At 36.2% G+C, this 72089-nt stretch overlaps 1 long non-coding RNA gene and 3 other non-coding genes across 4 annotated transcripts; 1 reads left to right on the top strand and 3 right to left on the bottom strand.

Annotated features, from left to right (window-relative positions):
* The first annotated feature begins 26442 nt into the window (after positions 1 to 26442).
* Positions 26443 to 30732, top strand: LOC136225803 (uncharacterized). Its single transcript, XR_010687316.1, has 5 exons — positions 26443 to 26696; positions 27129 to 27252; positions 27984 to 28097; positions 29916 to 29966; positions 30426 to 30732. It is a non-coding gene; the product is annotated as an uncharacterized lncRNA (long non-coding RNA).
* Positions 30733 to 33582: 2850 nt separating this feature from the next.
* Positions 33583 to 33689, bottom strand: LOC136228120 (small nucleolar RNA R71). The gene has a single exon (XR_010688454.1). It is a non-coding gene; the product is annotated as a small nucleolar RNA R71 (small nucleolar RNA).
* Positions 33690 to 46459: 12770 nt separating this feature from the next.
* LOC136228257 (small nucleolar RNA R71) lies at positions 46460 to 46566 on the bottom strand. Its single transcript, XR_010688585.1, has one exon. It is a non-coding gene; the product is annotated as a small nucleolar RNA R71 (small nucleolar RNA).
* Positions 46567 to 53371: 6805 nt separating this feature from the next.
* On the bottom strand, positions 53372 to 53478 carry LOC136228141 (small nucleolar RNA R71). The gene has a single exon (XR_010688476.1). It is a non-coding gene; the product is annotated as a small nucleolar RNA R71 (small nucleolar RNA).
* Between the last annotated feature and the right edge of the window lie 18611 nt (positions 53479 to 72089).

The following is a 72089-nucleotide window of genomic DNA, read 5'->3' as shown; positions in this document are numbered from 1 at the left end:
ATCGTCTCCTCAGGGATTGATGACCAAATTTTACTAGAAAAACCTTGCAGACAGGGTGTTCGTGGTGTGTGATTTTCTTTAGTTGAGGAATATTGTGATGTGGTAACAACAAGACTAATTAAGATATTCAGTGTAATAAAATGAGTTTTGATTATGATAAAAAGAGAGAACAGGCTAGGCCTCAGCGGAACAGGTTACTTTCAGCCTCTAAACATCCTATTTATTCATGAATGACATAAAGTGAAGTCAAGGTCTCTGTTTTAGAGCTCACTTAAGTCAACTTTCGTGTGTTCTTAAGATTCTAAGAATTACTACAACATTAAGGGCCCTTAATGTTGGTTCTTTCTTGCATTACGAGTGAAACAACATTTCTGTTTAGAAAACCCTTGATACAATCCCCTAATATTCCTATTTCGGGTCTTGGACGTTTGATAGAGAGTTCGGTGAAGATGAAATCAGTGTCCTATCATTCATCTTACACTAAGATACATGTATATAATCATGTGAATAAAAGCTTTATCAAACACAACATCATATATTATCATTCATTCATAAAAAGGAAATTAGATAACTTACATAACCAGCCCTTGCTGGCCTAACCGGTTCAGTTGACTACTCACTCATAATGATGAGTGAACAGCCACAGAAATTGCAATAAATCCCCATTAATGGAGTTAGGTCTCAAATTAAAGAGAACTCTCGTGGAAGATGAAGTTTCAGCCCCCCAAAAAGTTATCCCTCTCTCATTTTACAGTAATCTATTTAATTAGGAGGAAATAAACATAAAATATACTAAAAAGTACACTAAAACAGACCGTTCTGACAGATTATGGCCACTTGAACACTTCAAGGCCCAAATCTTCTTCAGCAATCTAGATCTCCACAGGTCCCACTTCTTTGCTTGACTGTCTTCCATCTCTTTACAAGCTATTGCCCTTTGGTCCATAGATTTCCCTTTACTTTTTCCTGCAACGGGCTGTTTGACAGCAATTTTCATTTTTCTTCACAAAATCTACAATAAGGGTTATTTAGTCCTAAATTGATAACAATTAACATCCCATAAGCTCATTTTTAGTGAAATAAAATATGGTTATTAGGGTCAATTATGAACCCATCAAATACCCCCAAATTGAACTTTTGCTTGTCCTCAAGCAAACACAACAGGAAATAGAGAAAAGAACAACAAAAAGGGAAAAGCAAAGAAAATAAAAACAAAAGGGAATGACATAGAAACAAGGCAATGGAGAAAACATAAGAACAAGAACTGAAACAGAATAGAAGAGATAATAGACAACAAAAAGAAAAAGCAATAGCAGCAGAACTTTATTCAACTTTCAACTAACTCAACCTTTGATTAGCACACGAGAGCTTGATAAAAATGTGGTTAGACCAGATCTAAAACATGCCTTCCAATTCAAGAAATTCGTCAAAGTTTAAGGTTGAACTTCAAAATTCAATCAAACAACCTGTATGCCCCAAAGTGCCTCACTAAGGAAGGAATTTTCACTCACTCTCAAATGGCCTTTGTTGCCACAAGGAAGGGAATGGAACTTCACTCCTCAGCTCAGTACACATATCAATAGGCTATGATTTTGCTTATTGGCCCTATCTCCACGGATTAAAAATTATCCAAACATAGTCAAAAGGTCTTAAACATAGGTTGTAATGTTAGGCTAAGGCTAAGGTATGGAAGTGAATGGCTATTTAAGTGTAAGAATTCTGTCTACATGCAATGGAATTCACCATACTCAGTTCTCAACACTAAGCAATTCTGCCTCAACCTAATCACTCTACACAGCCTGTTTCACAACATTGGCCAAACGATTCTTCAAACACACAAAATACAACCATCCAAACATTTCATTTCAGGCTCAAGATATAAACATGTGTCCTGAAAATGAAAAGACTTTATTCAAACATATTTTTGTTATCTTCTAAAATTCCTATTTAGGATTTTTTATTTTTTTTATTTTTTTTATTTTTCTTTTAACCTTATTCAAAAAGTGGTCCTCACTCCATCATCATCCCTCAAATGTCATCATTTCAACAATTTTATCATTATACACTCAGATTTTCTCAAAAATGTATTTTTCTTTTAACTAGAGCAGCTTGTTCTGAGGCATGAGACAAATTCAAGGCGTTTTGGGATTAAAGCGAAGGGAATTGGTTCCTTTAAGTAGTGTTTCAGAAAGAATAGGCTAAGGCACAAGTTGGTTATCCTAAAAGTGTGAGTGCAATGCACGGGCAAGCTTTTTGTGGAGTGAATTTGGGATCTAAATGCCTTTTTCATCCTATGTTCTTCCAAAATTTTACCATTTTGACTAGGCAACCAAAGCAAAACCTACCTAAAGACAATATGTACTAGCCCTCTCACAAAGAATCAATGCATTTACATGCTAATGTAGGCTCAAGCTCTCACAATTTAGGGCTTTTACATGCACTAGGGCTTAAGGTCCTCTAATTGAATTTTGAATTAAAACCCAAAATTTTCAGATCTTCTATCTTTTGAAAATTGAATTATCACTAGGTTCACCACACACTAAATTTGAGGTGCAAGCATGCAATCATTGATTGGCAATTGAAAGTCTTTTTTTTAATATATATAATATTCTGCTGCTATATACAGAAAGAAAGGGAAAACAGAGAGAAAAAAAACTAGAAACAGAACATGTTGTTCAGAAACAGAGAACAACATAGAATTTTTAGACATTTAACACAAAGTACTAGGAATTAAGAAAAACTATGAACATGTACTAACATTTACAAGATAGAAAAAGAAAGGGAATGACATAACATTTGGGGTTCGAATGACACACTAACAACCATATCAAGCAAGTGTTTAATTTTGAGTTTCCTCAAATTCCCACACGCAAATTTCACCTCTTTAATCACAATTTTATCATGTTCTTACAACAAATATATAAGGATGTTCATTTTCTTTTCCCCCACCCCCAAATTAAAATGTAACATTGTCCTCAAGGTTAAACTTAAACGCCATGAGAGTGGACATTTGCAGATTATCACAAGCATGCAGTAAATAGGAAATTAGAAGTAGGGTTAGATTCGTTACCGAAAGAGGAAGACATCAAACACCCCTAAATTAATTTGGTAAAAATTCAAACTCCAACCTAATTTTAGGAAATGAAAGTTTAAAACCTTTGCCAACAAAATTTAGGAAGAACCACAAAATTCAACATTAGTCATGTTAGTGCATAAAAATAACAAAATTAAAAAGGAATTTAACACAAATTTAACTAAGGGATAGATAAATTGGGGGTTGCCCAATTAGTTTGCTGCAATTGGTGTTTGTAGCGAACACACTGTTCTCTTTGAGTCATGGTGGATTCTGGAAGTGGACGGTCTCAACTACTCCTGGTTTAAAAATTTCTACAGCCCCATGAAGGAACACCTTGTTCATAATGTAAGGTTCAGACCATCTGCACTTCAATTTTTTAGGGAACAGCCTCAACCTGGAATTATACACGAGCACTTTCTGCCCTTCATGGAATTCCTTCCATTGAATCTTTTTATCAGGCCACCTTTTGGGGGTGGGTATATCAGGTGGTTCTTTGTGTGAGGGCCCAGTTGTGTTTGGTGGAAATGGTGGTTTTGTTGCTGTTTCGAGGGAACAGCCTGTTCCTAGGGGACAACCTGTTCCTTCACAGATATTCACTTCTTCCCCCAGCAGTGTTTCCAAAGTGTCTTGGTGATAGTCCTGCAAAACAGACGAGGTGTGGCATGCATCTAAAAAATAGCATGTATCATCACTTGAGTTAGCACGCCTCATGGCCTCATTCATCCTAAAAATTATTTCTTCACCATTTATCCTTAAAAACAATTGTCCCTTTTCAACATCTATCAAGGCCCTACCCGTAGCTAAAAATGGTCTGCCTAAAATGATGGGCACATGCAAATCCTCATCTATGTCCATGATAATAAAGTCTACGGGTAATATGAATTTCCCTATTTTAACTAGCACATCCTCCACAATTCCCCTAGGATAACGTACAGATCTATCTACTAATTGAATCGACATCCTAGTAGGTTGAGGTTCTCCCAAGCCTAGCCTAGCATAAACAGAATATGGCATAAGATTAATACTAGATCCAAGGTCATACAATGCATTTTCTATATTCAATTTACCAATGGAACAAGGGAGTGAGAAACTCCCTGGATCATTGAGCTTTTTAGGAAGCTGCTGCCTGTTCTGCAGTATTGAGGAACAGTCTCGATTCAGTTTGATCATGGATATGTTCTCAAGCTTTTTCTTGTTGGATAGAATATCCTTCAAGAACTTGGCATACTTTGGCATCTCAGCTAGAGCTTCCACAAATGGAATATTGATGTGTAACTTTCTCAATGTATCAAGGATTTTGGAGTTTTCCTCTTTCAACTTTTGATGCACAAGCCTTGCTGGATAAGGAACATGTGGTACATAGGGAGGAGGTGGAATATACTTCTCCCCAGGTTCCTCTTGAACTTGAATAGGCTCATGTTCTTTAGCAACCTGCCTGGTGGCCTCTGGAACAGCTTGTTCCTTAACAGTTTCAGCTTCTTTTGAGGTGCCTACAACATCAACAACTTTTTTAGTTTTAGTAGGGGCATAGATTTCTTTACCAGACCTCAGCGTGATAGCCATGACATCTCCCTCAAGATTAGGCTCGGTATTGCCTGGAATGACACCCTTTCCCTTGGATGAGCATGAATATGCCAATTGATGCATTTGAGTCTCCAGATTCTTGATGGAAGCTTGAGTTTGCTTCATGAACTGCATCACCATGGTTTTCAAATCTGGATCAACCTCTTCTTTAGCCTGAACAGGCTGTTTGTACTGTTGCTGAGGTTGTTGTTGGTATTGCCCTCTTTGTTCTTGCTGGTACCTAGGTTGTTCTTGCTGATTTTGCTATTGGGTCCACCCAAAGTTAGGATGATTGCCGAAACTGGAATTATATGTGTTTGAGTACGGATTGGGTGGATTTCTTTGATTGTACCCAACATAATGACATTGTTCTTGGTTGGCTTTGCTCGGTTTAACTCTTGGGAAATTGATATCGAGGTGTGGACCACCACAAAAGTCACATTCATCAGAAAATGAGGGTTCACTATGAATGGAAGACACATTCATCTTGCTGATTTGCTTAACAAGCTGTTCCACCTGAGTTGTCAGCTTTGAAACAACATCAGAATCTGAAATCTTCTTCCCATCACTCCTCACAGAGTGCCGATTGTAACTTGTATTGACCACCCTTTCAAAGAGATCATATAGAGCTTGTGGTTCAAGATCTTCAGGGCTACCATTTGCAATGGACTCAATTTGAATTTTATAGGTATTGGTGACTCCATTGTAGAAATTCTGAACTTGCATCCACATGGGAATGCCATGGTTTGGTACCCTTCTCAAGAGCTCCTTGTAACGTTCCCAAGCCTCGGCTAACGACTCATCTTCTTCTTGCATAAAATGAGAAACCTCATTTCTCAACTTGATAGCTTGCCTTGGTGGGAAATACTTCATCAAGAATGCACTAGCCATCTCTTGCCAAGTAGTTATTGATCCGGGTTGAAGGTTCTTCAACCAAACTCTTGCTTTATCCTTTAGAGATAAAGGAAACAGCTTTAACCTTATAACATCATCGGATACCCCCCTATTTGTTCTGAAAATGTTACACATTGCAACAAAATCATGAATATGAGCATTGAGGTCTTCATTGTGGTATCCACCGAACTGAACAACAGTTTGAAGCATTTATATCATGGATGGCTTGATTTCGAACAGGTTGTTCCCCTCATTAGGCAGCACAATACATGATGAGTGCCCTTCAGTGGTAGGTCTTGAATAGTCTCTGATTCTCATGACTGGTGGATTATTGTTTTCAACTTCTTCTTCTTGAACAGGTTGTTCTGGTACTCTTCCAGCCATTCTTCTTTGTCTTGCTCGTCTAGCTACTGCCTGGTTCCTTCTACACGTTCTTTCTAACTCAAGATCGATAGGAAAGGCTGTACTATTAAACAAACAGATTAAAAACACCTTTTTTCACAGAAATTTTCAAATAAAATTGTTCCTTTCAATCCCCGGCAACGGCGCCAAAAACTTGTTGTCCTAAAATGAGACTCTAGCAAGTGCACTAGATATAAGTAATAAATTGATAAGTAGAGTATCGTCTCCTCAGGGATTGATGACCAAATTTTACTAGAAAAACCTTGCAGACAGGGTGTTCGTGGTGTGTGATTTTCTTTAGTTGAGGAATATTGTGATGTGGTAACAACAAGACTAATTAAGATATTCAGTGTAATAAAATGAGTTTTGATTATGATAAAAAGAGAGAACAGGCTAGGCCTCAGCGGAACAGGTTACTTTCAGCCTCTAAACATCCTATTTATTCATGAATGACATAAAGTGAAGTCAAGGTCTCTGTTTTAGAGCTCACTTAAGTCAACTTTCGTGTGTTCTTAAGATTCTAAGAATTACTACAACATTAAGGGCCCTTAATGTTGGTTCTTTCTTGCATTACGAGTGAAACAGCATTTCTATTTAGAAAACCCTTGATACAATCCCCTAATATTCCTATTTCGGGTCTTGGACGTTTGATAGAGAGTTCGGTGAAGATGAAAGCAGTGTCCTATCATTCATCTTACACTAAGATACATGTATATAATCATGTGAATAAAAGCTTTATCAAACACAACATCATATATTATCATTCATTCATAAAAAGGAAATTAGATAACTTACATAACCAGCCCTTGCTGGCCTAACCGGTTCAGTTGACTACTCACTCATAATGATGAGTGAACAACCACAGAAATTGCAATAAATCCCCATTAATGGAGTTAGGTCTCAAATTAAAGAGAACTCTCGTGGAAAATGAAGTTTCAGCCCCCCAAAAAGTTATCCCTCTCTCATTTTATAGTAATCTATTTAATTAGGAGGAAATAAAGATAAAATATACTAAAAAGTACACTAAAACAGACCGTTCTGACAGATTATGGCCACTTGAACACTTCAAGGCCCAAATCTTCTTTAGCAATCTAGATCTCCATAGGTCCCACTTCTTTGCTTGGCTGTCTTCCATCTCTTTACAAGCTATTGCCCTTTGGTCCATAGATTTCCCTTTACTTTTTCCTGCAACGGGCTGTTTGACAGCAATTTCCATTTTTCTTCACAAAATCTGCAATAAGGGTTATTTAGTCCTAAATTGATAACAATTAACATCCCATAAGCTCATTTTTAGTGAAATAAAATATGGTTATTAGGGTCAATTATGAACCCATCAATCGTCTAAAATAGAAGATTGAAGTCCTATTTATAATGCCCAGCACCCTCAGGGGTATTTTTGGCCTTTTTTAGGGTCTTCGGTGGGTCACAGTAGCTTGAATTCGCGTTTCTAAGGTAAGGAGACGCTGGCGAATATTGCCTAGTGTCTCGTCTCACCGAGACACAAGGTGTCTCGGCGAGATGTGAGGCGTCTCGATGAGACAATGGACGTCTTGCCGATACGTTGCGTGGTTTTTTGTCAAAATGTCCTCCTCGACCGCCTCGTCTCGTTGAGTTCTTGTCTGTCTCGATGAGATGGGCCCTTGTCTCGGCTTGAGAAATTATGGGTGATGAGCATTGGAATGTTATGGGCGTACGCCTAGGTAGAGCTTATGAAATATATATTATGATAAGTACGTTATGACTACGGATGTGATCTTCCTAAATGCTCTATCTCTACTAGACGCTACTATTTAGGAGCAAGTGTACCCCGTCGTATCAAGTAATAATCCGGTTAAGACCGGGTATCGAATCTACGGGATTTATAACTATAAGTATTAAACGACTTGGTTTTATACGTTATCTAAGCGGTGAATACTTTGAGTTGATTTGGGAAACATCTACAAACTACTCCTAACTATAAGTGAGACAGATTTATATAACGAAAACTCTACGAAATGATATGGATGACGATAAGTTATAAATATGATAAACAATGACTCCCAATATATACGGTTAATGATTTACTCTTGCAATGACGACTACGTGTAGTGTGACCGACCCGTGAAGTACTTAGACTACGTGGTTCCTAGTCAAGGCGTGTCTAATGCTTAGGATTAGAAATTAGGGCCCGTAAGTTCCGTGGCTTGTCAATTCCTACGGTTTCTGGTGCGTCACTTCCGGTAAGGCAACACCTATATGAATCCCTAAAGATATCCCGAATGGCATCGGAAATCGCGTTTCCCTACACAATAATCAATTATGAATATCAAAACAAGTAACAAACATCAATACGTATATAGAAAAAGAGATTGTGAATCATAAATTATAAATATGGAATACAACCAAGCCTAGTACATAGGAAGAGGACAAGCTAATTAGCAAGTGAAAAGGGAAGAATCCACCCTCGGAACTAGCTAACCGGACTCAAGGACGTCTCTTAAGACTTGGAGGTGGAACTCTCGAGCTTAGTGAATGAAGATGGAATGGAACTTTGACGGAATGCCGGAATAAACGAACAAGCTCTCAAGGTGATAGAGTTTTGCTGTGTAAAAATCTGAATGCCTAAATGAGTGCTAATCACTCTTATTTATACACATCAAGCTAGGGGTAAAATTGTAAATTCACAAGATACAAGCATGGAGATACATTATTTCTGCATTTTTCCCATGACACGCCACACGTATGGTAGGGGACGCCCCGCGTATTGGCCTATTTCATCAATAATTCCTGCATGTGGACCAAATTCAGATCTTGTTGTCTCAACCACGCCACGCGTAGCCTGAAGAACGCCCCGCGTATATGAGTCCCTGGATCTTTTAGGTTGAAGAACTCCTATATACGCCACGCGTGTAAGGTGGGACACCCCGCGTAGGAGCAGTTGACTTAGAAGATCATGCAATCTGACATTCATGATTGAGACTATTATTGCATCTACGCCCCGCGTGGTGGTTCATACACCTCCCATATCAGTGGGTGTGTCCCACGTGGTGCCTGTGGATTGCTCAATCAGTTCTGACTAGATAACACGCCCCGCGTGGAAGTTGATACGCGAAGCGTATGTCGGTGGAAATTTGCTCCTTACTCGTACCTGAAATACAATTCTCGAGAGCCGAGTTAGCTTGACGTTTTATTTTCTAAATTTAATCAAAAATAAAGACAATTAACCGAAAACACGGATTTTATTTTTATTTTGTTATTTTATTAAAACTCCTTATTTTTGTAATTAAACTTATTTATTTAGTCCTAAATTGACCGTAAACCACGCTAAAAGATAGGGACGAAACGACCCTATCAGAATGCTGTCAAGAACATTCTTAAGTACTTGAGAAGGACTAAATACATGTTCCTAGTGTACAGAGAAGGGGAACTGAAAATAGAAGGATTTTCAGATGCCAGTCATCTCACGGATGAGAACGATTTTCGATTCCAATCAGGATACCTGTTTATCTTGAATGAGGGCGCGATCAGTTGGAAGAGTTCCAAGTAGGGAAGTGTGGCTTTCTCTACGACCGAGTCTGAGTACATCGCTGCTGCGGAGGTAGCAAAGGAAGCAGTTTGGATTAAAAAGTTCATTACCATACTTGGTGTGGTGCCTGACATTGTGAATCCCATTACTCTGTACTGTGATAACAATGGAGCCATTGCACAAGCAAAGGAACCACGGTCTCATAATTCATCCAAGCATTACCTTAAGCGATACCACCTTGTAAGAGAGATTGTTGCAAGAGGAGATGTGAGAATAGAAAGAGTACCTACAGAGGACAACGTAGCATATCCGTTGACAAAGCCCTTAACCCAGAAAGTACATGATCGTCATTTGAGTTCTACTGGGATAAGTTGTAGAAACAATTGGCTTTAGTCCAAGTGGGAGTATGTTGGGGTTTGGTGTCCTATAGACAATTGTTCCAGGATATAAACCTGCTGTAAATGAATTGTTCTTTATGTCATTTGTTTTAATAAGATATGGTTTCATAACTGTATAAAGGCAACTACTTTTAAAGAACTAAATAAGTCTAAATAAAAGGAAATCTCTAAGTTTATTTAAAGTGATTATAAAGTGTTCATACAAGCATGAACTGAGACAAAACATTATAATAAACTAATAAACTTAAAACCACCCCAAGTCAAGTGATATGTTTTGAATAGGGATTGACATAACACTGTTAAGACTTGCATGTAACAATGTTTTCTATCGAGACAGGGAGCTGATCTCACAAGCTTCAGATATGTAGATATCTGGACAGTTACATGGATCTGATGAAAGAGTTCATTAGGATTAGGGGCCCGACTTGAGATAACAGGATGGGTAGATTTATCCTTGTCACCTGTTCATCTCATTGGTATTAATAGGTATAAGTAATCCTCAGACTCAAAGGAATGTTAATTAGTGATTCTGGACTATGGAATGTGATGCTTTGATCCTTTTCTAACACGATCCATAACAGGGATGACTCTGGGGTGTGTTCGGCAGACGTTGGGTATCACAGGAAGTAATTGCAGGGTAGTTAACATTGGATTGAGCATTTGTCACTCCTGATAAATGGGAGATACGTCTAAGGATCGCTTGTGGAAGACTTGACTCTAAATCCTTGTAAGGTGATAGCTTAAGACTTGAAATTGAGATTTCACTTAACCTATCTATTCGGAGTTAACTCGGCCTGTATAAGTAAAACGAATGTCTCGCTATATGTGACTTGATATAATCCATAGTCATAAGATTCTGTTCAACTGTAACTAATACGGAAAGGTCAACGACAGAATCAACCTGTCTTCTTATAGCTCTGGGGGAATGTTTCGGATCTGCCAATCACAGTTCGCGCACTCATTCCGTTATACAAAGATTGAATGTAATTTTGAGAAATTAATTTAATGGTTGTATATGGCTAGAAGCAATAAGACCCTAATGGGTCACACATAAGACTTGGAACCCAAAAGAGAAACAGATGTTAATTAATTGATGGAAGCCCAACTGAGTCCACTAAGGCCCATTTAATGATGGGGGAAATTTTTATGTGTTGTGACACATAAGGAATTAATTTAATTTTAAACAATTATAATTAGATTATGATTATGGATTAAATTAATTATAGAATAATTAAGTTAGGAGGTTTATTGAGATTAAATGGCTTCTAATTATTATCCTATTTAATAAGTTATTATCTTTATATTTGGATATAGTTATAGATAATAATAATAATAATAATATTATTATTCCGAATATAACTCTTATTCAATAACCTAATTCTATCTAACTAGGGTTTAGATACAAGAAGCTATATTAACCCCCTCCTATTGTAAATTTCAGCCAAGATATACTATCCCGGAGAGTGAAATTTCAGCCCCCTACTGTAGTGGATCGATTGTCACCGCTTGCTTCCGATCAATTGATTTTCATCTCTTTCTTTTATTCCATGATCTTGTGTTGATTAATTAGAGGCAATCTATCTTGATTGTTATTACTTGGTTGAGTTCTAATATCGTTTGATTTGAGTTTTTGTTTTGTGCTCGTGAACTCGGATCTAGAGTTGAGGGCACTTCGCTTGCAACGGTAGATAGTTCGTCAAAAGGTATTTCCTTCTATCCCTCTTTATATGAAATAGCGATTAACGGATCTTGGTTTAAAGGAAATAGGTTTAAATTTTTATATTTCCGCTGCCAAATGTTTGCATATTTCCCTTCAGTGGTATCAGAGCCTGCGTTAAATCCGTTATTTTATATATGAAAATTAAAAGGTTTTTCAATCAGATTGAATAAATATTTATTGTTAGGTTGATTAATAAAATTGTTTTGATTAATTAATCTAAAGATAAATAAGTTTTAATTAATTGTTAATTAAAATTGGTTATGCATAAGTTCCTAATTATTTTGGTTGATAATCATTGTAACAAAATCTATTTGTTTTATGGTTAGATTAATAAAAGTTAGTTCTGTTAATTCTAAAAGATAAAACTGAAAATCTTTGAAAGCTTTTGTTGAGCGATTTCCGCAAGTGCACGGTATACGCTTGTAGTAATAAAAGATATCGAACCCACAGGGAACGCTTTTTAACGAAAACTTATTTTAAATCGGTTTGATTTACTTTCAAGGCTTATAATATGGAAAATCGTTTAATTGGATTTGGTTTTGAAATTGCTAGAATAAGAATTAGACTAGAATATGTAGAATGTTAGAAATCACTTCTGATTTAAGGATGAATTTACAAAACAGAAACGTTTAGTTCTTTAGAAAAGTGAATAAATGTATTCGTTCGCATTAAGCAAAACAACTTTAACCTTTGTATACAAATTACATAATGAACTCATTCAATTAAAAGGCTTTGAACGCAACAATCCCCTAACTGGTTAGATTGCTTCCTTAACCGAATTGATACTTTTATCCAAGATACCAATTTGTCTAAGTGTTCAACAAAGTTTCCTTGTAAAGATTTTGAATTCAACTACGTATTAATGAAAACACCAGAGCTCACTTCGGATCATTTACCATAAGTGCTACATAAAAATCTATCGAATAGAATAAACTTTATTAGATGAAGTATGAATTTGATACAAGTTTATAAAGAACAAGAAGCATGGAAGCTTTCGACGACTTTCAAGCGAACGGGTTGTCAATCCATTCCTTGAACCTCGTTTAGAGTTTGTCAGGCTCCTGGGGTGAATCCTCTACTAAATCTTCTCGCTGAATTTCGGAATAGAGATTGGTCTATCTACTACCAAAATGTAAACTAATATGAACAAATCTAACCGCTACTGTGTTTGTAATTATTTGATAAACAATGTGTGTACATCATATTGCTTTTTACAAAATCGAACTTCTAACTCTGAATCGCTTGACTCAGAATTTCTGCATTAATTATGTACTAATCTTCTCTTCAATATATCTTCAACTCTGAAATCACCTCTTTATTTATAGATGTTGAAGAGTCGGGTTTAAGGAACGTGTCTGCTGTGAAGACGCGTTCTTATCCAATCGAATTGACGCGTTTCTTTGAAAACGAACGTGTACGAATAGCCCTTCCAGAAATTCTGAACTTACCGAGAATAATTAATTCTCGGCCGAGAATGGGGGAGCAGGTTTTAGCCTTTGAAAAGAAGGGAGAAGTTGCTGGTCGACGCGTGTCACGACCGAGAATGGAGGATTCTCGGTCGCGACACGTAGGTTTTTACTCCGTTTCTGACTTCGTCCTCGTTTCGACGCGTTTGATTTTCGTCGTCTTTGACTCATTTTGTAGGGTTTTTCTTCTGTTTTTAACCTCTTTTCGTTCCTATTTGGATTTTACCAAATATTTAGGTACCTTGCATGAAAGAAACATATTCGGAAGTAAAAGTACGCTAAACAGATATAAATAGTACGAATTCGTAGCAAAACTGATGTAAATACTAATGATATTTAAGGTATATTTTGGGCTTAACAAATCTCCACACTTAATCTTTTGCTAGTCCTGAGCAAAATTTCACTGAATTTATCCTTTAACTAATCTCTTTTATGAAAATAAAACATATATCTTTGTATTACTTTTTAAATTAGTTAAGCTGAAAAGACTAACTTTGCATGGCAAATTTATATGCAAAATATCAAACTAACTAGTATAAATGCGATATATCATTCGTCTTGTATTTTTAATTTTGAATTGAAGTACTCGGGACGATATAAGCACGCATGTTATTGAGTCTTTCGTCTCAAGGCATTTCAAAGCACAAAATTTCCTTTCCTAAAACCTAAACTATTACATGAGATGAGTAAGTATTTGGGTTAATTATTTGCTTTGTGTTTGCTTAAGAGTTACCGACTATGCCATGGGTAGACGCAATTGTTACTTTAAACTTAAACACGCTTAATTTTTGCTTTTAAACGTTCCTTCTATACCTCGATTGTGATAAGGTTGGTCGCAATCGTGGCCAAAAGTAAACGATACGTAATGTTCTTCCCTTTCATACCTCGATTGTGATAAGGTTGGTCTCAATCGTGGCCAAAAGTTAAGAATATAACTAATTGATTAATTAATATGAATTTATGAAATTGTAACTTGGGAAAAAGAAGCACATTCATCTTATATTGACTTTAAAATTCAACATGTATTATGGCTAAAGTTTCCTTAAAAACCTCAATTAGTGTTAATGTAAGACGGAATCAAACCGAGCTAAAAATTGTTAGTTCAATTTAATGCCTATAAACCTAATTGAAAATTTAAATAAGATTTATTTTATCATGGATTTCATGATATAAAATAGAGATCGAAAATAAAGAATTTTTTTTTACTTAAATACATTTACTCGAGACAATTCTTACTTAAAATCGTTTCGGAGATTTGTGAAAAATTTCAAAAATATTGCCCGTATAGAAATATTATTTCTATTGATAATGATAATCTAAAAATAATCATAAGTTAAAATTTTGAAATTTGAGCTATTTATAATTATATGAAAATGTAAATTTATATGAAAACTAATGTTAAATAATTTGTGTTGCAATATATGTTGTATTTGAATAAAACAAGTGTTGCATTTAAAAATATTGTTTATAAATATTAATATGTTTTTATGGCAAAACGAATGACATTTATTCTTACTCCTTGCATTTATTCATATGTGTAAAAATGATATATGTATATCTCCTCCCACACTTAATTTGGACCATGTCCTCATTGGTGCAAAAATTGATAAAACACGAAAAAGTAGTACGAAATAAATCACACGAAATAATAAAGAAAATTAGCAAATTAAAATCATCCAACATAAAAAGAAAAATGTACCAAACTTAATAAGAAAGATAAATATTGTACCAAATTTAAATTGAAATCATAACAAGATAAGGAAATGAATAAAAGACTTGACAAAACCTAAGCATGTGGAGGTGAATCCGTCGGAGATGGTGAGGTTTCAACATTTTGACGAAGGAAAAAGGAAAGCATCCGACGACGAGTAGATTTGTGCTCCTCCTTAAGTTGTTGAGGTTGTCATTTATCACGATATTATTCTCCACCAAATCATCAATCCTCAAATTCATGTTACGATTATTTTCATTGATTTGGTTCAAAATCCTCCTCAAATCAACCGGATCATCATCGTGAGGTGCTTGGGGTTGTGGTTGTGCTTGTGGTGCAATGTCCGCTTCCTCCTCCTCTTCGCCTCCTTCAGTACCTACAAACTGGGAAGTAGAAGCTCCTCCACCCATAGTGCCACGAAGATGGGCAATACGGGACTCATATGAAATAAAAACGGGAGGAACCAAAGTAAGCAACAAGTGAGCCCGCTCAAGAGCCGAAATATTCAAAATTGGCACATATCCATGGTAGGTAGACATGTCATAATCGGCTAGCTCTCCACGCGCACCCAAAACAATAGCGGTGATAAAATTACCGAGAGGTACTTGAATGGTAGTAGCCCTCGAAGCACGATACAAATTATCAAATAGCATACCTATGCTATCAACCCTCAAACCTTTAAACAAGCAATCAAGAACGAACAAATCCCTAACTTGAATCTTTGAGCTCTCAACACGACCAAATAAGGAAAAACTCAGAAATTTGTGAAAGAAGAACACACAATTGTCTCTTATCACCTTACTTGAAGTGTTTTTCGAGTTAAAATAATCTTGACCCTAAAGAGTGTTCCAAATTGTGTCGTTATCAAAATCCTTAGGTTTGTCATGGAAATCACTAGTAGGAAAACCAAACATATTGCCCATGGCTTCATAATCTATGATGTAAGTCACACTATTATTCCTAAAGGAGATTGATGTTTTCTTCTTATTCATGGTCAAAGTGACCAAAAATTCCACTATATACTCTGTAATGCTAGGAAAACGCATAGAAACAAAAGCTTGCCAACCCAAAGTCTCAATGAAAGCATTAATTCGAGTAGAGAAATTTAACTCTCTTACCGAATCAAAGTCAGGGAAGTGCATATCCACAAACTCCCTCTTTGAGTTCGAAAAATGAATGAAACGAGCGGCTTCCTCCTCTGAGGCTATGTCGAAATAGGCTCCCAACGTATACGAAGGCGATTAGCTTCCGTAACTTGTGGCTTGTGACCAACACGCTTTGTTCTAGGCATGATTTTGGTGTTTAGGGTTTGAAAAATAGATGAAGAAGAGATGAAATAAGAGAAGAGCCAAGGTTGAAGATGAGTTGGGAGTTGTAATGTGTAAATAAATGAGAAATTTGGTAGTTGAAAGGGTTAAGTGATTAGAAAGGGTAATGAATAAATTGGGAAGAGTAAAAGTAATGTATTGGGAAGAGTTTAGAGTAGGGGATTGGGTAAAAAGTGAGGTGATGTGAGGTTTGTGTAAGAAATATGTATATATAGGGTGAAATAGAGTTAAGTATAGGTAGAGTAGGAATAGGAATAGGCTCAAAAATAGTGCAAAAATCCGGAATTACTCTGCCTACAGGTCGCGTGTCGCGACCGAGAATCCCGATTCTCGGCCGCGACACGACAAATTCAGAGAGCAAATTGCTCTGAAATTTGGCCTGTCTTGCTGAACTTACCGAGAATTCATAATTCTCGGCCGAGAATCGGTCCCTGGTGACTTGTATTCATGCATTTTGACTCTGTTTGTGTAATTTTCTGAGAAATTACGTCTTGAACCTTATTAAAACTGTTCCTGTACTTAAAAACATAAATGATAAAGCATTAATTTACAAGGAAAACCAAAGGTTTTATCCTTATTAACGGAAAAATAATGAATCACTAATAAATACAAATTCATGTAAGTTAATAAAACCAAAGGTGTACCTCTTAATAAGAATTTAAGGAAACATTAATGTACATTTAATTATGTAAGTTAAATGAATCTACATTAATAAATATAAAGTCATGTACTTATGAATTCTTAATTGATTTATACAGAATATGAATGGATTAATGTGATGAATTTATGGACATATTTGTTAATTCAAATATAAAAATCATATGAGTTCATTACTAGCATTAGTATCTGGCTATAAGCATCCTTAGTTAGATTTATTCAAAATGGATTTAGGATAGTTAAACCAAGATAAAAATAAGAAATTGAATCAAATGAATAGAAGTTTTTATTGAATCAAATATGTACAAAATTAAACAAAACATAAAAACAAAGAAGGTATTTAAATAACACAAAACACACAAATATTTACAAATAAAAAAACTAACAAACTTAAACTATTCTATATATTCATCCATATCAATCGGGATTTCTGTAGCCCTATAGGGATCAATTTTCAATTGCACGAAAGCTTGACATTCTGGTGCAGAAAGAAAATGCGGGCCTGCACTAAAAATACGCTTCACGAGGCCTTCATATTCCAAGAACTCATAGTCCAAAATCGGAAAAGATTCAGCATCGCTCCAAGGGACCAAAATAGTTCCTTGGTCCCGAGAATTATCCCACAAATGATATTGCCGAAACCAATCTTCTTATCCTTGGATCGAGAAGCGGTAATAAGACCTTCCATTAGAATCTTGGAGGTATCAACTGGATTGTCTTGGAATATATCTCTAAGGATATATAAGTCTGTGTCTTTGACCACACTACTAAATGTGCGACCGAACAAACTGTGCCACAGAAATTTGTGTAGATACAACATCGAGTTGGAGTTGATGGATTGGTTATAGGCGAGTCGAGGATTGAAACGCCAAAATCCTGTTAGCATCCTCCATATATCTGTGGATGTCATATCTCTGCTAGGATGACGTTTGATTGTATCCCTCGGGGGAAAACCAAACCAGGCATGTAATTCAGGAAATCCAAAAGTAAAGGTTTCGCCGTCTCGATGAAAACTGAGACGCACCCTTCGTTTGTTCACGAAACGAACTTTACAGAAAAACTCGAGAATCCAGTCTCCAATAATAGGAAACCGCATGTGGGCAAACTTGGTCCATCCCAATCTCTCTAAATAGTGATTCATGTCATCGCTTATCCCGAGTTCATTATTTAAGAACTCGTCCATATACAGCATACCAACGAAGAACGTATAGCGAAATCTGTAGTAGCGTCTGCCTTCGTCATGATTGTAAATAGGAAACGGCGCACCGTAGCGTTCTGATAAGTCAGGACGCTTATTTCGCGAAGCAGCAATCTGCTTGGGGGATTTGTGTTTGGTAGTCATGGTTTATGAGGAACGAAAAATGTTTCTGTAACTTATTTGATAATGGTGTTTTTAGAATATCAGAAGTTTGTTCTGACAGGGATGAAAAGAAAATGATGTAACAGAAATCTGAACCTCTATGATTTATTTATAGGAATCATAGGACGAAAGGAGGTGTTGTTTTGAGGCGAAAAGGCATAAAATCAAACCTCTGAATGTTGAAGAAACTTAATTTTTCGAGTTTGAAAAGCTGTGTCTGCAGGATGAAGAAGAAACAGGTCTGATGGTGCAGAAAACACCCGTGTCGCGATCGAGAATACCAATTCTTGATCGCGACACGCTGATTTCCTTACGGAAATCAGGCATCGAAACCCTATATTTCTGATTCTCGGTAGAGAATATAAATTCTCGGTAAGATCAGAAAATCCCTTACCTGTTTGGACAATTCTGAAAATGTAAATTCTCAACTGAGAATTCCAAATTCTCGGCTGAGAATCACTGAATTTCTTCTTATTCGAACTATTGACCTAAAATCGGATTAAAAACACGACTTAAACATATTTTCATGTATCTAAATCTTAATATAAAGTCATATAATAACTAAAAATCATAAAATTGACATGTGTAAAAATAAAAACTAAAATAAAACTAAAAATGCAAAATTTAAACTAATAAAAAAAAAAATTCAAACAAAACAAAATGAAGAAAAAGTACACGAAATTTAACGAATTAATCTTCAAGAAATTGTGTTATGAACTCAATTTCCTTAATTGGAACATTTTCGTAATAGATTTTGCATCTATTACCGTTAACCTTGAAGCGAACTCCGTTAGGTCCTTCAAGTTCTAAAGATCCATAGTCGAAAGTTTTAACGACTAAATATGGTCCTGTCCATCTAGACTTAAGTTTACCTGGAAACAATCGGAGCCGTGAATTAAATAATAGCACCTTATCCCTAATGTTAAAGCTTTTGACTTTAATCTTGGCGTCGAGCCATTTTTTCACTTTTTCTTTATATATTTTTGCATTTTCGTAAGATAAATGACGTAACTCATCCAACTCATTTAAGTTGAGCAAACGTTTCTTACATGCTTGTTGTAAATCAAAGTTAAGTGTTCTAATAGCCCAATAGGCTTTATGCTCTAATTCTACTGGTAAATGACATGCTTTCCCATACACTAATCGGTACGGTGTCATTCCTATTGGTGTTTTAAATGCAGTACGGTATGCCCATAACGCATTGTTAAGTTTACAAGACCAGTCTCTTCTTGAAGACGAAACTATTTTCTCTAGAATCCATTTGAGTTCTCTATTTGATATCTCCGTCTGACCATTCGATTGAGGATGGTATGGCGTAGATACGCGGTGGTGTACTCCATATTTTCTCATAAGTGCATCAAAACTTCGGTTTATAAAATGGGTACCTCCATCACTTATAATGACTCTAGGGCAACCAAATCTACAAAATATATCTTCAAGAAACCTAATAACAACCTTAGAATCATTTGTCGGGGTTGCAATTGCTTCAACCCACTTTGAAACATAATCTACGACTACTAAAATGTAAGTTTTACCAAAAGAAGGGGGAAAAGGTCTCATGAAATCTATTCCCCACATGTCGAAGACTTCAACTTCTAACATGTTTGTGAGAGGCATCTCATCTTTCCTTCCTAAATTCCCGGTTCTTTGACATTTGTCACAACGAATAATAAATGAACGAACGTCTTTAAACAACGTAGGCCAAAAGAATCCACATTCTAATATCCTGGCCACTATTTTACTAACGTCGTTATGCCCTCCATAAGAGCTAGAATGACATTTTGACATTATAGACCCGTATTCATTTTCACTAACGCATCTCCTAATCATTCCATCACCACAAGTTTTGAACAAGAAAGGATCTTCCCAAAAATACTATTTAACGTCAGAAAAGAATTTTTTCTTTTGATGGAAATTTAATCCTTCTGGAACAACGTTGGCTGCGAGATAATTTGATATATCCGCATACCATGGTGACATGACACTTTTTATTTTATAGAGATATTCATCATGGAAATCATCTCGTATACCGATAGTTTCACCTATAGGACCGTTTTCATCTTCGAGTCTTGATAGATGATCAGCGATAAGGTTTTCTATTCCCTTTTTGTCTTTAATTTCTATATCAAATTCTTTTAACAACAAAACCCATCTAATCAGACGCGGTTTTGCATCTTTTTTAGCAAATAAATACATTAAAGCTGCATGATCGGTATAAATAATAACTTTAGAACCTAACAAGTACGACCTAAACTTATCACATGCAAAAACTACCGCTAACATTTCTTTCTCGGTTGTGGTGTAATTTAATTGTGCACCTGACAGTGTGTGACTTGCATAATAAATAACATGAAGTTTCTTATCCTTCCTTTGACCTAAAACACATCCGACGGCTAAGTCACTTGCATCACACATGATTTCAAAAGGTAAATCTCAATCGGGTTTAGCAATAATGGGTGCACTGATTAAAGCTGTTTTCAATGTTTCGAAGGCCTTGACACAATCTTCATTGAAATCAAAGGTTGAGTCTTTCATGAGTAAATTAGTAAGTGGTTTGGAAATTACAAAGAAGTTTTTAATAAATCGTCTGTAAAAACCTGCATGTCCTAAAAATGACCTTACTCCCTTAACAGTAGTTGGAGGGGGTAATTTTTCTATCACTGAGGTTTTTGCTCTATCCACTTTTAATCATTTTTCAGATATTTTATGACCTAAAACAATTCCCTCGTCAACCATGAAATGACTTTTTTCCCAGTTTAACACTAAATTCGTTTCTTCACATCTAGATAAAACTTTATCCAAATTTTGTAAACATGCATCGAAAGAATCTCCATAAACGGAAAAATCATCCATAAAAACTTCCATGATATCTTCAGTGAAATCGTTAAAAATTGCAGTCATACAACATTGAAATGTTGCTGGTGCATTACATAGACCAAAAGGCATTCTCCTATATGCAAATGTTCCATAAGGACAAGTAAAGGTTGTTTTATCTTGGTCATCCGGGTAAATATAAATTTGAAAGAATCCGGAGTAACCATCTAGAAAACAATAGAAAGCATGACCAGTTATCCTTTCGATCATTTGATCAATGAAAGGTAGAGGAAAATGATCTTTCCTTATTGCTTTGTTAAGGTTCCTATAATCTATACAAACCCTCCAACCAGTGGTGGTTCGCGTAGGTATTAATTCACCTTCGTCATTCCTTACAACACTTATGCCTCCTTTTTTAGGTACACAATGGATTAGACTAACCCATTCACTATCCGAAATAGGATAAGCACTACAACAAATCGTCACTTGTGCCACGAATCATGCCACGAGAATTCAAGATATTCGTGGCGTATTTCCATTTAGCCACGGGAAAAAGAGATTCCAAAAGAAGCTTTAGATTACTTGATAAATTTATGCCACGGGTATTTGTTTTTCGTGGCAAACATATACTTATGCCACGAATTTTGCCACAATAATGGGTGCACTGATTAAAGCTGTTTTCAATGTTTCGAAGGCCTTGACACAATCTTCATTGAAATAAAAGGTTGAGTCTTTCATGAGTAAATTAGTAAGTGGTTTGGAAATTACAGAGAAGTTTTTAATAAATCGTCTGTAAAAACCTGCATGTCCTAAAAATGACCTTACTCCCTTAACAGTAGTTGGAGGGGGTAATTTTTCTATCACTGAGGTTTTTGCTCTATCCACTTTTAATCCTTTTTCAGATATTTTATGACCTAAAACAATTCCCTCGTCAACCATGAAATGACTTTTTTCCCAGTTTAACACTAAATTCGTTTCTTCACATCTAGATAAAACTTTATCCAAATTCTGTAAACATGCATCGAAAGAATCTCCATAAACGGAAAAATCATCCATAAAAACTTCCATGATATCTTCAGTGAAATCGTTAAAAATTGCAGTCATACAACATTAAAATGTTGCTGGTGCATTACATAGACCAAAAGGCATTCTCCTATATGCAAATGTTCCATAAGGACAAGTGAAGGTTGTTTTATCTTGGTCATCCGGGTAAATATAAATTTGAAAGAATCCGGAGTAACCATCTAGAAAACAATAGAAAGCATGACCAGCTATCCTTTCGATCATTTGATCAATGAAAGGTAGAGGAAAATGATCTTTCCTTATTGCTTTGTTAAGGTTCCTATAATCTATACAAACCCTCCAACCAGTGGTGGTTCGCGTAGGTATTAATTCACCTTCGTCATTCCTTACAACAGTTATGCCTCATTTTTTAGGTACACAATGGATTAGACTAACCCATTCACTATCCGAAATAGGATAAGCACTACAACAAATCGTCACTTGTGCCACGAATCATGCCATGAGAATTCAAGATTCCTGGCGTATTTCCATTTAGCCACGGGAAAAAGAGATTCCAACAGAAGCTTTAGATTACTTGATAAATTTATGCCACGGGTATTTGTTTTTCGTGGCAAACATATACTTATGCCACGAATTTTGCCACAATAATGGGTGCACTGATTAAAGCTGTTTTCAATGTTTCGAAGGCCTTGACACAATCTTCATTGAAATCAAATGTTGAGTCTTTCATGAGTAAATTAGTAAGTGGTTTGGAAATTACAGAGAAGTTTTTAATAAATCGTCTGTAAAAACCTGCATATCCTAAAAATGACCTTACTCCCTTAACAGTAGTTGGAGGGGGTAATTTTTCTATCACTGAGGTTTTTGCTCTATCCACTTTTAATCCTTTTTCAGATATTTTATGACCTAAAACAATTCCCTCGTCAACCATGAAATGACTTTTTTCCCAGTTTAACACTAAATTCGTTTCTTCACATCTAGATAAAACTTTATCCAAATTCTGTAAACATGCATCGAAAGAATCTCCATAAACGGAAAAATCATCCATAAAAACTTCCATGATATCTTCAATGAAATCGTTAAAAATTGCAGTCATACAACGTTGAAATGTTGCTGGTGCATTACATAGACCAAAAGGCATTCTCCTATATGCAAATGTTCCATAAGGACATGTGAAGGTTGTTTTATCTTGGTCATTCGGGTACCTATAAATTTGAAAGAATCCGGAGTAACCATTTAGAAAACAATAGAAAGCATAACCATATATCCTTTCGATCATTTGATCAATGAAAGTTAGAGGAAAATGATCTTTCCTTATTGCTTTGTTAAGGTTCCTATAATCTATACAAACCCTCCAACCGGTGGTGGTTCGCGTAGGTATTAATTCACATTCGTCATTCCTTACAACACTTATGCCTCCTTTTTTAGGTACACAATGGATTGGACTAACCCATTCACTATCCGAAATAGGATAAATTTACTACAACAAATCGTCACTTGTGCCACAAATCATGCCACGAGAATTCAAGATTCGTGGCGTATTTCCATTTAGCTACGGGAAAAAGAGATTCCAACAGAACCTTTAGATTACTTGATAAATTTATGCCACGGGTATTTGTTTTTCGTGGCAAACATATACTTATGCCACAAATTTTGCCACAATAATTTTTTTCCGTGGCTAAATCTATTTTTGCCATGCTAAAAAATTACTCAAGGCATACAATTATTTATGCCACAGTTAATTTATTTCGTGGCAAGAAAATTAATTAGTTTTAGGATAAATAGTTTATTATTCATAAATATATATATATATGAGATCCAGCGTGACAAGGGTTTAAGTTGTGACAAGGAGCTTATTGTGTGACATAACAAAACTACGTAGTTTTGATGATAATTAAAAAGGGCAAGGTGGCAAATTGGTAAATAAAATGAAAGAGATGATAAAGAAATTTGTTTTATTTCTTTTCTTTAAAATACATTTTCCCGACATCTCTAACATCGTTTTTCGAAAATTTTTATACTATTAGACTCGTCTAAATTAGACGGTCATTTTAAGATCCCTGAAGCTCAAGTAAAAAAATTTCCGGTGAACGGAATCCGGGTGGGCGTTTTCCGAAGAGAAAAAAAGTGCCCAGAAAATTCTCAAAAAATTCCAAAAAATGTAAAACATTATTCTAAGAAACTTTAATTCTTGGGTCGAAATAGGATTTCTTACGGTTTAGTCCTAATAAAATGTTTTCCTTAATTTTATCCATTTTGCATACTTCAACAATTTGTTGGGACTATACCGTAAGAAATCCCGCTTCGACCCAAGAATTAAAGTTTCTTAGAATAATGTTTTACATTTTCTGAATTGTTTTGAGAATTTTCTGGGCACTTTGTTTCTCGCCAGAAAACGCCCACCCGGATTCCGTTCACCGGAATTTTTTTTACTTGAGCTTCAGTGATCTTAAAATGACCGTCTAATTTAGACGAGCCTAATAGTATAAAATTTTTTGAAAAACAAGGTTAGAAATGTTGGGAAAATGTATTTTAAAGAAAAGAAATAAAACATTTTTCTGTTGGAACAATACAAGTATTATGTTGGAACAAATGATACACTGATTTGGAACAATGTAAGTAGGACAAAAAACGTACCCAAAAAATTATCAAAAAATTTGAAAACATGTAAAACATCATTTTAAGAAACTTTAATTCTTGGCTCAAAGCGAAATTCCTTACAGTTTTTACCCAATAAATTGTTGAAGCATGAAAATTGATAAAATTAAGGAACAAGTTTTATTGGGACTAAACCGTAAGAAATCCCGCTTCGACCCAAGAATTAAAGTTTCTTAGAATAATGTTTTACATTTTTTGGAATTTTTTTAGAAATTTCAGGGCACTTTTTTTCTTGCCAGAAAACGCCCACTCGGATTTCGTTCACCGAAATTTTTTTTACTTGAGCTTAAGGGATCTTAAAATGACTGTCTAATTTAGACGAGTCTAATAGTATAAAATTTTTCGAAAAAAAAGGTTAGAAATGTCAGAAAAATATATTTTAAAGGAAAGAAATAAAACAATTTTCTTTTGGAACAATATAAGTATTATGCTGGAACAAATGGTACATTGATTTGGAACAACGTAAGTAGGACAAAAAATGTATCCAAAAAATTATCAAAAAATTCCAAAACATGTAAAACATTATTTTAAGAAACTTTAATTCTTGGCTCAAAGCGAGATTCCTTACAGTTTTTATCCAACAAATTGTTGAAGCATGTAAAATGGATAAAATTAAGGAAAAAGTTTTATTAGGACTAAACCGTAAGAAATCTCGCTTCGACCCAAGAATTAAAGTTTCTTAGAATAATGTTTTACATTTTCTGGAATTTTTTGAGAATTTTCTGGATACTTTTTTTCTTGCCAGAAAACGCCCACCCGGATTTCGTTCACCGGAATTTTTTTTACTTGAGCTTCATGGATCTTAAAATGACCGTTTAATTAAGACGAGTCCAACGGTATATAATTTTTTGAAAAACGAGGTTGGAAAAGTTGGAAAAATGCATTTTAAAGAAAAAAAATAAAACAATTTTATCTTTCCTTTTATTTACAAATTTGCCACCTTCTTTTGGTTAATTACAAAATTGATCATTGTCACACAATAAAGCTTGTCGCACCATAAGCAATGTGTCACATCTGATCTCTCCTCTATATATATATATATATAGGGATTAAAAAGTTGATTAAGATAAAATATAAGTATCTTAAAATATACATTTGGACTAACTAATATAATAGGTTAAAATACATAACTAATATATATATATATATATATATATATATATATATATATATATATATATATTTATTGCATATTAGAATACAAGATTTCCATTATTTATATAAATAAAAACTTATCTTTTTAGTTTTTAAATTTAATTAATATATCTATAATGAAAATTTTATGTAGTATATTTAATTTATCGATGCTGAGTTATAACCTCACCAGCCGAACGGTTGGTAATAAAATCTCCATGTGAAATAACCGGCCGATAGTTTTACAGAAAATGAAAATTTGTCATTAAGTAAAATAATGATAATAAACATAACTTTTTATAGGCATAACATATATTTCGCTTCCCAAACTAAAGCTTTAAAATAAATTAGGATCTTAAACTATCAAAATCATCAATTTGATCCCTATACTAAGCAAAAATTATCAATTGAGTCCTCATTCTAAATAAAAATAATTAATAGAGTACTTATCGAAAATCATTATATTGAACAATTTCATACCCTCTTCTCCAAACCCATTTGGAGCCATCATAGAGATCATGACGGTCCATGTTATATAATCACAGTTTCTGATTTTAAGATAAGGTAAAGACTTAATTAATAAATTTTCCTTAATTTAGAGACATAATTCATGATTTTGATATTTTAACGTTGTAATTTACTTTGAAATTTTAGTTGAAGGACTGAATTGAGTATTATACCTTTTTCATAGGGGAGAGGCGGGAATTAAATATTATTCTCCCTCCCAATTTTTCCCTAACAAATGTTCTCTCAAATTAAGGTGTATGTATCTCCCTCTCTCGATCTTAATCTTTCACTCACCCCTCTCTCTCCACTCTCGTCCTCTCTCATCTGTTCAATTTACTCATCAGGTTAACTGTAGGATTTGTGATGGAAAAATGCCATCTCATCCCGATTGAACCACCCAAATAGCTGTTAAAATTCCCACTCTTTGTTTCGTTTTTTTTACGACGGCAGCAGCAAGCGCCAAATGTTTCTTCAATTGAGGTGAGTTAACTCTTAATTTTAAATGGATTTAAGGATTTTGAATGGGTTTGCTTGAATATGATAGTATTTTATAAAGGAGTGATCTCTGTTTGGGATTAGGGATTTTGAATGGGTTTAGGGAAATCCCCAATATCCTAGGGGAGTTTGATGGGTTAAGGGAAATCTTAAGGTTTTGCATATCCAAGGGGAGTTTGATGGGTTAAGGGAAATCTTTAGAGAATGTATTAACTAATGGCAATTTTTTTCTTGGCACTTCAATTCATGTTGGTTACCACTTCCTATAGTTTATTTCTCATTGAATATGATGCATTGAGTAGGATACAAATTGATGATAAGACCTTTTCAATTCCTCTTTAGCATAAAGCTTGTCTTTCTTTCTTAAGCACATATATAATTTATTGGTATTCTCACTGCCAAGAGATGTTTTTGCAGATGAAACTGGCCCTGGATTCTGTTAAAGCGCTCCAACAAAATGTAAGAACTCGAAAATCCACTAGCAAACCACAGAGTAATAAGTATCTCCTTATGAATTAACTGACATTTGGAGACAAGTCAGGTAGGTACTTCCTGATCTGCTTAATGAATTAACTGTTATTGCTTGGTCTATTGTTCAACAATTTCACTTATCTCCTTATGCTTATATTATTCAATGGAAGCATATTGTTTCTATTAGTTATCATGTTAGCTGCTGGGGTGTTTTGAGATTCGACTTGTTATAGATAGATTCAATGGAAGCATATTGTTTCTATTAATTATCATATTGTTTATGAGATTCGACTTGCTATAGATAGATTCATTTTTCCGAATTGTACAATTGATTTACATATAATTGTTCAAAGAATTGCATATAGTATAGTTGAAGTTGTATATATTGTATACATTTTCTGCTTAAAAAGATGATAGATTCTCAGGTGTGGCTTTGGGGATCTTTTTTTGGATCCTTAGTGTTGTTGTTTCTGTTCTTATGAGTTTTTGAGCCATAAAATTTGTCCTGAAAGAGGGATAAGGTACAAATTAGCTCTTCTTTGTAACTGAACCTATTCGAAAAAGCTTTTAAAGTTGGCTTCTTCTTTTTCTTTTTTCTTGAGCCATAAAGATTTCTGTTCTTAAAGAGTGATGTCGTACACATTTAGCTCTTCTTTGTAACCAACCCTATTTGGAAAAACTTTTAAAGTTGGCGCTTCTTTTTCCTTTTTTTTTGCAGCTTTAAACTGTTTTGTATTGGCAGTGCGTATTTTATGGTTTACCATGTGTTGAATATGCAATTCTCTTACGTGGTATGTGCAGCATTAATAAGTGGCATGCAGCCTGCTAGAGAACTTTCATAGGTGGAGGAAAAACTTAACTGAATCTCTTTCATGGCTGCCTGAAGAGTATATCAGCAGAACAACTTTGCAATAAGTAAGTTTTATCTCTCTATCTTGTTCTCTTAGTTCTGTTTATGTGTGTTTATGGAGCAGGGATTGTAAACTTGTCTTTGTTCTTCATTACTCTCTTTTTGGTGGCTGAGAAAAATTCTAGAAGGAAATGAACAAGGAATGTAGTCCTATAATTGGAAACTCAAAAGTTAGCATGAGGTATAAACTTTGAATTGATTTTATCTTTCAACTCTCTCAGTTTTTCAATGAAATTGGTGGAACCTTCTCTCTCATTTGTTGATTTGGTATTCTTTAGTATTTACAAACTTCATTTCTCTCCCTTTCTTTATGGTTGTACAACTCTTGAAATGAATAGGTTGTGCCGATTTTGCTTAACTAATTAGAACTTTGAATTTGTAATATTTGGTGCATTTTGTGTGGTTGAGCGGCTGAAGCTAGAGGCTCTAGATGATGACTAGGCTAGCATTTTCTGATTTTTGTATTAATGATGTGTTGACAGAATTTCCAATTTTTGTTCTTTGTAACCAAACCTATTTGAAATTAGTTATTGTGGTTTATAGTTCATGCCTTTGTCAACAAAGAAATAGTTTAGTTTCAGACTCATCGAGATCAAGTGTTTGTTGAACCTTCTCAGAGACTTTTAAAGACATTGCTTTGTGTTGTTATACTTTAGGAACTTGGATCGATTAAATTATGTTGTTCGATATCAAGGGAATGACAGGCCATGGCTAATCTTGTCTCTCTGCCTCCCCATTTTAATTGTTTCTGGATGTTGTATCTTAGCATATTAATTAATTGAAAGGAAAAAGTTGTATTATAGTTAGACGCCTTAAACCTTTATTGATCTAATAGTTTTATGAAAATCAAGATTTTCATTTTTCTACTCTATTGAGCTAAAAAAATTTTATGGTTTTAGACCTCTAGTTTTTCGTATGTAACTTATTTTCTGCTTATGGAATTTCTGGATTGAATTTCTGGAGGGTAGTGTTGTGGAGATTTATTGAAGTTCTGCTTATGTTCTGCTACACTCTCCTGGATAATATGGTACTGATAATTCATCTCTATTTGACTTCGATTGAAAACATGGTGAGAATATTAGTTTCTCAGTTTCAAACTTACGGAAAGAACATTATGTTTTCTCCACTAACTATTTGGAGAGATTTGCAACCAGTTTCTCAAACTAGGATGCATTGATAGAACCAAAAGAATTAAACATGCAAATGCACATAAATGTTCTAATTTCTTTGTCAGTAGGCCTTCAAATAATGAAATACATTAATACAAGTGGTTCATTTGGATGAATAATGTTGTTGGTTGAACCAACCTCATTCTTGATACATTTATTAATGATGAACAGTCAAAGGGTCCTAATTTGATTGGTTGATCCTTTATCTAATTTTTTTACTTCCTATGAGTTAAATATTTATTTGTGTGTTTTATATTTCAATTTAGCATCATTTTGTCTATTGATTATATAGTTTTTGTTTTCCTCTCTTAGATTTGCTGCCTATAGAGCTACCAAACGCAGTGTTGTGGATTTAACCAAATCATTACAAGTACATTCTTCTTGTTTTCTGATGTAATTAAATGGAATTGAAAAATATGGTTTAGTTCAGAACTATTGTTCTTTTTCCAGTTAATGCATCCTCATATGGTTCATGTTTGAGAAAATTCACAATTACACTATTTGCCTAGATGCCACCTACATCTAGTTATGCATACTGCAGTGCACATACCCTTTAGATCACCATATGATATATACTTATGTGGTCAACAGAGGTATCTTATCTGTAAGATGTAATAATGATTTAGATTTTGACCCTTTTTTATTCATGAACAGGCAGAGTTGCAGATGCAAGATGTTCAAAATGCGATGGCACTTAATTTATTGGTATGCATTCCTGGCGTACTCAATTAAATATTGATTTTTACTCTATACATGTCTAACTTACAAAAATAGTAAAGAAATAAATATAGAAAAAAGAAAAAACGTAATGTAATGGATTTTTTTAGTTCCATTCAATCCAAATCACTGGGAAAAGAGTTATTTCCGCCGTCCCTATAAAATGTACGATGAAATGCAGTCTGATTTATGCAGTCTTGACCACATGCACCTTAATGAGCATATAGAATTTGCTCATTCACCGTTAGATACAAGCTTATTAGAATCCTAAGGTGAAGACTCAAAACATCCCGAGGCTTATATTTAATAAGCGTATATCTAACGGTGAATGAGCAAATTCACTTGCTCTATAAGGTGCATGTGAAAATTCGTGCTGATTTATGTTTTCAAGACCATTAGAATACTTTCTCTCATTTTCTAATTTTAATTTAAAGTGTTCCATATTAGGGCCCGAGATAGAGCATCAGTCGTCAGGGCAGTGCTTCTTTTGGCAGAAAACTGGCCTACAATTGCCAATGAAATTTGAGTACCAATTTCATATATTAACATGTTACTTTTAGTTATATCAATACAAAATAAATTTTTTCTCTTAACATATGATTGTTTGGGATCTGCAGAAATCAACAAGGAGCTGGTGGATCAAGATACATTGTAACTTTGAAAGCTGTTTATATTCAAGTATATGGTTTTTTCCAATGTTATTCATATGTAATAATAGGGAACAAAATCCTTGTATTGGATACATTTACTTTAACCTTATTGTTTTCCTAATTTTTTTTTTCTAATTAGGAGATTTTTTATATTGCTCATAGAATGATTGATATTCATTTAATAATTATTTATTTTTCATTGAGAATTATTAAAATTTTGGATTTTGTCTATGTTCTATTCTTTTGTTCCAACTTCTTTAATGTAGCTTCCTTCGATTTAAAAATTTATTAAAAAAATTATTAAAATTTGATCAAGTTTGCCACGATTATGCTTGTGGCTAAGTAAGGGTTCTAGCCACAATTGTTCTCTTTTTGACACAGTTATGTTCATGGCTAAGCAAGGTTTCTAGTGAGATGTGTCCTATTTTGACACGGTTATAAACGTGGCTAAGTAGAATTGATTGCCACAAGCCACTATGTCTTGTCATGTGTATTTTACTCTTGCCACGATTTTACCCGTGGCAAAAGTATATGATTAGCCACGGGTTATCCCGTGGCATAAAAACCAATTTATGCCACGACCATTATTTTTCCGTGGCAACTACCTAGCCACGCTCACTTGCGCCACGGGGATACCACCTTGAATTTCCGTGGCTAAATAGCACAGTGATGATTTGTTGTAGTGAAATGATTCCATTGTCTAAAAGTGATGATTTGTTGTAGTGAAATGATTCCATTGTCTAAAAATTTAGTAATCTCATTTTTTACTACTTCTTTCATATTCAGATTTAAGCGTCTTTGCCTATCATCTTTAGGTGGCTTATCTTCTTCTAAGTGAATTCTGTGCATTACAATACTAGGATTAATTTCTTTCAAGTCTGAAATTTGTCATCCCATACTTCCTATTCTATTTCTAACAACTTCTTTCAATTTTTCTTCTTGAACATGTGTTAATTTGTTAGACATAATTATAGGTAGAGAATCGCCTTCGCCTAAGAAAGCGTACCTCAAATGGTTTGGTAACTTGTTGGGCATGAATATGACTATAATTAAACAGCATTTTAATAACATTTTATGTGCATTTCAGGCAAAATATTCCGAAACATATGGGCTTATAAGTGTTTTATGCAGATTGTATTGATTAAGTCAAAATGGGCGATAACACAGCCTGTTTTGCAACAAACCATAAGGAGTCGAGCATCCTTTGATCCAGCGGATTTCCGCTGTGTACCCGATGACGGATAGCGACTGGACAAGTGTCAGGAGCGGCGCGGCAGGCGCGGCAGATGCAGGGAGGCAGGAAAGCAACATGATGATAAGATGGATCACCCCTTGAGTGTTCAAGGGTCAACTTAAATTAATCATTCCCTAGTATTAGTAGCTGTAGGAAAACAATCTTTTTGTAATATTTGGTGGCATGGTTCGTTTTTCTTCCTTTATATAGATGTAGTCGAGGGAAGGAAAACGGACACCTTTTACTCTTGAGACAATCAGTTTTAGTTAGAACTTTTGAAGAGAGGCGAAGCTCTCTTAGGACGATGACGCCTCCAATGGAGGTCTGTGGAATTAATGGTGGCTATTCACTCTTCACTATGAGTGAGTAGTCGTTTTGAATGAGTTTGGCCAGTTAGGGCCGGTTATGTAAGTCTTCTATTATCTTATTTATGAATGAATGGTGATATATTATGTTGTGCTTGATAAACTTTTAACTCCATTGCTTAAAGCATGTATGTTAGTGTTAGATGCATGATAGGAAACTGCTTTCATCTTCACGGAACTATTTATCAAGCATTCAACCCCGAAACAGAGATGTCAGGAGGTTGTATCAAGGGTTTTCTTAAATAGAAATGATGTTTCGATCGTAATGCAAGAAACAACCAACTTTAGGGACTCTTAAAGTTGTAGTACGTCTTAGAATCTTAAAACACACGAGAGTTGACTTAAGTGAGCATTAAAGCAGAGACATTGACTTCACTTTACGTCATTCATGAATAAATAGGGTGTTTAGAGACTGAAAGTAACATGTTCTGCTGTGCTTGACCTGTTCTGCCTTTCTATCATTAAGTACTCTTTGAAATCAACTAAAGCTTTGATCTTGTTTATGTTTGAACAACACCTCTCAAATTAAAGAATTGACACACACCACACACCCTGTTCTACAAAGTATTTCTTGTAAACTTTGATCCTCAATCCCTGTGGATACGATACTGGACTTATCATTTTATTACTTGTATCTAGTACACTTACTAGAGTCCATTCAGGAGACAACAAGTTTTTGGCGCCGTTGCCGGGGATTGAAAGTTACAAAGTTTATACGAACTTTTCTGTGAAACAATGTGTTTTTAATCTGTTTGCTAAATAGTGCAGCCAGAAGGAATCTTTATTGGTTTATGCGTAGAGCTGGAGCTCCTGTTTTTCCTATCGATCTCGAATTGGAGAGAACGTGTAGACGAAACAGAGCGGGAACTCGACGTGCAAGACAGAGAGAACGACAAAAAGAGAGAAGAATGGCTGGAAGGGTACCACCCAAACAACCAGTTCAACCAAACCAAGAAGAAGAGGGAGAAAATAATAACCCTCCTGTCATGCGAATCAGAGATTATTCGAGACCAACCACTAAAGGACATTCGTCATGCATCGTGTTGCCCAACGAAGGGAACAACATGTTCGAGGTGAAAGCATCTATGATACAAATGTTGCAGGCAGCCGTACAGTTCAATGGATACCAGTCGAAAGATCCAAATGGGCATATTCTTGAGTTTATCACGTTGTTCAACACCTTCAGATCAAACAGAGGCGTTGCTGACGACATAATCCGACTAAAGCTGTTTCCTTTTTCTATAAGAGATAAAGTGAAGAATTGGTTGAAAAACTTGCAACCAGGAACGATCACCACTTGGGAAGAAATGGCTAGTGCGTTATTAATGAAATATTTCCCACCATGACAAACCATTAAGCTCAGAAATGAGGTTTCCCATTTCGTGCAAGAAGAAGATGAATCACTAGCCGAAGCATGGGAAAGGTACAAGGAACTACTAAGGAGATTACCCAATCATGGCATTCCTATGTGGATGCAGATGCAAAACTTTTACAATGGGGTAACCAACATCTATAAGATCCAGATCGAATCTATTGCCAATGGAAATCCCAAAGATCTGGAACCTCAGGCCTTGTACGACCTTATTGAGAGAGTAGTGAGCACGAGTTATAACTGGCACTCTGCCAGAAGTGAGGGAAAAAGAGCGGGAAATGAAGATGTTGTGTCAAAATTGACAAGTCAGGTAGAACAGCTTGCTAGACAGCTCGGTAAGATAAATGTGTCCTCGATCCACAACGAACCACCATTCAATGACATTTGTGATTTTTGTGGAGGCCTTCATTTTAGCATCAACTGTCCCGGAGTTAAATAGGGAAAGGGTGCACAGGAAGAATGTGATTATGCAGAGTATAATTAGAGGAATCCACCTAACCCCGTATTCCAACACGTATAATCCTGCCATAAGAAATCATCCGAATTTCGAATGGACAGGCCAGCCCAACCAGCAGGAACAACCGAGATATCAACAACAGCAAGGAGGACACTACCAGAGGCAACCTCATCAGCATTATAAACAACCTGTTCCACCAAAGGAAGATATAGAGCCAGATATGAAGACGATGATGATGAAGTTCATGAAACAGACACAAACATCAATTGAAAATCTGGAAACACAAGTCCACCAGTTAGCTGCATCTACGTCAAAAGGGAAGGGAATAATGCCAAGCAACACAGAGCCAAATCCAAAGGGCGATGTCATGGCAATCACCCTGAGATCTGGTAAGCAAACTCAACCCATTATATCGACTGATGAAAATGCTGAATGCGCAGGAACATCCGAAGAAACTGAAGGAGAGAAGGAACAGACTGTTCCCATTCAAGAAGAAACCAGGAAGACAAAATCTGCCAGTGAGCAGAATCAGGAGGAAAACGGAAAGACGTACAAGCCACCTCCGCCGTATGTTCCGCCTATGCCATATCCAACGCGGTTGATCAACAAAAAGCTGGAAGAACAAAATTCTAAGGTGTTGGACACCTTAAGGAAGTTGCACATCAACATTCCGTTCGTCGAAGCACTTGCACAGATGCCGTCATATGCAAAATTCTTGAAAGACCTCCTGTCGAACAAGAAAAAGCTGGAAAACATATCCATGATCCAACTCAACAGAGATTGTTCTTCAATACTCCAAAACAAGCAGTATCTACCTAAAAAGCTAAAAGATCCAGGGAGTTTTTCTATTCCTTGCTCAATTGGAAAGCTAAATATTGAAAATGCACTATGTGACCTAGGAGCTAGCATAAACCTAATGCCTTATTCTATATATGCTAAACTTGGATTAGGAGAACCCCAACCTACTTGTATGTCAATTTAGTTGGCCGATCGATCAGTATGTTACCCTTAGGGGAGTGGTAGAAGATGTGTTGGTAAAAGTAGGAAAATTCATCTTACCTGTTGATTTTATCATAATGGACATAGATGAAGACCTGCACGTTCCTATTATCCTAGGTCGACCATTTTTAGCCACGGGTAGAGCATTGATAGACGTGGGAGAGGGACAATTATTCTTGAGGATTAATGGGGAGGAAGTCATTTTCAAAATGAACGAGGCAATGAGACGAGCAAACAATAATGATGACACATGTTGTTTCTTGGATGAGTTTCAAAGTCTTTCTACTTTGCAGGAACATGACACTCTGGAGACTCTATTAGGAGAAGAAGTGAACTTATGTGAAGGAACAGGCTGTTCCATTGAATCCAACTTACCGACACCTCCTTTCGATCCTACTGTTCCTACTCATCAAGAACCACCGGAGATAGCAACTGTGCCAGTGTCTAAACCAGAATTGAAACCGTTACCTGCACACCTTGAGTATGCCTTCCTGGAACCACCCAGCGGGAGTCCATTTATTATATCCTCAAAGTTAACTCCTGATCAGAAAGCGCAACTCATGGAAGTTTTGCGAAGAAACAAGGATGCAATCGCATGGAAAATTGATGATATCAAAGGTATCAGTCCGGCAGTCTGTGTCCACAGAATCTTGATGGAGAAGGAGCACAAGCCATCTGTCCAGCCGCAACGCAGACTGAATCCCCATATGAAGGAGGTTGTGCGAAAAGAGGTGATCAAGCTTCTTGATGCCGGCATTATTTACCCAATCTCTGATAGTGTGTGGACCAGCCCTGTTCATGTTGTACCAAAGAAGGGAGGAACAACCGTAGTCCTCAACGAGAAAGACGAGTTGGTGCCCACGAGAACAATAACAGGATGGCGAGTTTGTGTGGATTACAGAAAGCTCAACGAAGCCACAAGGAAGGATCACTTTCCTTTGCCCTTCATTGACCAGATGTTAAAACAGTTAGCTGGGTATGCATTCTATTGTTTCCTTGACGGTTACTCGGGGTACAATTAGATTGCAATTCACTATGAGGATCAGGAAAAGACAACGTTCACATGTCCATACGGGATCTATGCCTACAGGCGCATGCCGTTCGGACTGTGCATCGCTCCAGCCACATTTCAAAGATGCATGATGTTTATATTTTATGATATGGTGGAGCGAACTGTAGAAATATTCATGGACGACTTCTCTGTTTATGGAAACTCTCTTGAGAGCTGTTTAAACAACCTCGAAGCCGTGCTTGTGCGATGTAAGGAGACCCACTTGGTTTTGAATTGGGAGAAATGCCACTTCATGGTTACGGGTGGAGTTGTTCTCGGGCATAAAATTTCAGAAAAGGGGATGGAAGTGGACAAAGCGAAGGTGGAAGTGATAGAAAAGCTGGCCGTTCCGGCCAATGTAAAAGATGTGCAAAGTTTTCTGGGGCACGCATGGTTTTACCACAGGTTTATCAAAGATTTTTCAAAGATTGCGCTACCCTTGTCAGCATTACTTCATAAGGAAGCGGAAGCTGTTTAAAGGCGTTCGAACTATTAAAGAGCAAGCTGATCAACTCGCCTATACTGGCAGGACCCGACTGGGAACAGCCGTTTGAGATGATGTGTGATGCAAGCGATACATGTGTGGGAGCTGTTCTGGGGCAGAGGGTTGAGAAGAAATTTTGGCCTATCTAGTATGCAAGCAAAACATTAACCGAGACCCAGCAGAATTACACCACGACGGAAAAAGAGCTCCTCACAGTTGTGTATGCTTTCGACAAATTTCGCCCTTACTTGGTGCTATCAAAAGTCATTGTTCACACAGACCATGTTGCACTGCGCTACCTGTTCGCCAAGAAGGATGCAAAACCAAGGCTAATACGGTGGTTGCTTTTACTTCAAGAGTTCGATCTTGAAATTAGGGACAAGAAGGGAACGGACAATGTCGCAGCGGATCATTTGTCAAGAATTCCTCAACCAAGCAACCAGCAAGAACAACTTGAGATTTTGGAGAGTTTTCCAGACAAACATCTTTATATCACACAGCCTGCTTCGTGGTTCGCTAACATTGCCAATTATCTCGCCAGTTCACTTAAGCCTCACAACCTGTCCACTAATCAAAGGAGGAAGTTCTATGCTGAAATTAAATATTATTTCTGGGAGGATCAGGTTATGCGCCGACCAAATTATTCGAAGATGTATATCTCAAGAGGAGGGACAGGCTGTTCTAAGGCATTGTCATGACCGAGAAGCTGGACGACACCACAGCACCAGCAGAACTGCAGCAAAAGTACTTCAATCAGGTTTTTTCTGGCCAACACTCTTTAAGGATGCCAATCTGTTCGTTCGCACTTGCAATGAGTGCCAACGAACAGGCAATATCTCAGCTAGAAATGTCATGCCCCTCAACAACATAGTTGTTTGTGAAATTTTTGATATATGGGGAATAGATTTTATGGGTCCATTCCCTACATCTTTTGGGCATAAATATATCTTAGTGGTTGTAGATTATGTGAGCAAGTGGGTTAAAGCAATGGCTAGTCCCACCAATGACGCCCGTGTGGTTGTAAAATTCCTAAAAAGGCTGTTTGCCCGATTCGGTGTCCCACGAGCGATCATTAGTGATCAAGGAACCCACTTTTGCAATGCCAAATTTGAGAAGCTGATGGGCAAGCTTGGAGTCTCTCACAGAATTGCCACACCTTACCATCCACAAACAAGTGGACAGGTGGAGATTTCCAATCGTGAAATCAAAAGAATTTTAGAAAAAACTGTTGGCAGTTCTAGGAGAGACTGGGCAAACAAGCTTGATGATGCTCTTTGGGCATATAGGACGGCCTATAAAACACCAATCAGAATGTCTCCATTTAGATTGTTATACAAAAAGTCTTGTCACCTGCCGGTTGAAATGGAACACAGGGCCTTTTGGGCGTTAACTTTCTTAAATTTTGACCAACAGGCTATGGGAGACCAACGAAGACTACAACTCTGTGACGTGGAGGAGTTCAGGTTGTTTTCATATGAGAATGCAGTGAATTACAAAGACAAGACCAAGATGTGGCACGATAGAAAAATCCAGATAAAGACATTTCATGAAGGACAAAGAGTTCTCTTGTACAATTCGAGACTCAGATTGTTTCCTGGGAAGCTTAAATCAAGATGGACGGGGCCTTATCTGGTAAACAAGGTGTTTGGTCATGGTGCAGTTGAAATTGGCAAGGAGGGTCAGGAACCTTTTATGGTGAATGGGCAAAGACTGAAACCCTATCTGGAGAACGATCACACGAGCAAGATCGATATAGTTCACTTCTAGGATCCCCCACGCCATTAAAAGATCGAACAGGGTGTTCGCTACAAACACCAATTTGTAACACAAGTAACATTGCATTTAAATTAGTTTCAAGTTCAAATTTTGTTAAGTAATGTCAAAAGTAGTTTAGATCCATTTTGTGTCGAGCAGTGGTCCGTAATGATGTTTCTCCGGAATAAGCACAGTTGTAAAACTTACACCTTTTCATAAGGGTCAAGTTTTACGATTTTACTTGTTCAAATAAGGAGTTGATTTACCCATCAAACAGGGCTATCATTGGAAGTTGGGCGGCGAAATAAAAGCCTGAAAAGTAAAAATGTCTAATCCTATGTCACTAGGATCTTATTTCGTTTGCTCTCTTTTTCTCGATGCAATCGAACAGATAGGGGAGTAGTAAATTCAAAAATTTGAAATGTGACCGTTCGTCACCCAGGGGTTTATTCGAAGGTACGCGCCTTTTGCCAATTTGTCCAGGTGGCGTCCTTTGGACCGCCCTCATAAAGACGGGTTGGCAACAGACCGTTCCATCTCTCCCTACTTAAGGAGACTACCTCATTACGGTCCCTTGCTCGATTTGTTTTCTTTTTCATATATTTCTTTTCACTAGTCACCACATGCTTTGTGCTCTTTACCATTGGGAAACCCTATTTAAACTTGAGCACACCATGAGAACTCGTGGCTCTGGTAAGCAGGTGAAAATCGAGGGCTCATCGAAGAAAGAAAAAGCTAAGGGAAAAATGACGGGGATAGGCTCAGTTGCTTTCGTTCCGGATGAAAAATTGGTGAAAAAGCTTGCTCAGTTCAAGGATGCGGCCACGCAGAAATACTACAAGGAACTTGCGTAACTAGAATTCGGGCCTGTGAGGACAGTTTGCTGGGACACCTTAAAAAGGCTCAAACTTGATCAGCGTGTGCGGAGGCTCATGGAAGCAGGCCATTTCGGCTGCTTCTTTGAAATGACTGAGCCGACCTACAAAGAACTCACGCTGGAATTCCTGGCTACGTTTAAGCACCATTCCGAGATTACTGACCCGGACGAGGAAGGCAAGTTTAGTTTCAGGCTAATGACTCACACCCAGCGGCCTTCATTGAACATGTTCAACAGTCTATTGGGTGCCACGGATGACGATGACCTTGAGTTGGAAAGTTACAAGGAGGCGTTCACGCAAACCCCAGATGTATTTGACCCACAGGCCTTCTGGCAATCTATTTCGAACCAGCCGAGGTATGACGGTAGTGTTTCCAAGGCTTCAAATATTGATGACTATATCGTCCGGTACCTCCATAAATTGGTCTCTGGCACCATCTTTGCCCGCAAAAACCAGGCCACTATTCCCCATGCCAACCTTACGGCTTTGTGGCGTATGACAATTGGGCCCAGAATGAATCTAGGCTATTGGTTTGGGGAGTACATTGCCAACTTTGGGAAGAAGAATTCCTCGGTCATCTGCTGTGGGAGCATCGTGACTCGGATTGCAGCAGAAATTAGAGTCTTTAAGCCAGAGGACCGCACCTGGCTCACTGTTGTAAACCACCCTGACCAGATTGATTTAAGGAGTTTACAGAGCATGTGTTTTGGGAAAATGGTGAATGGGAAGTGGGTCTGGATGGCAGACTTTATTGAATCAAGGAGAGTTGAAAGCCGCAAGAGAAAGAGTGAACCTACTGTCTCTGTCTCCTCTGAGTCCGAGCAAGTTGAGCACGAAAAAGATCTTGCCTTTTACATGAAATGTGCAAAGCTCACCAATGATGATATTGTCTGTAAGTTCAATGCCCTGTTTGCGCAGAATGTGGCTAACCGTGACCAAATCCATGCCCTGGAGCATAAAAATGGTATTCTACAAAGTGAGGTGGATATGCTGAAGCACCTCTGTGTAAAAGAGCATGGGCGAGAAAGTCCTTCAGGTGCCTCGATTAAAAGTCCGGTAAGAGCGAAATCTGATGTCCCTGAAACAAATGCCGCTACCTCCTCGAAAGGGGATGGTACTGCTCCTGCTAAGGATCGAGAGGTTGATTCCTCTCGTTCCCCACTTGTTTAAAACCTCAAACTTGTCGCTATCCAAGCATCTGGTAACACTTATAACCCTTTTTTGTTTTTATTGTTACACTCCCATGTTATCATGTTATGATTCTTTTATCCTGTTGTTAGAGTAACATTGAGGACAATGTTAATTTTTTGGGGGGGGGGGGGGTGGATTGCATGCGTTTAAACTACTGCAAAACTACTTGAACATAACATGATAAAAAGATGAAGCATGATGTTGTTGTAGTTTGATGAGTTTAAGTAAATTTCCCTCTAATAAAATCTTGACGTCCTCGTTAAGCAAATCGCATAATGTGTTTATGTAATCATTTCACTTTCTGATCCATTTCGCAACTAATTGTGCTTTTGTGATTGCAAATTTGAGGTGATAGCTTTGTTTTATTATTTGAGCTCCCTTTTTAAATCGTGAAATTCTGAAAATTTTCAAGTTTTAACTCAATCTTCACTTAAAGAATCTCCTGCTCCAATGCAAAAGCCCTGAAATGTGAGAACTTGAGCCTACATTAGCATGAAAATGCGATGATTCTTCATGAGAGGGCTAGTGCATATTGTCTTTAGGTAGGTATTGCTTTGGCTTCCTAATCAAAATGGTAAAATTTTGGATGATCATAGGAGGAAAAGGCAGTTAGATCCCAATTTCACTCCACAAAAAGCCTACCTGTGCTTTGCACTCACATTTTTAGGATATCCAACTTGAGCCTTAACCTATTCTTTCGCAAACACAAATTTAAGGAACCAATTCCCTTCACTATAATCCCAAAAACACCTTGAATTTGTCTCATACTCAGAACAAGCTGCTCGAAAGAAAGAAAAATGAATTTTTTTGAGAAAATCTGTATTTATAATGATCAAACGGTAAAAGGATGACATTTGAGGAATGAATAGGAATTTTAAAAGATAACAGGAAAGTGTTTGAATTGGTCTCTTAAATTTTTGACAAATGCTTACATCTTGAGACTAAAGTCAAATGTTTGGATAATTATGTTTGTGTATTCAAGGGATAGTTTGGTCTATATTGTGAAACAGGCTGTGCGTAATGATCTGTGCTAAGTGCCGAGTATGGTGAATTGCATTGCATGTATACAAAATTCATACACTTAAATTGTCAATTCACATCCATACCTTAGCCTTAGCCTAACAGTACAACCCATGTCAAGACCTTTTGACTATGATCGGAAAATTTTTGATCCATCAAGATAGGGCCAATAAGCAATGTCATAACCTAGCGATCATAGTACTAAGCTGAGGAGTGATGATACTTTCCCCTATGGCAACAAAGGCCATTTGAGAGTGTGTGAATCCTACTGAACTTAGTGAGGCACTTGGATTGAGGTTCAAATTGAAGCTTTGAGGAATTTCATAAGAAAGGGATTTAAACTTTGATTCTAGCAAAAGCCTCATTAGCAGTCACAAATTGTTCAAGTTCTTCTTCTTAAATTCTTTCTGTTTGAATCACTCTCCTATAAATCTGTTTCCCTTGTTTCTGCATAAATTCTTTCTGTAAATACTCCTTCGATTATTCATGCCTAGAGCTATTCTCTTGTGTTATTGTTATCTTTTTGCTTACTTGAGGACAAGCAAGGATTTTATTTGGGGGTATTTTTTGGGCATGAATATGACTATAATTAAACAGCATTTTAATAACATTTTATGTGCATTTCAGGAAAAATATTCTGAAACATATGGGCTTATAAGTGTTTTATGCAGATTGTATTGATTAAGTCAAAATGGGCGATAACACAGCCTGTTTTGCAATAAACCATAAGGAGTCGAGCATCCTTTGATCCAGTGGATTTCCGCTGTGTACCCGATGACGGATAGCGACTGGACAAGTGTCAGGAGCGGCGCGGCAGGCGTGGCAGATGCAGAAGACGCATGGAGGCAGGAAAGCAGCATGATGATAAGATGGATCACCCCTTGAGTGTTCAAGGGTCAACTTAAATTAATCATTCCCTAGTATTAGTAGCTGTAGGAAAACAATCTTTTTGTAATATTTGGTGGCATGGTTCGTTTTTCTTCCTTTATATAGATGTAGTCGAGGGAAGGAAAACAGACACCTTTTACTCTTGAGACAATCAGTTTTAGTTAGAACTTTTGAAGAGAGGCGAAGCTCTCTTAGGACGATGACGCCTCCAATGGAGGTCTGTGGAATTAATGGTGGCTATTCACTCTTCACTATGAGTGAGTAGTCGTTTTGAATGGGTTTGGCCAGTTAGGGCCGGTTATGTAAGTCTTCTATTATCTTATTTATGAATGAATGGTGATATATTATGTTGTGCTTGATAAACTTTTAACTCCATTACTTAAAGCATGTATGTTAGTGTTAGATGCATGATAGGAAACTGCTTTCATCTTCACGGAACTATTTATCAAGCATTCGACCCCAAAACAGAGATGTCAGGAGGTTGTATCAAGGGTTTTCTTAAATAGAAATGATGTTTCGATCGTAATGCAAGAAAGAACCAACTTTAGGGACTCTTAAAGTTGTAGTACGTCTTAGAATCTTAAGAACACACGAGAGTTGACTTAAGTGAGCATTAAAGCAGAGACCTTGACTTCACTTTACGTCATTCATGAATAAATAGGGTGTTTAGAGACTGAAAGTAACCTGTTCTGCTGTGCTTGACCTGTTCTGCCTTTCTATCATTAAGTACTCTTTGAAATCAACTAAAGCTTTGATCTTGTTTATGTTTGAACAACACCTCTCAAATTAAAGAATTGACACACACCACACACCCTGTTCTACAAAGTATTTCTTGTAAACTTTGATCCTCAATCCCTGTGGATACGATACTGGAGTTATCATTTTATTACTTGTATCTAGTACACTTGCTAGAGTCCATTGAGGAGACAACATAACTCTTTAAGTTCTAATTTAGGGGGAATTACAATTGAAGGCGAAACTGGTCCATCTTCTCGAATCAAAGGCTCTGGGTCCTTATCTTCTAATTCTTCGCCCATTATTGGTTCTATTATTTCTTCTTTTTGAATAATGTCATTAACACATTCTTCAACTAAATCAAGTTTCATACAGGCGAATTCCTCCATAGGATATTTCATTGCCTTGTTCATATCAAACTCGATCTTATCTTCTCCTATCCTTAAAACTACTTTCCCTTCCGACACATCAACTAGAGCACGTCCCGTGTTCATAAACGGTCTACCAAAAATTAGTGGACAATTAACGTCATATGCAAAATCTAATATAACGAAATCGGTAGGAAAAATAAATTTGTCGACTTTAACTAAAATGTCTTCAATTATACCATATGGTCTTTTATTGGTTTGATCCGCTAATTGCAAAACCATATTGGTACGTTTGATATCTTCTTCTAAACCTAACTTATTAAAAATAGACAACGACATTAAGTTTATACTTGCTCCTAAATCACAAAGACAACTTCGGAATTCAATATCTCCCAATTTACACGGAATAGTAAAACATCCGGGATCTTTGAGTTTAGTAGGCAAATTACTCGACACTATCGAACTACAGTCTTTAGTTAGTGAAATGGATGAAATCCCTTCCCAACTAATTTTCTTTGAAATTAAACAGAAAACTATTAATTTCTGAAACGTATATATATATATATATATATATATATATATATATATATATATATATATATATACACACACACAAATATGTTCAAAACTATTTTATTTTAAAAACCCCTTTTTAAAACATATAGATATTCTCTCGAGCCGGGCCCGTAAAGGGCCCGAACACAAATTGTTGCTGCCGTCTAGCAAAAGCGTCGCGGTTGGTCGCCGCTGCCTCATGGCAGTGATGCCCAGTCGCAGTCAATTGCTGCCGCGTGGCAGCAATCGTGAATAGTAGTTCAGGTTGCTGCTTATATATCGGATTTAAAACAGTTTTAAAACGATTTTTAGAATATCAAAAAAGCTGTTAAGCCCAAAATATACCTTAAATATCATTATTATTTACAACAGTTTTGCTACGAATTCGTACTATTTATATCTGTTTAGCGTACTTTTACTTCCGAATATGTTTCTTTCATGCAAGGTACCTAAATATTTGGTAAAATCCAAATAAGAACGAAAAGAGGTTAAAAACAGAAGAAAAACCCCTACAAAAGGAGTCAAAGACGATGAAAATCAAACGCGTCGAAACGACGACGAAGTAAGAAACGGAGTAAAAACCTCCGTGTCGCGACCGAGAATCCTCCATTCTTGGTCATGACACGCGTCGACCAGCAACTTTTCCCTTCTTTTCAAAGGCTAAAACCTGCTCCCCCATTCTCGGCCGAGAATTAATTATTCTCGGTAAGTTCAGAATTTCTGGAAGGGCTATTCGTACACGTTCGTTTTCAAAGAAATGCGTCCGTTCGATTGGATAAGAACGCCTCTTCGCAGCAGACACGTTCCTTAAACCCGACTCTTCAACATCTATAAATAAAGAGTTGATTTCAGAGTTGAAGATATATTGAAGAGAAGATTAGTACATAACTAATGCAGAAATTCTGAGTCAAGCGATTCAGAGTTAGAAGTTCGATTTTGTAAAAAGCAATATGATGTACACACATTGTTTATCAAAAAATTACAAACACAGTAGCGTTTAGATTTGTTCATATTAGTTTACATTTTTTTAGTAGATAGACCAATCTCTATTCCGAAGATTCAACGAGAAGATTTAGTAGAGGATTCGCCCCAGGAGCCTGACAAACTCTAAACGAGGTTCAAGGAAAGGATTGCCAACCCGTTCGCTTGAAAGTCGTCGAAAGCTTCCATGCTTCTTGTTCTCTGTAAACTTGTATCAAATTCACACTTCATCTAATAAAGTTTATTCTATTCGATAGATTTTTATGTAGCACTTATGGTAAATGATCCGAAGTGAGTTCTGGTGTTTTCATTAATACATAGTTGAATTCAAAATCTTTACAAGGAAAATTTGTTGAACACTTAGACAAATTGGTATCTTGGATAAAAGTATCAATTGGGTTAAGGAAGCAATCTAACCAGTTAGGGGATTGTTGCGTTCAAAGCCTTTTAATTGAATGAGTTCACGTTATTACATTTATATAATTTGTATACAAAGTTTAAAGTTGTTTTCTTTGCTTAATGCGAACGAATACATTTATTCACTTTTCTAAAGCACTAAACGTTTCTGTTTTGTAAATTTATCCTTAAATCAGAAGTGATTTCTAACATTCTACATACTTTAGTCTAATTCTTATTCTAGCAATTTCAAAACCAAATCCAATTAAACGATTTTCCATATTATAAACCTTGAAAGTAAATCAAACCGATTTAAAATAAGTTTTCGTTAAAAAGCGTTCCCTGTGGGTTCGATATCTTTTATTACTACAAGCGTATACCGTGCACTTGCGGAAATCGCTCAACAAGTTTTTTGCGCCGTTGCCGGGGAACGCCAAATTTTTTAACAAAAATTTAGATTTTTCGTGTTTTATTTCGAATCTAGGTTTACACATACTTATTCAAACTTTTATTTTATTTATTTCGAATTACTAACATATTTATTTTTCAAATTCTGTTTTGAAGGTAGTTTCAGTTCGTGCAAGATTTCAGGTTCATGCGCAGTTCTCGAAGTTCAGGCACTACACCAGACCCTATAGACCCAGAAATTGAAAGAACCCTTAAAAAGAACAAGAAATACAAGAAAAACAAAAACAAAACTCCATTAAAAACTAGAGATACCGAGCTAGAAACTATGGCTACATTTATGGATTACGATAGGCCAGGAGTGGCCGGTGTAACCAACAGCATAGTTAGACCCCAAATAAATGCAAATCAATTTGAAATTAAGCCAGCATTGCTTAATATGTTGCAAAATAATGTAACATTTTACGGGTTACCTAACGAAAATCCTAACACCCATTTGACAAATTTCCTTGAAATTTGTGACACTTTTAAAATAAGTGATTTGACTGCCGAAGGAATCAAACTTCGCCTCTTTCCTTTCACTTTGAAGGACAGAGCGAAAGACTGGTTAACTTCTATGTTAGGCGCAACATTTGAAACTTGGGACCAACTTGCCCAAGCATTTTTATCAAAATATTTTCCTTTAGCAAAAACCGCAAGAGTCATAAAAGAGTTAACATCTTTTTCTCAACATGATAACGAAACTCTTTATGAGGCTTGGGAACGTTTTAAAGAACTTCAACGTTTATGCCCACACCACCAATTGCCCGATGCACTTTTAATGCAAACATTTTATAATGGATTAAATCCTACAACAAGAGGTTCATTAGATGCTATGTCGGGAGGGTTATTTATGAAAAAGACATCTGCCCAAACAAGAGAACTTTTGGAGGAAATGGTAATTAACAGCAGTATGTGGCCCGCAGATCGTGGACATATACCAGTGGCGAAACCATCATCCTCAAACACATCATCGGTTAAAGGTATAGTGAATCTTGATCCAGTTGCGATGTTACAAGCCTAATTTTCTGCCTTATCACACAAAATTGATAGGTTTATGGCACCATGCGACTCTAATGGTAATCCAATCCAAATGGATGTGGATTATGAAGGTATGAGCGAGATTGAACAGGTAAATTTTGTCCAAGGGCAAAACCAAACTAATAACCCTTATTCCAATACTTATAATCCTGGATGGAGAAATCATCCTAACTTTAACTGGAGAGATAATAATAATAATGCAAATGCTAATCAAAATCGTACCAATAATTATCAAAATCAATCAAGAGATACGATTAGCACTTTATCTTCTAAAATCGATAAATTTATAGATGCTATGAGTGGAAAAATAAGTAATCACGACGATGGTTTTAAACGGATCGAGAATAAATTCGATCAGCTTATTAAAAACCATTCATCTAGCATCCATAATTTGGAGGTTCAAATTGGACAACTTGCTAAATCAATTCCATCCCGCAAAGAGGGAAGTCTTCCCAGCCATATGGAGGAAAATCCAAAAGAGCACTTCAAGGCTATCACTCTTCGTTCAAGGAAAAATTACTTAGGTCCGGAAATGCCCGGAGATTCAATTTTACCAGGAACTGATTTACCAAAATCCAAAGAAGATATATCAAACACTAAAAGTTCACCAATTGACTCAAGTACAAAAACTTTTGTACCCAAACCACATTTTCCACACAAAGTCCGAAATAAGGACTATGACAAACAACTTTTAACATTTTTAGACAAACTTAAAAATTTGCACATTAATTTGACATTTATGGATGCGATTACGCAAATTCCCAATTATGGTACGTTCTTACAAGATTTGACTTGGGGTGGTTTTACGTTTATTAGTTTATTATAATGTTTTGTCTCAGTTCATGCTTGTATGAACACTTTATAATCACTTTAAATAAACTTAGGGATTTCCTTTTATTTAGACTTATTTAGTTCTTTAAAAGTAGTTGCCTTTATACAGTTATGAAACCATATCTTATTAAAGCAAATGACATAAAGAACAATTCATTTACAACAGGTTTATATCCTGGAACAATTGTCTATAGGACACTAAACCCCAACATACTCCCACTTGGACTAAATCCAATTGTTTCTACAACTTATCCTAGTAGAACTCAAATGACGATCATGTACTTTCTGGGTTAAGGCTTTTGTCAACGGATCTGCTACGTTGTCCTCTATAGGTACTCTTTCTATTCTCACATCTCCTTTTGCAGCAATCTCTCTTACAATGTGGCATCGCTTAAGGTAATGCTTGGATGCATTATGGGACCGTGGTTCCTTTTGTAGGAAAATAGACAAGCCTAGGCGTAGCGGAATAATAAATTTTTATCTATTTTATCTATTTCCCTTTTCCAAGATCTGTTAATTGTTATTTCATATAAAGAAGGATAGAAAGTAATACCTTTAGTGAAGAACTATCTACGGTTGCAAACTAAGTGCCCACAACTTCTTATTATCAACTCGTGAGCAACGAACGTTTTTGTTCAACACATAAAAACAAAACTAATCAGTAATTAAACTTTAAAGTATAGCAATCGCAATGATTGCCTCTAACAGAAATCGATACGAGATCAAAGAGGGAGTAAGAAATAAAGTAAATTAGCCGAGACGAAAGACGGATCAATTCCTCTCCTCCTTTTCTTTAGTTGGCCGAAATTCCTAGGTTAGGGAGTCTATTTATAGACTTCTCAAAACCCTAGTCCTAGTTGTGTTAGGTAATTAATTAATTAGAATCTTATTCGGAATAGGATTACTAATTAGATAATTAAATAAACACTTTAATATTATCTAAATAATAACTAATTATATTTAGATAATTATTATTAATCAAGTTAATAATTCAATTATTGTTAGGGATAATTAATTAGAGTTTCAATCACATAAAACTTCTAATTAATATTATTAGATAATCCTTTATTTTAATTTATAACCATAATCTAATTATAATTATTAAATCAAACTAATATCCCCATTAATATACAAATTTCGGCCCATGCACAATGTTTCACTAAATTACATTTTCGTCCTCTGATTCTAAGTCCCATATGCGACCCATTAGGTTCTTTATTGCCACTAGCCGTATATATCCTTTGAAATTATTCATCACGATTAATTCCAAGATATATATAACGAAATACCGTCGCGAGCTGTTACTAGCAGAACCTATGATATTCTCCCAAAGCAATTAAGAAGTCAGGTTGATGACTGACGTTAACCTTTCTGCATTAGGTACAATATAATACGATCCTTCATCAACTATATCATGTTGGTCAATTCCTTATAACCATGGAGCATGTCAAGGTTACATATAACGAAGAGTCCGTTTTACTTGTACAGGTTGAATTCACTCTGAAAGATAATTTAAGTGAAATATCCATTTCTACTCTTAACTCTATCACCTTGCAAGGATTTCAGTTAATTCACCACAAGCGACCATTTGGATATATCTCCCATTTATCGGGAGTGATGAATGCTCAATCTGACATTAACTATTCTGCAATTACTTTGTGTGATACCCAACCCTGCTCTCACACACCCCAGGCTCTCACATGTTGGATCGTGCTCGCACAAAATCAAAGTACCAGACTCCATAATCCAGAATCACTAATTAATGAATGTTTGAGTTCGAGGATTAGTTATACCTACTAATACCAATGAGATGAACAGTTGACACTTTTAGATAAATTAATCCATAATGTTATCTCAAGTCGGGTCCCAATCCTAATGAACTCCTTCACCGGATCCATGTAACTGTCTAGATATCTGGATATCTAAAGCTTGTGAGATCAGCTTTCTGTCTCGACAGAAAACACTGTTACATGCAAGTCTCAACAGCAATATGCCAACCCTTATAACATATTACTTGACTTGGGTTTACTTTAAGTCTATTGGTCTATTATAAAGTACAGTCTCACTTCATGCTTGTATGAACACTTTATAACTACTTAAATAAACTTAGGGTTACTTTCTTTATGAAAGATTTGTGCCTTTATATATATATAGTTATATTTCAATGTTATATATATCTAATTAAAAAAATGATCAAATAAACAATTTATTCATTAATATTAGTATCCTAAAACAATTGTCTTTAGGACACTAAACTCCAACACCTTTGCTTGTGCAATGGATCCATTGTTATCACAGTACAGAGTAATGGGATTCACAATGTCAGGCACCACACCAAGTTCGGTAATGAACTTCTTAATCCAAACTGCTTCCTTTGCTGCCTTCGCAGTAGCGATGTACTCAAACTCAGTCGTAGAGAAAGCCACGCTTCCCTGCTTTGAACTCTTCCAACTTACCGCGCCCCCTTTCAAGATAAACAGGTATCCTGATTGGAATCTAAAATCGTTCTCATCTGTGAGTTGACTGGCATCTGAAAATCCTTATATTTTCAGTTCCCCTTCTCCGTACACTAGGAACATGTCTTTAGTCCTTCTCAAGTACTTAAGAATGTTCTTGAGAGCATTCCAATGCTCATCACCCAGATTTCCTTGATAGCAACTCGTTATACTTAACGTGAACGCTACGTCAAGTCTAGTGCAAAGCATAGCATACATAATCGAACCAATCGCGCTGGCGTACGGAATTACAGCCATGTGTTTCTTATCATCTTCCATTTTAGGACACTGATGATTGATTAACTTTAACCCATGTACTTTGGGTAAGTTACCTCTTTTTGATTCAAGCATCCTAAACCGATATAGCACCTTTTCAATGTATGTAGCCTGTGAAAGACCAAGCAGTCTTCTTGATCTATCTCTATAGATCTTTATCCCTAGTATATAAGCTGTTACACCTAGGTCTTTCATGGAGAAGTTACCTGATAACCATACTTTCACCGACTGTAGCAGAGCTATGTCATTTCCCATCAGCAATATATCATCCACATATAATATGAGAAATGCTACTGAGCTCCCACTAACTTTCTTGTAAATACAAGCTTCTTCGCAATTTTGTTCGAAACCAAACTGTTTTATGGTTTCGTCAAAACGCTTGTTCCAGCTTCTTGATGGTTGCTTGAGTCCATAAATGGATCTCTGAAGTTTGCAAACCTTGGTTGCATCCTTCGATATGAAACCTTCAGGTTGCATCATATATACATCCTCAAGCAGGTTTCCATTTAGGAAAGCTGTTTTCACATCCATTTGCCAAATCTCGTAATCGTAGTGAGCGGCAATAGCGAGCATAATTCTGATTGATTTGTACATGGCTACTGGAGAGAAAGTTTCATCATAATCAACTCCTTATTTTTAACGGTATCCTTTCGTTACTAACCTAGCTTTCTAGGTGCTAACCTTTCCATCCATGTCGGTGTTAAGCCCAAAATATACCTAATATATCATCAATAATTACATCAATATTGCTACAAATTTATACTATTTATACCTGTTTAGAATGCTTTTACTCTCGAATATGTTTCTTTCTTGCAAGGTACGTAAATATTTGGTAAAATCCAAATAGGAACGAAAAGAGCTTAAAAACAGAATAAAAACCCTACAAAAGGAGTCAAAAAACGACGAAGATCAATTACACCTAAACGAGGACAAAGACGAGGTCAGAAACAGAAGAAATGTCAAATTCTTGGTTGAGGAAACCAATTCTCGGTAGAGAATTTTATGAAAGCCGCGACCGAGAATCCACAATTCTCGGTCGCAACACGCGTTCTTCAGCAGCTCCTTCCCTTCGTCCGAAGACCAAATAAATGCTCCCCCATTCTCGGCCGAGAATTGCCATTCTCAGTAAGTGCAGAAATTCTGCCAAGTACAATGAACACATGTTAAATTCCAAGAAACGCGTTCGTTCGGGTGGATAAAGATGTCCTTTCTCAACGGATACGATCCTTCACAACGGACACGACACTTCAACCACGACTCTTCAACATCTATAAATAAAGAGTTGATGGAGAGTTGAAAAGATATAGAAGAAAGAGATTAGTATAGAACTTATGCAGAAATTCCGAGTCGAGTGATTCAGAATTTAGATTTCATTTCTGTAAAAAGCAATATGATGTACACACATTGTTTATTCAATAATAACAAACACAATAGCGTTTAGACATTGTTCATATTTAGTTTACATTTTGGTAGTAGATAGACCAGTCTCTATTCCGAAGATTCAGCGAGAAGATTAAGTAGAGAATCCGCCCCTAAGCCTGATAAACTCTAACGAAACCCAAGGAAAGGATTGACAACCCGTTCACTTGCACGCCGTCGAATGTTTTCATGCTCCTTGTTCTCTATAAACTTGTATCAATTTATATTTCATCTAATAAAGTCCGTTCTATTCGACAGATTTTTATGCAGCACTTTGGTAAAGGATCCAAAGTGGATTGCTGGTGTTTTCATTAAAACGTAGTTTAATTCAAAATCTTTACAAGGAAACTTTGTTGAACACTTAGACAAATTATTATCTCGGTAGAGTTTTAATTTGGTTAAGGTAGCAATCTAACCCGGCCGTAGGAGGATTGACTACAGTTCAAAGCCTAAAAATTAGAGGTTCCGTCATTTATTTCATCGTTATAATTTATACAAAGTTTAAAGTTGTTTTCTTTGCTTAATGTAAACGAATACATTTGTTTACTTTTCTAAAAAGTACTAAACATTCCTGTCTTGCAAATTCACTCCTAAATCAGAAGTATTTTCTAAACATCTTCATACTCTAATCTAATTCTCATTCTAGCAAATTCAAAACCAAATCCGATTTAACGATTTTCCTTATTATAAATCTTAAAAGTATATTTAACCAATTCAAAATAAGTTTTTGTTAAAAAATGTTCCCTGTGGGATCGATATCTTTTATTACTACAAGTGTATACTGTGCACTTGCGGAAATCGCTCAACAAGTTTTTGGTGCCGTTGCCGGGGAACGCCAAAATTTTTGACAAAAATTTAGATTTTGTGTATTTTATTTCGAATCTAGGTTTATTTATACTTATTCAAACTTTTATATTTTTATTTATTTCAAATTACTAACATATTTATTTTTCAAATTCTGTTTTGAAGGTAGTTTCGGTTCGTGCGAAATTTCAGGTTCATGCGCAGTTCTCGAAGTTCAGGCACTTCACCAGATCCTATTGACCCAGAAATTGAAAGGACTCTTAAAAAGAACAAGAAAGAAAAGAAAAAGATAAACAAAACTCCAATAAAAACTAGAATTACTGAGCCAGAAGTTATGGCTACGCTTATGGATTACGCTAGGCCAGGAGTGGCCGGTGTAACAAATAGTATAGTTAGACCCCAAATAAATGCAAATCAATTTGAGATTAAGCCAGCATTGCTTAATATGTTACAAAATAACGTAACATTTTACGGGTTACCTAACGAAAATCCTAACACCCATTTGACAAATTTCTTAGAAATTTGTGACACTTTTAAATTACCGAATGTGAATGCGAAAGCAATCAATCTTCGCCTTTTTCCTTTTACTTTGAAGGATCGAGCCAAAGAGTGGTTGACTTCTATGCCAGCCGCTACATTTGAGACTTGGGAGCAATTAGCCCAAGCATTTTTATCAAAAAAATTTTCCTTTAGCAAAAACCGTAAGAGTCATTAAAGAGTTAACATCTTTTTCTCAAAATGATAATGAAACTCTTTATGAGGCTTGGGAACGTTTTAAAGAACTTCAACGTTTATGCCCACACCACCAATTGCCCGCTGAACTTTTAATGCAAACATTTTATAATGGACTAAATCCTACAACTAGAGGTTCATTGGATGCTATGTCTGGAGGGTTATTCATGAAGAAAACATCGGCCCAAGCAGGAGAACTTCTGGAGGAAATGGCAATCAACAGCATTATGTGGCCCGCGGAACGTGGACACGTACTAATAGCGAAACCATCATCCTCAACTACATCATCAGTTAAAGGTATAGTGAATCTTGATCCAGTTGCGATGTTGCAAGCCCAATTTTCTGCCTTATCGCACAAAATTGATAGGTTTATGGCACCGTGTGATCCTAATGGTAAGCCAATCCAAACAGATGTGGATTATGAAGATATGAGTGAAATTGAATAGGTAAATTTTGTCCAAGGGCAAAACCAACCTAATAACCCTTACTCCAATACATATAATCCTGGATGGAGAAATCATCCTAACTTTAACTGGAGAGATAACAATAATAATGCTAATGCTAATCAAAATCGTACGACTAATTATCAAAATCAATCAAGAGATACGATTAGCACTTTATCTTCTAAAATCGACAAATTTATTGATGCTATGAGCGGAAAAATAAGTAATCACGACGATGGTTTTAAACGGATCGAGAATAAATTCGATCAGCTTATTAAAAACCAATCATCTAGCATCCATAATTTGGAGGTTCAAATTGGACAACTCGCTAAATCAATTCCATCTCGCAAAGAGGGAAGTCTTCCAAGCCATACGGAAGAAAATCCGAAAGAGCATTTAAAGGCTATCACTCTTCGTTCAAGGAAAAATTACTTAGGTCCGGAAATGCCCGGAAATTCAACTTTGCCAGGAACTGATTTACCAAAGTCCAAAGAAGATACATTAAACCAAAAAGATGCACAACTTGACTCTAGTACAAAAACTTTTGTACCCAAACCACCTTTTCCACACAAAGTCCGCAATAAGGACTATTACAAACAACTTTTAACATTTTTAGACAAACTGAAAAAATTTGCATATTAATTTGACGTTTATGGATGCGATTACGCAAATTCCCAATTATGGTAAATTTCTCAAAGATTTAATTTCAAAGAAAATCAGTTGGGAAGGAATTTCATCCATTTCACTAACTGAAGATTGCAGTTCAATTGTGTCAAGTAATTTGCCCACCAAACTCAAAGATCCCGGATGTTTTACCATTCCGTGTAAATTGGGAGATATTGAATTCCCAAGTTGTCTTTGTGATTTAGGAGCAAGCATAAACTTGATGTCATTATCTATTTTTAATAAGTTAGGCTTAGAAGAAGATATCAAACGTACCAATATGGTTTTGCAATTAGCGGATCAAACCACTAAAAGACCATATGGTATAATTGAGGATGTTTTAGTTAAAGTTGACAAATTTATTTTTCATACCGATTTCGTTATATTAGATTTTGCATATGACGTTAATTGTCCGCTAATCTTTGGTAGACCGTTCATGAACACGGGACGTGCTCTAGTTGATGTGTCGGAAGGGAAAGTAGTTTTACCAATAGGAGACGATAAGATTGAGTTTGATATGAACCAAGCGATGAAATATCATATGGAGGATTTCGCTTGTATGAAACTTGATTTAATTGAAGAATGTGTAAATGACATTGTTCAAAAAGAAGAAATAATAGAACCTATAATGAGTGAGGAACTAGAAGATAAGGACCCAGAGCCTTTGATTCGTGAAGATGGACCAGTTCCCCCTTCAATTATAGTTCCACCTAAATTAGAACTTAAAGAATTACCAAGTCATTTGAGGTACGCTTTCTTAGGCGAATGCGATTCTCTACCTATAATTATCTCTAACAAATTAACACAAGCTCAAGAAGAGAAATTGAAAGAAGTTGTTAGAAATAGGATACGAAGTATGGGTTGGCAAATTTCAGACTTAAAAGGTATTAATCCGAGCATTGTAATGCACAGAATTGACTTAGAAGAAGATAAGCCACCTAAAGCGGATAGGCAAAGTCGCCTAAATCCGAATATGAAAGAAGTGGTCAAAAATGAGATTACTAAACTTCTAGACAATGGAATCATTTATCCTATTTCGGATAGTGAATGGGTTAGTCCAATCCATTGTGTACCTAAAAAGGGAGGTATAACAGTTGTAAGGAATGACGAAGGTGAATTAATACCTACACGAACCACCACTGGTTTGAGGGTTTGTATAGACTATAGGAACCTTAATAAAGCAACTAGGAAAGATCATTTTCCTCTACCTTTCATTGATCAAATGATCGAAAGAATAGCTGGTCATGCTTTCTACTGTTTTCTAGACGGTTACTCCGGATTCTTTAAAATATATATTTACCCGGATGACCAAGATAAAACAACCTTCACATGTCCTTACGGAACATTTGCATATAGGAGAATGCCCTTTGGTCTATGTAACGCACCTGCAACATTTCAACGTTGTATGACTGTAATTTTTAATGATTTCATTGAAGATATCATGGAAGTTTTTATGGATGATTTTTCAGTTTATGGAGATTCTTTCGACTCATGCCTACAAAACTTGGATAAAGTTTTGTCTAGGTGTGAAGAAACAAATTTAGTATTAAACTGGGAAAAATGTCATTTCATGGTTGACGAAGGAATTGTTTTAGGTCACAAAATATCTGAAAAAGGATTAGAAGTGGATAGAGCAAAAACTTCAGTAATAGAAAAATTACCCCCTCCAACTACTGTTAAGGGAGTAAGGTCATTTTTAGGACATGCCGGTTTTTATAGAAGATTTATTAAGAATTTCTCTGTAATTTCCAAACCACTTACTAATTTACTCATGAAAGATTCAAATTTTGATTTTAATGAAGATTGCGTTAAAGCTTTCGAAACATTGAAAACAGCTTTAGTCAGTGCACCTATTATTGCTAAACCTGATTGGGATTTACCCTTTGAAATTATGTGTGATGCAAGTGACTTAGCTGTCGGATGTGTTTTAGGTCAAAGGAAGGATAAGAAACTTCATGTCATTTATTATGCAAGTCACACACTTTCTGGTGCACAATTAAACTACACCACAACAGAGAAAGAAATGTTATCTGTAGTCTTTGCATGCGATAAGTTTAGGTCGTACTTGTTAGGTTCGAAAGTTATTATTTATACTGATCATGCAGCTTTAAGGTATTTATTTGCTAAAAAAGATGCAAAACCACGTCTAATTAGATGGGTTTTTATTATTACAAGAATTTGATATAGAAACTAAAGACAAAAAGGGAGTCGAAAACCTTGTCGTCGATCATCTATCAAGGCTCGAAGATGAAAACGGTCCTATAGGTGAAACTAACGGTATACGAGATGATTTCCCCGATGAATATCTCTATCAAATTGAAAGTGTCATGTCACCATGGTATGCGGATATTGCAAATTATCTTGCAGCCAACATTGCTCCGGAAGGATTAACTTTCCAAAAAAAGAAGAAATTCTTCTTTGACATTAAAAAGTATTTTTGGGAAGATCCTTTTTTGTTTAGAACTTGTGGTGACGGGATAATTAGGAGATGCGTTAGTGAAAATGAGTATGAGTCTATAATGTCTGAATGCCATTCTAGCTCATATGGAGGACATAATGGAGTTAGTAAGACAGTAGCTAGAATATTTGAATGTGGTTTCTTTTGGCCTACGATGTTTAAAGATGTCCGTTCATTTATTACTCGTTGTGATAAGTGCCAAAGAACAGGAAATTTAGGAAGGAAAGATGAGATGTCCCTCACAACCATGTTAGAAGTTGAAGTCTTCGATATGTGGGGAATAGATTTCATGGGACATTTTCCTCCTTCTAATGGTAAAACTTACATATTAATCGCCGTTGATTATGTTTCAAAGTGGGCTGAAGCAATTGCAACCCCGAAAAACGATTCTAAAGTAGTTGTTAGTTTTCTTGACGATATATTTTGTAGTTTTGGTTGTCCAAGAGTCATCGTTAGTGATGGCGGTACCCATTTTATAAACCGAAGTTTTGATATGCTTATGAAAAAATATGGAGTACGCCACCGCGTGTCAACGCCATACCATCCTCAATCAAATGGTCAGGCAGAGATATCAAATAGAGAACTCAAATGGATTCTAGAGAAAACAGTTTCATCTTCAAGAAAAGATTGGTCTTATAAACTAAACAATGCGTTATGGGCATACCGTACTGCATTTAAAACTCCAATAGGAATGACTCCATACCGATTAGTGTATGGGAAAACATGTCATTTACCAGTCGAATTAGAGCATAAAGCCTATTGGGTTATTAGGAACTTAACTTTGATTTGCACCAAGCAGGTAAGAAACGTTTGCTCGACTTAAATGAGTTAGATGAATTACGTCATCTATCTTACGAAAATGCGAAGATATATAAAGAAAAAGTGAAAAAATGGCACGATGCCAAGATTAAAGTCAAACACTTTAATATTGGGGATAAGGTGCTGTTATTTAATTCACGACTTCGTCTATTTCCAGGAAAACTTAAGTCCAGATGGATAGGACCATATTTAGTCATCAAAACATTCGATTATGGTTCTTTAGAACTTGAAGGACCTAACGGAGTTCGTTTCAAAGTTAATGGTAATCGATGCAAAATTTATTACGAAAATATTTCGAGTATAGAAATTGAGTTCGTAACAAGATTATCTGAAGTATAGTTCGTTTAGCTTTTCTAAACACAGTTTATTTTGTTTTATTTTCTTTTAAATTTTTGTTCATTTCCATTTTTCATTCTTAATTAATTAATTATTAAATTTCTTATTTTACACATGCCATTTTTTATGATTAGATGACTTTATGTTATGATTTAGATGCATAAAATATGTTTATTTCATGATTTTAGATTTGATTTTAGGTAATTAACCAGAAATTGAAGTTTCAGGCGATTCTCTGCCGAGAATTTGGAATTTTCGGTCGAGAATTCTCCTTTTCAAAATTGTCCAAATAGGTTAGGTTTTTTTTGAACTTACCGAGAATATTTAATTCTCGGCCGAGAATCGGAAAATGAGTTTCGACGCCTGATTTCCGCAAGGAAATCAGCGTGTCGCGACCGTGAATTTGGAATTCTCGATCGCGACATGCGTTATTTCTGCACCATCAGATCTGAATCATCTTCAACTTGTAGACAAAACCTTTCATAAACGAAAAATTAAGTTTCTTCAATTCAGAAAGGTATAATTTTATGCCTTTTCTCATCAAAACAACACCTCATTTCATCCTAAAATCTTATAATTAAGTCCTTAAGGATCATGGTTCTGTTACATTCTTTTCATCTTTGTCAGATCAATTCTTTGATTTTCTTCAAACAACCATTTTTCCCTAGTTACAGACACCTTGTTTCTTAAGTTCTCTACCATGCCTACTAAACACAAAACCTCAAAGAAAAATGCTGCTTCAAGCAACAAACGTCCAGACTTGTCCAAACGATATGGTGCACCATTTCCTATCTTCAATCACGATGAAGGAAGGCGCTACTGGAGGCTCCGTTATACATTCTTTGTTGGAATGTTATATATGGATGACTTCTTGAATGATCAACTTGGAATAAGCGATGACTTGAGTCGCTATTTGGAACGCTTAGGGTGGAAAAAATTCGCCAAAATGCGATTTCCAATCATAGGCGATTGGATTCTGGAATTTTTCTATACCGTTCGTTTCATTAACAAACGACGGGTCCGTCTTAGTTTTCGTCGAGATGGCGAAATCTTTACTTTTGGCTATCCAGAGTTGCAGGCCTGGTTTGGTTTTCCCCCGAGGGATACAATCAAACGTCATCCTGGCAAAGACATGACATCCACGGACATATGGAGAATGCTTACTGGTTTTTGGCGTTTCAATCCTAGACTCGCCTACAATCATTCCTTTCACTCCAACTCCATGCTGTATTTACACAAATTCTTGTGTCACAGTTTGTTCGGTCGCACGTTTAGTAGTGTGGTCCGTGACACCGATTTATATGTTCTTGGAGATATATTCCAAAAAAATACGGTGGATTCTTCAAAAATTCTGATGGAGGGTCTTGTCGCCGCTTCTCGATCCAAGGATAAAAAGATTGAGTTCGGCAATATAATCTGTGGAATAATTCTCGGTACCAAGGGTACCATTGATGTTCCTTGGAGTGATGACGAATTCTTCCCGACGATAGATTATGAGTTTTTAGAGTTCGAAGGACTCGTAAAACGTGTCTTTCGTGCAGGCCCGCATTTTCTTTCTGCACCAGAACGTCAAGCTTTCGTGCAGTTAAAAATTGACCACTATAGGGCCACAGAAATCCCGCTTGATAGGGATGAATAGATAGATTAGTTTAGGTTTTTCAATTTTATTTTGTACATATTTTTCTTATTTTGTTGTAATTGAATTGTTTTCTTTTTATATATTTTTTGTACATATGTGTTCTATTAATAAATTAACTTTTCTATTCATCTTAGTTCATTTATTTTCTAATAGTTAAATATATTGGTTAAATGACGATAATAAAATGTTTAGATTAATCTAATACGATTTCTTATTCAACACATAATCCCACTTCAAAAACTTAATTCATTAGATTCAATACATTAAGTTTTCATTCAAATTCATTCAATTGATTAAATTCATGTCTTTAATATGTATTAATATGAACTTAATATGCACTTAATATGATTCTTTTAACTTGTATGCATAAATGAGCATTGAAGTTTCATTAATTCTTCATATACCATTTATTTCCCTTGAATTCAAATTACTAAGGCTAAACTTTTAGTTTTCCTTGCAATTAATGTTATTTATTTTAGTTCTTAAGTGCAGGTACAGTTTATATTAAGTTCAGGACACAAATTACCAACAAAATTGCACAAACCAAGTTAAAAGGCACCTAAAAGGCCATTTTTGACCAATTCTCTACCGAGAATTTAAAATTCTCGGTAAGTCCAGCGAAAAAGGCCGAATTCAGAGCAATTTTTTCTCTGAAATTTTCGTGCCGCGACCGCGGATCCGCATTCTCGATCGCGACACGCGACCTACAGGCAACATTAATTCCGATTTTTGCCCTATTTCAAGCCTATTCCTATTCCTATTCTACCTCTACATCTACCTATTTCACCCTATATAAACCTACCCCTTACACAAACCTCACATCACCTCACTTTTTACCCAATCCCCTACTCTAAACTCTTCCCCATAAATCACTTTTACTCTTCCCAATTTATTCTTTACCCTCTCTTCTCTCTTCTCAATTCATTACCTCCTTTTACAACTTTCAATTCATCTTCATCCTTTGCTCTTCTCTCTTTTTCACTTCTTCTTCTTCTTCTTCTTCTTTACCCAACCCTAGCCACCACCATCACCATGCCTAGACAAAAGCGTGTGGGTCAAAAACCTCCGGTTACGGAAGCTAATCGCCTTCGTATTCGTTGCGGAGCCTATTTCGATATCGAAACGGAGGAGGAAGCCGCTCGATTTCTTCACTTTTCCAATTCCAAGCGAGAGTTTGTGGATATGCACTTCCTTGACTTCAATTCGGTAAGAGCATTAAACTTCTCCACTAGAATTGATGCTTTTATTGAAGCTTTGGGTTGGCAAGAGTTCGTTTCTATGCGTTTTCCCCGTATTTATGAATACGTGGTGGAGTTTTTGGTCACTTTGACTATGAACAAGAAGAAGACATCAATTTCTTTTAGGAACAATGGTGTGACTTACACCATAGATTATGAAGCAATGGGAAACATGTTTGGTTTCCCTACTACTGATTTTTATGATAAGCCTAAAGATTTTGATAATGATTCTGTTTGGCAAACCCTTTCAGACCAAGACTATTTTAACTCCAAAAACACTTCAAGCAAGTTGATTAAGGACAATTGTGTGTTCTTCTTTCACAAATATTTGAGTTTTTCCTTGTTTGGTCGTGTTGAGAGTTCGAAGATTCAAGTTCGGGATTTGTTTGTTTTGGATAGTTTGTTTAAAGGTTTGAGGGTTGATTGCATTGGTATGTTGTTTGATAATTTGTTCCGTGCTTCGAGGGCTCACACAAATCAAGTCCCTCTCTGTAATTTTATCATGGCTATTGTTTTGGGAGCACGGGGTGAATTGGCCGATTATGACATGACCACCTACCAAGGATATATTCCAATTTTGGACATCTCGGCACTTGAGCGGGCTCACTTATTGCTTACTTCGGTTCCTCCCGTCTTTATTTCATATGCTTCCCGTATTGTCCATCTTCATGGCACTATGGGTGGAGGAGCTTCAAGTTCTCAATTTGTAGGTACCGAAGAAGGAGGCGAGGCGGAAGGCGAGGAGGATGCACCACTAGCTCAACCACAACCCCAAGCACCTCAAGAGGATGATCCGGTGGATTTGCGGAGGATTTTGAACCAAATCAATTCCAATAATCGTCAAATGAATTTAAGAATTGATGATTTGGTGGAAAATAACATGGTGATGAATGACAACCTCAATATTTTGAGGCGCGAGCATAGGTCTACTCGGTATCGGATGCTTTCCTTCTTCCGTCGCCGAAATGTGGAGACTTCACCAACACCTCCGGATTCCCCGCCTCATGCTTAGGCTGTCTTCTTTATTTTTATTTTTATCTTGTTAAAGTTTGGTACAATATTTATTTTTACTATGTTTGGTACAATTTTTAATTTTATGATGAATGCATTTTTAATTTGCTAATATTCTATCTTTATTTCGTATGCTTTATTTCATGCTTATTTTTCACGATATCTCGATTTTTGCACCAATGAGGACATGGTCCAATTTAAGTGTGGGAGGAGATATGCATATATCATTTTAGTTTTTAGCACAAACACTAAATGCAACGAATAATTTTTATGCAAATGCAACATATATTGCAACACATTTTATTTTCACACTATTTTTATTAACTTAACATTTTTCATATGTTTATAAATTTTTTTCATATGTTCATATGTTTATAAATTAATCATAAGTTAATATGATTATTATTTTTAGGTTATCATTATCTATAGAAATAATATTTCTATACGGGTAATATTTTTCAAAATTTTTCACAAATCTCCGATACGATTTTAAGTATAAAAATTGTCTCGAGTGAATGTATTTAAGTAAAAAATTCTTTATTCAATCTCTATTTTATATCATGAAATTCATGATTCAATAAATCTTATTTTAAATTTTTCAATTAGGTTTATAGGCTTTAAATTGAACTAACAATTTTTTTAGCTCGGTTTGATTTCGTCTTACATTAACACCAATTGAAGTTTTTAAGGAAACTTTAGCCATAATACATGTTGAATTTTAAGTCAATATAGGATGAATGTGCTATCTTTGTTTTTCCCAAGTTACAGTTTCAATTTTGTATTTCATATTAATTAATCAATTAGTTGAATTCTTAACTTTTGACCACGATTGAGACCAACCTTATCACAATCGAGGTATAAAAGGGAAGAAAATTAAGTACTGTTTACTTTTGGCCACGGTTGCGACCACCCTTATCACAATCGAGGTATGGAAAGAACGTTTAAAAACAAAAAAAATAAATAAAGCATGTTTAAGTTTAAAGTAACGATTGCGTCCACCTATGGCATGGTCGGTACCTCTTAAGCGAACACAAAACAATAAAAATACGTATAAGGTTACGATCAAGACCACCCTTATCTCGGGCGTAACTAAGTAAATAAATTAATCCTAAGTACTTATTCATTTAATATATTTCATATATTAGTTTAGGTTTGGGAAAGGAAATTTTGTGCTTTGAAATGCCTTGAGACGAAAGACTCAATAACATGCGTGCTTATATCGTCCCGAATGCTTCAATTCAAAATTGAAAACACAAGACGAATGATATATCGTTTTTATACTAAGTTGGTTTGATATTTTGCGTATAAATTTGCCATGCGAAGTTAGTCTTTTCGGCTTAACTAATTTAAGAGATAATACAGAGATATATGTTTTATTTTCATAAACGAGATTAGTTAAAGAATAAATTCAGTGAAATTTTGCTCGGGACTAGCAAAAGATTAAGTGTGGAGATTTGTTAAGCTCAAAATATACCTAATATATCATCAATAATTACATCATTATTGCTACGAATTTATGCTATTTATACCTGTTTAGAATGCTTTTACTCTCGAATATGTTTCTTTCTTGCAAGGTACGTAAATATTTGGTAAAATCCAAATAGGAACGAAAAAAGCTTAAAAACAGAATAAAAACCCTACAAAAGGAGTCAAAAAACGACGAAGATCAATTACACCTAAACGAGGACAAAGACGAGGTCAGAAACAGAAGAAATGTCAAATTCTCGATTAAGGAAACCAATTCTCGGTAGAGAATATTATGAAAGCCGCGACCGAGAATCCACAATTCTCGGTCGCGACACGCGTTCTTCAGCAGCTCCTTCCCTTCGTCCGAAGACCAAATAAATGCTCCCCCATTCTCGGCCGAGAATTGCCATTCTCGGTAAGTGCAGAAATTTTGCCAAGTACAATGAACACATGTTAAATTCCAAGAAACGCGTTCGTTCGGGTGGATAAAGACGTCCTTTCATAACGGATACGATCCTTCACAACGGACACGACACTTCAACCACGACTCGTCAACATCTATAAATAATGAGTTGATGGAGAGTTGAAAAGATATAGAAGAAAGAGATTAGTATAGAACTTATGCAGAAATTCCGAGTCGAGTGATTCAGAATTTAGATTTTATTTCTGTAAAAAGCAATATGATGTACACACATTGTTTATTCAATAATAACAAACACAGTAGCGTTTAGACATTGTTCATATTTAGTTTACATTTTGGTAGTAGATAGACCAGTCTCTATTCCGAAGATTCAGCGAGAAGATTAAGTAGAGAATCCGCCCCTAAGCCTGATAAACTCTAACGAAACCCAAAGAAAGGATTGACAACCCGTTCACTTGCACGCCGTCGAATGTTTTCATGCTCCTTGTTCTCTGTAAACTTGTATCAATTTATATTTCATCTAATAAAGTCTGTTCTATTCAATAGATTTTTATGCAGCACTTTGGTAAAGGATCCGAAGTGGATTTCTGGTGTTTTCATTGAAACGTAGTTTAATTCTAAATATTTACAAGGAAACTTTGTTGAACACTTAGACAAATTATTATCTCGGTAGAGTTTTAATTTTGGTTAAGGTAGCGATCTAACCCGACCGTAGGAGGATTGACTACAGTTCAAAGCCTAAAAATTAGAGGTTCCGTCATTTATTTCATCGTTATAATTTATACAAAGTTTAAAGTTGTTTTCTTTGCTTAATGTAAACGAATACATTTGTTTACTTTTCTAAAAAGTACTAAACGTTCCTGTCTTGCAAATTCACTCCTAAATCAGAAGTATTTTCTAAACATCTTCATACTCTAATCTAATTCTCATTCTAGCAAATTCAAAATCAAATCCGATTTAACGATTTTCCTTATTATAAATCTTAAAAGTATATTTAACCAATTCAAAATAAGTTTTTGTTAAAAAACGTTCCCTGTGGGATCGATATCTTTTATTACTACAAGCGTATACCGTGCACTTGCGGAAATCGCTCAACAGTCGGTCTTCTTCTTGAAGATCCACCTGCACCCAATGGGTTTTATCCCTTCGGGTGGATCAACCAAAGTCCACACTTGGTTAGTATACATGGAATCCATTTCAGAATCCATGGCCTCAAGCCATGCTTTAGAATCTGGACTGGTGAGAGCCTCTTCGTAGTTTTTGGGTTCGTCGTCTAATACGAGAACCTCTTCATCATCTCACACTAGAAAACCATATCTAACTAGGAGTTCACGAACTCTTTATGATCTACGAGTAGGTAGTGGCACTTGAGTCTCATCTAATGGGATTGCTTCGGGTTCCTCTATGGCCTCTGTTGTTTCAGTTGGTGTTTCTTCTTCTTGAACTTCATCAAAGGGAGGCTAGGTACTCCTCGCAGTTCCTTCTCCAATGCCTGTCTTTACCACAGAAGTGGCACTGTCCTTTGGGCTTCTTCACTTGCTTCCCCTTTGCTTTAGTGGGCATGGCCCTCTTGCCCTTCTTGGGATGTTTAGGATTGGGAGTATTCCCTTTCCTCTTCTTTGATCCCTCAATGACAAGAGCAGGTATTGCCTTGTCTTTCTTCATATTGGGCTTAACTGTCTTGAGCATGTTTGCAAGCTCTTCGAGAGAGGTTTACAAGTCATTCATCTAGTAGTTCATGATGAACTGTGAATAACTCTCTAGGAGGGATTGAAGAAGTAAGTCCACACTTAGTTCATGATCCATCGCGAATCCAATACTAGAAAGCTTGGTAATAAAGCCAATCATCTTGACACATTGTGTCATCACAGATGTGCCCTCTTGCATCCTGCATCGATATAACAACTTCGATATCTCGTAGCGTTCGCACCGAGTTTGTTTCCCAAACAACTCTTTCAGGTGCGTGACAATGGAATAGGAATCCATCTCCTCATGATGCCTTTGCAATTTCGGTGTCTTCGATGCAAGTATGATGCAAGTATGATGCATCTCGCGTGATCGTCATTAGCCTTATGCTTCTGGTAAGCATTGATCTCTTCGATGGGAGAATCATCAGCTGGGGTAGGGGGCATCGATGTATCAAGTACATACCCTATTTTATCGAACTTCAAAACAATTTTGAGGTTGCGATACCAGTCGGTAAAGTTTGAACTGTTCAACTTGTTATCGGTAAGTATATTTTGCAGATTGGTTTTAGTCATGATTTTACGAGTGTTTTAATTTAACCTGAGAGTGAGAAAGAGTAAACGTATGTTATTCATTTGCTTTAAAGTATATCAATCTAAAATTATAGGTCTTTTAATTTCATTTTAAATTGCTCCCACTATTTTGCCAAATTAATAGCCCTCCATATTAATTCGAAGAATTTCACAAATCCTTTAGTGAACTAGGATCCTAACTCCTGAAATTTCACCTTGAGTTTGCTCAACAAGCTAGTCCCATTTGTTAGGTAGATTCATGTAATCAATCACATCAACAATGTGGTTCCTAGGTTATTGGGTTACTAACCACATTAGTAACTAATATGCATTCATATTAATCCCAACCATATTGCCCATTAGTTTATAACAACATGAGTTTGCTCATCCAATTATCATAATCTAATTTAAGTATTACCCCATATTCGTGAAAACGATTTTCGATAATTCAGGTCTTACCAGAAGACCCCGAACTTGAGTTTGCTCAACAACCCAAAGGCCCCTAGTACTGCCGGCTGAATTATAATATTAGGGAGGGGCAACCGATTTTAATTACTTGCTTATTTACTTAACTTTTAATTAACGAGAGATTTTTTTATTTTAAGTCTCATAATCTAACCTAGTCTTGATTTGCTTTAGCATACATCAGACACATACAATTTACATTGGCGTTATGGACATATTATCTAAATTATTCTGTTGAGCCAGAAACGAAATAAAAGGTCAAACCTAGGGAAATACTAACTATTAGATATTTCTCTTTAGGTCATCCGTCTTCTCCATGGCGCCTTGAAATTACATCAATATTAATTTCTACACTACTAAAGAAAACTTCAACTAATTTGAAGGGAATTAGATGAGTGAAGAAATTACAATAGATAGTAGATAGGCAGGACACGCATGTCCTATTTCCAAAAATACCAAAAGACTAAATAGAGAGTCCAAATATATCCATAACTCCAAACATGCATAGACTCAATTAAATAAATTTAATTGGTTGATTACATAAATTATTTATGTAATATTTAGGTTAATCACATTAACCTGTCAAATTAACTTTCATCCAATTTTAATTCTATTAACTTTGTATCTCTTATATCTAATCTAATCAAACTGTAACAATTACATATTAGATTAATATAATTATACAAATCTTTTATTATGCATATCCCAATTAATTTGTTTTAATTCATTTAACACCTTTGATTTACAAATATCAAATAATAAGTAAAACAAACTTTTAAATAAATTCTTTTATTTGATAATCAATGTAGTTGTGACTTTCACACCAGACGAAGTCGAAGATCTGTTAGAATCCAAAATACAGAGATTCCTGGACAAGCAATCCTTGGGTGGTGTAATGGGAAGCAACATAATAATGAGAGTAATACCCGAGCTAATTCTCGAGACACTCAACTAAGGGATAAGTGTACCCCATCGTTAATCAAGTAATAAATCTGGTTAAGTCTAAGTATCGAATCCACATGATTTATACCCACAAGTATCAAACTACTGGTTTTAAAACGTTATCTAGGCGATGATTACTTTGGTTTGGTGTGTGATAACTATTAGAAGCTACTCTTAAGCTATATGTCAGATAAATTTTAACTTATAAGCCCTTATAGGATGATATGGATTGCGTTAAGTGACAATACGTGATAAACAATATTTCATATTATACACAAGTAATAATTTACTCTTGCAAAGACGATTAAAAATAAACCGGCCCACTCTGTTAAGTACTTTAGATCGTGATTCCGTCTTAAGGCGATGCTAATTCTAATAAATTCAGAAAATAGGGCTCGTAAGTGTCGTGACTTGTTAAGTCCTACAGTTACCGGATTGTCAATCCCGATGAGGCAACACTTATATGAATCCTAATGAATTTCAGAGTTTGTAATCAACCTACACAATAATCAATTATGAGAATCAAAGCAAGGAATAAACATTAACGAGTATAATAAAAATGAAAATCATAAATCATATAGTGAAACTGTGAAAAGAGTTAAGCAGAAACAAACGAATTTAGCACATAGAAATGGTAAAAACTAGTTAACAAGGTAAAAAGGAAGAAGATTTAGCCTTTAGAACTAGCTAACCGAACTTAAAGTCGTGGCTTTGGATTCAGATGTGGAACTTTCAAGCTTAGGGAAAGAGGGTGGAACCGTAACTTCGTCGGGATGATGGAGGAATTTTGCTACAACTAAGCTCTCAAGGTGTAAGGTGCTTTTATTGTATAAAATCTAAATGTCTAATTGGGTGCCAAACATCCATATTTATACAAAAATCAAGCTCGAGGCATAATCGTAAATTAATTATAAGATCATTTTGCTTGTTCACATTTGCTGAAGACAGTCCACATGGCGTGGTGTGACACGTGTGTGGATTGATTTTCTTCGAGGGAGAAGATTTCACACACTTGATTGACATTGATCCTTTAGTCTAAATGTGTCCCACACGCCGTGTGGGCGTGTGAAGCATCGTGTGGATCTGCTCATGGCCAAAAGTAGTGTCTTACGTGTAAGGTTGTTCCCATGTGAATGCATCTCACATGCTGTGTGGGACATGTGACACATCGTGTGACTTGTCATTGACTGGGGGATAGTCTGCTGTTTTCAGAGTCAATAGTCTTCCTTTATCTAATCTTGGCCACACATCACGTGGACTATGTTACACGCTGTATGGCCTAAATTCTTGCTTTTATAATTGTTCTTTCTCTAATTCTAGCGAGTTAGTGATGCTCATAAAGTATATAGTAGTTAATAGGACAAGTGTATCCTATCGCAACAAGTAATATAGTGCTAAGCACAAGATCGAACCACAAGGACTATTTATCACAACTAGTCACCCTAAGGTAGGAAACGTAATTGTTCGGAAGGTTGAATAAGTTGTGGAGTGATCAAGGAGATAAATTTCTAAAATAAAAGATAAGAGCGTTTGGCAGGGGAGGATTCGAATTAATTGATGAAACAATCTAAGATGGGGATTCCCCTAATTGGATTCCATGTATGATTTACTGGGATTCAGGTCTATATCCTAATGATAATTGACGGTAATCACCTAATTAACCACGTGAAGATGGCCAATCTCATGTAGTCTATTCACATGCATTCGGTTGACGTCTTGATTAGGCATATAACCTAGGTCATGCAAAGCATTAGGTTCTGTGGTGATTAAGGCTAAAGTCGTAGCCCAGCCACTAGACCGCACTCCTAGTGGTCTCTAGCGAGGTCAGATTATGCTAGTTCGGATTAGATAGTTCCTTGGTCAGGTGTCTACCTATCTGCAATCCTATATTTTTCAGACTCAAGGCATTAGGTTCCACAATGTCAGGCTAGTTGATCATCATCGAATCTCATTCTAACAATGATCCTATTTCTAATAAATCTAGGACATTAAGCATGCATAGTCTAATCAATTGGAAACAATCCCATAAACCTAAATCCCTAATCATACATGGTTACGCAATCAATCTCATCCCTATCCCAGATTGGATGGGGATTAGTTCATAATTAAACCAACCAAATAATTAAAGCACAAATTATCACCATGAATCATCATTAATTTAAATAAGCAAAGAGTAAGAGACAGATTAAGGAATTAGAAATCTAAAACCCGGCTTTGTCTGATTTTGATTACAAATGGGGAGAGAACTCTCCTCTACCAATCTTCAAAAAGCTAAAAACAATTACAATGGAAGAAATTCAAATGGCAAAAACTGATACAAGTAAAAAGAAAGAGGGAGAAGGAGGAGGAAGAAAAGGAAAAAGGGAAAAAGAAAAAGGAAGAGGAACCCTAACAAAGAAGAGGTAATGTTCTATTTATAGTGCAAGCTTTGTTAGGGGTAGTTTGGGAATTTTCCAGGCCAAAATTCGTGCCTTGGAAGTGAGGAGACGTTGGGAAATTGCTTCCCAGCGTCTCGTCTCGTCGAGACAAGAGGTGTCTCAACGAGACGAAAGGGTGTCTCGACGAGACACTAGGCATCTCGTCGAGACACCACGCGATGGTTCCCTTTGGGAACCATCGGCCCGCCTCGTCTCGTCGAGACAAGATGTGTCTCGACGAGATGAAGGCCTGTCTCGACGAGACAGGCACTGTCTCGGCGAGACAGACACTGAAATGTGGCAGCTTTCTCCGGAAGTTGTCTGTTTAGGTCCCTGGACTTCCGGAATACCCGCTAACGGTCCCTGACAAATCCGAAAAGTGTTCCAAAGGTCCTTTATAGTCCGAAAGTGTTCCAATTGGCTTGGGTTTGACTCAGAAATGCTCAAATAGTCCTAAAAAATCACTGAAAACACAGAAATTGTCGTAAATAATGGAAATTGCTAATTTTAACTAAAAGACAACAAAACAATATTGAAATTGAATGGAAACAAAGCGAAAACGATCTAAAATGATTCCAAAAACACTATAAAAATGGGAGCTATCAGTTAGCAGGTTTTGGAAGTGAGATCAAGTCAAGTTTGACTTAGAGATTTTGCAAATTCTTCAAATGATTTTTTATTAACACATCTTTGTTTTGAATTACTATTTCCAAGTCGGTAGCACCTTGAGCTTATTGGAGAGCAGACTTTTCTTTATGCTTAGCTTCAACTTCAGCAGCTCGAGAGTCTCGACTTGTTTCTTCACTTCTGTTAATTCAATCCTCACACGATCTTAGCTGTTTAAGAGCTTTGTCAGTTATGAAAGCTTGGCTTGTTGATTGATCTTGATGTTTATGATACTGAGCAACTAAGTTGCGATATTGATGGCACAGTAGGGCCATGGAGGATAAATCATGTGTAATAGGTGTATTAACAAGGATAGACATAAAATGGTTAGTACAAAATAGGTAAGGGGAAGGACTTACAACAACTTTATGCTCCAATGATATTCTCACGGCCGAATATGCAGATAAATTTTCAAAGTTTTTTGCGTCATTTGGTAAAACTACCAATCTAGCAATGTCTTTGGTAAGGTTAGGAATACGCCGAGATAAGTGTTCCTCAAAGAATTTGTGCCACAACTAGAAGCCTGGATGAAAGAGAGTTAGAAAGTTACAAGGTGTAAGACATAGATAAAAAGGGAAGGGCGTATAATAAGTACCTCAGGCCGAAAAGTTTCCAGCATTTCTTTGCTAACCTCAGGAGTAACTTGGTTAACATTATCAAGATTCACTCTAGGAAGAATGGTGTTCTGGTAGTTCGCTCTTCTTTTTGCTCTCTCTTCTTTATACACCTTATATCGCTTTGGTACAGGTTCTCCCAAAGCCGCAACTTCAATCTCATCTCTTCTTGGATGTTTTCCAGAAAATTTTAAATATAAGGAAAATGGGGTTTGAGTTCTTCGCAAGCGTCGATTTTGAATTATAGGTTCCTTCTTGCTCATTTGTTCCATTCTTATCCATTCTTCGGTGTCAAAAACATCTGAAATTCAATAGGAAAATGTACTTCTAGCATGGGGAGTGATAACTTACGAATGAACTTTTGACGGAGCTCCACCTGTGGGGGGGTGCTGTTGTGTTCGGCCGGAGGCACTCCGATGCTTAAGCCAGTAAAGTATAGAATAATGATAAACTGAAAACATAAAGTGTAATGTAGAATGTGTACCTCAATGCCTTGGGATGTGAGACTATTTATACTAAAATAGTTGTAACCGTTGATAGAGTAACTAGAAAGCCTTCCATTAATGCCACTTTAATGGTAGTTACTATGTCCATTCAAGTGTAACTGTTAGCTCATTTATGGAGCTATTACTTGTCATCAATGGTTTTAGTTTCCATATGGGAAGACGATGTTGACATCCTTTGGGCGGATCAATGCTGGATGGCGGGTCTCCCAAGATATGGCGGTTGTGAGCCTCTTTAAGATATCTGATCATCAAGTGTATCTTTTGGATCATTGATCTCTGATGGCGGATGACTTGCTCTGGAAGCCATCTAGGTGGCGGATCTCCACT

This window comes from Euphorbia lathyris, chromosome 4 (assembly GCF_963576675.1).
Source record: "Euphorbia lathyris chromosome 4, ddEupLath1.1, whole genome shotgun sequence".
NCBI classification, from domain to species: domain Eukaryota; kingdom Viridiplantae; phylum Streptophyta; class Magnoliopsida; order Malpighiales; family Euphorbiaceae; genus Euphorbia; species Euphorbia lathyris.
This window is presented reverse-complemented; position numbering and strand designations above follow the sequence as displayed.